Source organism: Canis lupus, chromosome 25 (assembly GCF_011100685.1).
Source record: "Canis lupus familiaris isolate Mischka breed German Shepherd chromosome 25, alternate assembly UU_Cfam_GSD_1.0, whole genome shotgun sequence".
NCBI classification, from domain to species: domain Eukaryota; kingdom Metazoa; phylum Chordata; class Mammalia; order Carnivora; family Canidae; genus Canis; species Canis lupus.
This window is the reverse complement of record NC_049246.1, coordinates 47,788,725-47,849,672: the sequence shown is the minus strand read 5'-3', so window position 1 is coordinate 47,849,672 and position 60,948 is coordinate 47,788,725. Positions and strand designations below refer to the sequence as shown.

The window sequence follows — 60,948 nt, the reverse complement described above, 5'->3', positions numbered from 1 at the left end:
ATGTTCTTCCATTTGTGGCAAAAGAGAGCTTCTAAAAATATTTACCCATTTCACATAAGCAATGTAAAAATAACAACTTAAAAAACAAGTCATGCCAATGCACTGAGATTTTCCTGGGAAAAAAGTCTCCTGTGCCAAAATATAAATAAATGAATAAATATGATTAATTGTAGGAAGGCATGAAGATCTAAGATTGAGATGGCTCTTCAGGATCCGGGAAGCTCTGCCTTTTGGGATAACTGCCTCACAGGCCCACCTACCTCCTACATTCATGAACTTTTTAACATTCACTCAAAAACGCTCCTGGAAAGCCTGCGTAGAATGCTTTATTCGGGCATCGCGGAGCTGAGCATGACCGAGATCTATCTTTGGGTCATGATGATGTAACCAAATAGTTGTCCTGCAAAGTGACCAGGACCATAAAAGCAATTTTGCCCCAGAACATCAGAGAAGAAGGGAAAGATGCTTCAACACATGATTTTAGATCAATAACATTTAGACTGATGATTTATTTAGGGACACCTGAGTGGCTCAGTCAGTTAGGCGTCTGACTCTTAATTTCAGCTCAAGTCATGATTTCAGGGTCCTGGGAGCATGACCTGTGTTGGGCTCTGTGGTCAGTGGGGAGTCTGCTAGAGGATTCTCTTTCCCTCTTCCTTTGGCCTTCCCCTCATTCCTGCATGCTCTCTCTCTCTCTCTCTCTCAAATAAATAAATCTTAAAAAAAAAGAAAAATAATTTATTGAGATTACTTCATAACATACACCAAAATACATCCTAGAGAGATTCAAGGACATATTTAGTCACTTATTTTATTAAAATGGCAAAACTACAAGAAAATAAACATCAATCATCAAATCTCAGGAGGATGAGCTTTTTAAAGCAACAGAAGAAATTGCCAAGGAGAAACAGGTTGCATTATCTCTAGATAAAAAATCTAAATGCCGAGACATTGAACCACTAACCAAGATTTCAGGCTGAACGGATGACGACGTCATAATTGTAGTAAATATGAAGACAGAGGGTTAATTTCACAGCAAAACACCAGTGGAAAAATAGAGTTGGGGTCATGAACCAGGATCCACCAAAGGAAATGCAATTAGTAAACAAACACTTGGGAAAATTTCCTGCAGTATTAAGGATGGAATAAATATAATTAAAATAATTACATACCATTTGACCTACCAGGTTAACAAAGCTTATAAAAATAAACATCACTGCCAGAGAATGTATAGAGACACAGTCTCTTCGGTTGCCAGTGGACAATACTTAGCCAGAGCTCCAAAACCATCTGCGGCGAGGGACCAAATAATCTAACTTCTAGGAATCCCGAGGTAATGAAAACAAGTACTCTGAAAGCTTCGGAAAGAAAAAAATGTCATCACAACATAATTCATAATCATGACAAACTGATAATATCATAAATGTCCCCCAAAGAGACACGATGGTTAAGGAAACACTCTTTTGCAAAAGCAATTACTGCGCTTGTATTTTAAAAGACTATGTCATAACAAGAAAAATATGTCTGATCGAATGTTAAATGGAAAAAGCAGAACATAAACCTGAACCTACAGCATGATCAGACCACAATAAAAAGGATTTACATGGAAAGTCAAAAGAGATATACCGCGACGTTTTCATGCTGGGATTAGACATGATCTGTGCCTCGTTTCGTTCTGCTTGTTTATGTTTTACAAATGTGCTTTCGTGCCTATGTCGGTGGCTCTCTAATTCTGGACACGTAAAGTATCCCTCAGGTACTCCTTAAAAATGAGGACTCCCTGGCCCAGGTGACCTGATCTATAGGATCTGGAATCTATATTGTTATGAGCATATCAGGGAAATGTACAGTCTGCCGTTCTGAAATCCATTCTCGGACACCAATGGGGGGTGGGGTGGGGGGTGGGGTCCTATGATTCTATATTCAGTTCTGACACTACCCAGAGTTAGCATCTGACCTCGCAAGTTAAAGGCAAGGTCCCCTCAAGACGGCCCTTCTTCAGATGCCAGACACGGATGGGATCTCCGCGCGACCTGGACTGCTACCCGACTAGGCTACCAATCTGGGGGTTCCTACCACCTCCCACCTCACAATTGTCGATTTGCTAGAAGGACTCACAGAACTCATACAAGTGCTATACCTACAGTGACAGTTCTATTTTAAAGGGTACGGCCTAGTGTCGGATGAAGAGATGCCTAGGGCAAAGTCTTGGGGAGGACAGCACGGAGCTGCCGTGGCCTTTCCTGGAATCCAGGCACACCACCCTCCCAGGACCAACCAGGAAGCTCCCTCACACTTCAGTGTTTAGAACTTTTATCAGATGCTTTATTACCTGGGCACGATTGATTAAACCATTGGCCTTATGATTGAACTCAATCTCCAGCCATCCGCCTCCCCAGAGGTCTGGGAGTGCGGCTCAAAATTTCCAACCCTCAATCCCATACTTGATCTTCCCAGCATGGCCAGCTCCTCCCTGGGGCCTCACTACCTAAGGTCCCACCTCATTAGCATCAATTTGGATGTGGTCAAAATGTGTTCTTTCTACATAGACACTTCTATTAGAGAATTCCAGTGGCTTTGGAGCTCTGTGCCAGGGATGGGGACAAAGATCAGATGTTTATTTTTTGTTACATCACAGTGGCCCCTGTCCAAGAGTCATGCCTTGAAAAATATTAGAATATGAATCATTTTAATTTTTAGAAGTAATTAATGGGGAAGGTATTTGGGGTCACTGGAGGACAGTGAAGTAGGGATGAGTTAACATGGAGAGCTTCAAGCCAGGTCTGCAATGGTAATCCAGGTTTTCAGGAGGAACCTGAAAGGGAGGAGGGTGGATGGGAGGGTGGATGGGAGGTGGATGGGAGGTGAAAGTATACGTTGAGGATAGACATTTGAAAGTATATTGCGTTTCTGGAAGAAGTGGTGTCTTCCTTGGTAGCTGGAGTTTAAGTCTGTATGGGGAAGAGGTGGTTCTAAAGGGCAGGTCACTTGGCACCAGGTTAGGATAATCCCCATTTGCCAAACCAGGGGGTCTAATTTTAGGTGAGTGTTTGATAAACTGTGTAAGGTATGGCTGATTCATAGAATAGAAATACCAGAGCTCATTACATGCATCAAGGGGTAATTGTCTGATAAAGCTTGTTTCAGTTTAATGTGTAGGTTTATGGGACATGTGCATGTGTGTGTGTGTGTGTGTGTGTGTGTGTGTGTGCATTTGTACAACATCTGTGCTCCACAAATACATGGATCAAAAGTCACAAATGCCCACTGCTGGGGCTCTGAGCTGCATCTGGTGACTGTCAGCATGCATAAAGGGGACAGTAAGGTGAGAAACAAGAAGAGGTGACCCGTCAGGAAACAACCACTATAACCGATGACCAGCTAGGGCACAGCAGGAGACTGTGAAGAAAAGGCCAGAATAGAGCTATGTCTGGGAATTATATTGACAGATATAGGTACCTGCCTGAACACGAGGCTGGGCATGAGCTGGAAAATCCATAGAAGAAATAACAGGAAGGCAAAGGGGCAGGATGGGGAGGGGAAATGTGCATCATGAGTGACACATTGACTTAGCCCACAGGATATGGTATCAAGTGTAGGCAGATATACTGGTGCCTACCAGAGCCTTGGGGCAGGGTGAAACCAAGCCAGGAGAGCCAAATAAAATGAAGAATGGGATACAGAGAGCTGCAGCCCAACAGGGTGTCAAGGAAGGGGAGGAAGCCATGGGGGTTGGGGCAGGAGAGGAAAGCCAGCCAGAGGGCCCAGGAGGGAGGTTTCCAGGAGGAAGCACCTCTGCTCTCCCCTCAGAGCCCATCCGAATACACACAGAATCTCATTCCCAAAGCTGCAAAATTAGCTAAGCTTGAGAACTGGGATTTAGAAGCTTTCCACACTCTGGAAGGATGTCCTACCAAACACTCTGTATCGAGCCCGCTGGATCCCAAGTGATTACACTCCTGTAGAACTGGGTCAAGTAGAGAGAGCCAATGGTGGCACAAGAGGAGATTACAGAGAGATCATTTACCAAAAAGTATGGGGGAAAATCGGCTCTGTGGTTAAAAAAAAAAAAAAAATTCAGGGTTGATCTTCACCTTAAATTAAACCCAAATAAATGTTAAGCCGATCAACGAGTGTATACACAAAACAAAATGTATGAATGTTGATACATTATGTGTAAAGAAAGGCCTCCAAACAAATAAGTCACTTATGCCAAGTATTTTAAAGGTCAACAAAAATGGGAACAAAAGCATAAGAATGCATTACAGAGACCTCATGGGGGCGTTTCAGAAAGGAGTGGCCGACAGCATCTACCTGCTGTGTAAACTAAACCACATCTGACTGTGGAGGTAAAATCGGAAGCGGGTCTTGAACCCTGGAGATTTAGACAGGTGTGGCTTGGGGAGGAAGGTCCAGGTGGCCAGGACGGCATGAGGCTGGGCCAGGGGACAGCCAAGCCTTGGGGTGGCCTGGCTTCCTTATCAGGTTACAAAAGTCCTGCGTAAACAAAGGCCACCTGGCAAGGGACACCACCTGCGTGACTCCATTTCCTTATGACTGTCAACATTGACATTTGCAGACTCTTTGAAAACACATTTAATTAGTCGAGCAAATGATACCCTCTCCACAGGCAAGTGGGTCTAATCTAAACACCTGATCTAGGATATTGACTCTGTTAGGGAGAATCACCACCTCCACCTCGGGAAAAACGAGCCCAGCTATGTCTAAGTGCTTACGTGCAGAGTTGGTTTTCTAATTATTTTCTCTTTCATCAAGCACATCTGAAGAGCAGCTCTTTGCATATTGTAACCCGGAGAGGCAGGAGATCTTCAAAAATAGATCTCTCCCATCAGGGGAAGGAAAAAACGTAACGATTAATACCCACGGAGGCAGCTGATTCACACCAGGCTCCCTGATACCCTCCCGGGACGGTGTTTCAAAGAAATTATTAAATTTATCATTAAAGGCGAACTGGTATGTTTCTTCTTCACCTACTTTCAACAGGAAACAAACGCATCCGGAAAATGGCCTGCAACCAGAAGAGAGCGCCTAATTTACCAGCCCGTGCTAGGTCCACTTTTTTAAAAGCATTTGCTTCCTGATCTTTGAGAAAGAAACTAGAAATTTCAGAAACATATTACACAGAAAGATCAGAAAATATGTCCTTTTTAGCAATTATGACCTGGTTTTGCTCTTGAGTCTTCTTGGATAAGATGGGTGCAGGTAGCTGGGGACGTGGCGTTCCTCCCCAGTGTAGACACACTCCGTACTCTCCCATTAAAAAAGAGCAGAAGCGTTTTTTGGTTTTTGGTTTTTGGTATTTTTTCCCAATGATGATTCCTGGCTTCAAGATGAAGCCATTGACGTCCGTTGATGGTGAAATTCAAGACCACAGTCCCAGGCAAGCAACGGGGATCCCTACAGGATCTGCATTTCCTGGAGCCCTGATCTGAAAGATCACAGGCCTGAACTCTATCTCATTTACAGACTTCGTAACAGGTTCTCACTTTTAATCTAACTTTAAGTCACAACAGTCTGTTTGCAGAGCTGATGGAAGGGGCTCCTTGCCAATGAGATCTGGTGTAGGCTGGGGACAAATTCCACCGGAAGGGAGTATTTGGTGAGAAGGGACCCTCTTTAGGGAGAGAAGGATTTTGTAATGATCTAAGAAATGAGCTGGGTACAGACCCTTGCGACAAAGCCGAGAATTCACCCCCATTTGAAAGAAGCCCACAACTTGATGGGATGAGCACTGGGTGTTACACTACATGTTGGCAAATAGAACTTGAAAAAAAAATATATATATATATATTTTTTTTTTTAAAGAAAGCAAGAAGCCCACAAATGCTAATAGCACACAGAGATTGTGCTTCATGCCTTTGTTCCATGGAAGTTTAATAAAAGGTATTTTCTGTACTTTCTAGGAGGAGAAAAGGGAGACACAAATCTCTTTTATGACACGCAGTGGGTAACTGGGGTCTGTGGTTATTGACAGTGAAAATCTGAGTCTCGGGGGCAGAAAAAGTAAGGTTAGTGGCCAGGACTCCTGTGCTGATCCTGGCTCTGCACCCGGCTCATCCCTGTGGCTCTCCTCACAGATTGCAAGGATGTGTTTTCATAAACCTTTGGCCATTGCCCTTGCTAGGCCCAGGATTAGAGCTGAGATGCTATGTGGGTCACCTGAGTGGCCTCAGCTGAGTGAAGTCTCCATGCATCAAGGTCCTTGTCTGCACAATGGAGAGCATGGGGTTGGGGGAGTAAATGCACTAATTCATGCCCATGACAAATGTTCAACACGTGGTACTGATGTTCTTGGGGGAACCTCGTTCACTGGGTTCATCAGTTACTTGCAGCAGATTCTAATTTCATAAGGCACTAACTTTGGTGCAAAACATTCCCCATATCTGGACTTTGTACATTGAGCCTCTGTTTCTACCTGAAACTTAATCTAGTCACTTCTGAGTAAACTTGGCCAGATTTGGTGGTTTCTTGGTAATTTCAGGATTAAACTCACCCAAATTCAGGTCCTTTCTCCCCTTCTTCCAGGGTCATACTTGGGCTCAGTGGACACCTGCCCATCATCACAGTGTCAAGGACTAACTTTTGATTCTAGGCCAATATCTATCCATGTGGCTTCCCCTCATCCCATTATCTTCAGCCATGATCACCTGCGGTCACCCACTGAAATATGGCCTTCCAGGCTGGTCTTGGGCCATCACCACCCTTCAAAGTAAGCATCAGCTACAGAGTTACCTACAAGGTAACCACGTGCCAATCCAGCTCTTAGGGAGGCACCCTCATCCTTCATCCCAGACAACAAAATTTAACCACTGGCTCTTTCTCAGATGATCTCCATGCCCTTTCAGACCACTGGAGGACCCACCCACAACCCCATAGTGTCCATGGACCTCTGGGAGATCCCAAAGACTCGGCTGCTGTTCTGGGGCTATGCCTCATACCTGGCTTCTCTCCAAGGCCTAATGTCTACCTGGCATCCCTCGGGAAGAGAGGCATAGGATTCTTCTAGCTCAAGATCCACTGATGTGGCCAAAACTAGGTCATTCCTGCAGGAACTCATCCAGAAGCTGTCCAGTGGAATCTGGGCCCCTAAAATGGGCCTTTGACTCTTTGTGCCTCCTCCAGCTCACTTCCACATCACCGTGGGAGGCCCTTACTCAGATACTGTGAGGAGGAGGGGAAAAGGCAACTGCAATCCTTGACAAATAATTGGGCCACAATCAAACCGTTCCCTCTATTTTTTTTTAACTTGATGTCAAAATTTGATCAATTCAACCTGTGGCTTCTCTATTCATAATCCTTTTCATACTTGGGGCAATACCACATGAATACTTCCAGCCTGAATTGGGGGGAAATCTCAGATTTAAGTTTGTATGTGACAAGCCCAGGTAATCGCATGCTATCCCGCCATGTATGTGTGTGTTGATAACTCCCAAGCCCCTTCGCTGCCCATGGCTGCCTGGACATCCCCCTGCAGGGCCGCCGCACTGAAGGCTCACATTCACTCATCACTCTGTCTCTGTTTCATTCTTAATGTTCAGCCAATTCTGACACCACAACTTCCTGCCCCTAAACCACAGACATCTTCCTACAAGAGTTGGGGCAGGTCTCCGAGTCCCCGCTCCCTTGGAATCTAAACCTCGGGGCCCCATATGGTAGATAGAGTTCTTTGGATGAGAAAAGACTAGGTTCTAGTCCAGATGCAGCTGTTTAATTACTTTAGAAAGACTTTTCCAAGACGGCATCATTTCCTAGACCTAAAATTCTTCAGTTTCTCTCTCATATCTACAATTATTGCAATAATTTATAAGCTTAATGAGGTATTTAAATTAGGTCATGCCTTTCCCAAAAGTCTTCTGGGCATTGACCTCCCTGAGGGGTTCTGCACACAGGCCCCAAGAGAAGCACGACATCATCTGAGCAGCGGCTGGTGCTGGGACGCTGCTCAGACGTCCACCATGCATGAGTCCTGATTTCTGCTGCCCAAGCCTCCATCCTTCCAGGGTGAGCAGACACTGCCCTCCAGAGTGGCCAGGGCAGTGAGAGCCTTAGGTTCTGGGCTGTGGGTTGTGCTAGGTTTGGGTTCCAGCTCTGCTTACGTCTAGAATCTGGCATTCTTGGGGGAGCCGATTTTCACTAAAAGTCATTTCTTGCCTTATTGGTGTCAAGGATGTCAACTTATTTGACTTGTGGTGTCCCTCTTCCTCCCATTGCCACTTCCTCCTTGTAAATGCTATGATCAGACACTCTCTGATCAGCCAATGGGAAGAGCCAGCAGGAGAGAGAAGTGGAGGAGAAGGAGCTGGTGCCAGAAGACTGAGCCATCACCTGCAGACACCAGCAGAGCTGCCTTCCACCCACAGTCAGAGCAACATCACTAAACACTGCGCCCACTTGTGCACGCCTCTGGGGAGGCACTGAGACAGGGTCTGTCAACTCCGAGTCAGGGCCACCTTGGAGCCAGCAGCTCTCATGGACTGGAGCTGTTGTCCTCCTTAATACACACCTCCAGTGACACACATGGCCATTAAAAGCTGAGGGCCGCTGCCTGGAGCCTCCCAAGATGCCTGGTTCCCCTCTCAGGGGCATCTGAGAAGAAAACTTCTCTGTCCTACTAGCCACACCCAGGCATGACCTGGAAGACACCGTCAGGAGATGAGGTCAGCTGTTCCCAAGGCACTTTCTTGTCCCATCTACCGGGACCTGATTTTCCACGCTTGGCTTCTGCCCCGGACACAGCGTTTGGGTCTTGCTCGGGGTTCCTCAGGAGTTCCCATTATCAACCTCTGAGATAATGCCAGATCAAGCAAGTGGGGGGCTGCTGTGTGGTCTGTGGCCCCACTGCCCTGCGGCCCTTCCCATGCAAGGGAGAAGTTCCTCCTCACATGTCATCTCTGGCAGCAAAGTCAAGGTAACAGGGGTCTTCAGGGCCTAGAAGGCCTTTCTGCCCATTGAGGAAGTGAAGCTGGGAGCCTGTACTGAAGACGGTGCTTGGTTGTTTCCACAGTGGAAAATACTGGAAAGTCACTGATGGGGAGGCCCAAGGGTGGCAGAGGCCATCATCGATTAGGCTTTGTCAGACATGACAGATAAAAATGAAACAAAGAAGGGAGGGAGGAGGAGATGAAAGAAGGAGGGAGGAAGGAAAGTAGAAGGGAGGAGGAGTGAGAGAAAGAGAAATGTTGGACCACAGTCTAAATCGTTTTCTCAAATAAGTATTTATTTAGTAAAACAAACCCTAAACTAGTTCAATGAACTTTTTATGTATAAATGTTGGGCACTAGACCCAAATGGTGATTCGAATGTGCGCAAAGCCTTCTCCACCACTGACTCCCACTAAATTTGCCAAAGAGAAGCGGGAAGGCTGTGATTCTGTGCCCATGGCTGAAGAGCATTGTCTGCAGCCAAGGACCCTGAAGAGTCTCTGAGACCCAGAGCGGGCCTGACTGGGTAGGGATGAGGGTCATCTCTACCACCAAGGAGGCGGGGAGAGCAAATCACAGGATGTCATGTGCAGGCGTCCAGGGGACACAGGACAAAGCAGCAAAAGCAATGAATACAACTCAGGATCTTCGAAAGCAGATATTGTCCAGGGCAAAGCTTCAGATTCCACCTTCATAAAATCAAAGACTGAGGACCAAGTGGAACAATCCACTCATGCTGAGGAATCCTGAGCACGAAAGGAAGACTGTGGGCAGGCGCTTGTGTGCGTGTCTGGGCTGCTCAAGCAGCAGGCACTGATGGTGAGGTGCTGACCCATCGGCAGGGATGAGGGGACCGAGGAAGGGGCAGGGCCCTGAGAAGACTACTGCAGATTTTGGTACTGAGAAGGGGCTGTGCTGCAGCAGGTGCCCGAAGTGTGGGAGCAGCCGTGTGGATGTAGGTCACGGGCAGGGGCTGAGGGAGCGCCGGGGTGCATGCTCAGCAAAGCCTGGGTCACCATGAGGGACTGTGGGCAGGAATGGGGATGTGAAAGGCTTTCTGCGGGGATCTCAGAGGAATGAGGAACACGTCTTTGTAACCAGCAGAAATGCTGACCCTTTGTGCCGAGTGGCCAAGAACCTGGGCGAACTGTGTTCCAGAGGTTTGTGGAAGGTATCAGCTGCGGGCACTGAACGTGGATACTCAGGTGAGATTTCCAAGCTGAGTGTTGGAGGAGCAGCTTGGTTCCTCCTGACGGTGAACAGTAAATCACGAGAAGGGAGGTGATTTGGGTGGAGGAATTAATCCTGAAGCAAAAAAGCACCAGAATTGGAAGATTTGGAAAATCCTGTCTGTCCCAGTTGCAGACAACGAGAAGACTAAGGGTGTGGCTGAACAAGCAGGTGACAGGAGGTGAGTGTGGGTGTGAGCCAGGCTTCTAACCTGCCACCTCCGATGTGAGCTCACCAGCAGATAAGACCTTGCTGGGTTGTGGGCTTGCCTGGGACCTGTCACTCCCTTCCTTCCTTCCTTTCTTCCTTCCTTCCTTCCTTCCTTCCTTCCTTCCTTCCTTCCTTCCTTCCTTCCTTCCTTCCTTCCTTCCTTCTTTCCTCTTTCTGCTCTTCAGAATGAGACCATCTGTCCATAGCCCATCCCATCCTTGTGTTTGGAAGCACACAACTTGTCTGCTTTCACTGGTTCCCATCTGGAGTCTCTCCCGCCCCTGACTTAGACCAGATTCGGAGGAGACTTTGGATAAGTTACTAGTTTTGAGACTGTTCAGATGGAACTAGTATATGCAAATACTTGCATATGAGAAGGACATGAACTTCGGGACGACAGGGGCATGTGATGGACTGGATATGATATCTGCCCCCCAACTCTTATGTTGGAGTCCTAAAGCCCACCACGACTTTATTTGGAGACAGGGCCTGGGAGGAGCTGGTAAAGGTGAAATGAGGTTGTCGAGGTGGGCCCTAATAAGAACAGGAAGGGACGCCAGAGCTCCCTCTCTCCTCCATGTTAGGACGCAGCAAGAAGGCAGGTGTCTATGTGACAGCCAGGAAGGACGAATCACCAGGAACAGAATTGGTGGTGCCTTGATCTCAGACTTCCAGCCTCTGGGACTGTGAGAAGTAGACGTCTGTTGTTTCGACCTGGTGGCCTGAGCGCAGCACTACAGTGTCACCGTGGCTTACGGCCTGAGCCCCAGGCACTCGTGTTGGAGACCCATGGGAAGGCGAGGACAGGGACAAAAGCCGAAAGAGCCACTGAACACTTGCCCTGCTTACCATGACACATTGGAAGGGGCATTTCCTGCAGTTTGTTGAAAGCATCATTGCCCAGTGCCTTGGCAGAGGTGGGCTGCTCCAGGAAGAGAGGGCAGGAGCAGCAGCAGTGTCCCCGCACACCCTGGAGCCCACAGTCCCAGGCCCAGGAGACCTTGCAGTGCTTGACTGGGAAGGGCAGCCCTAAGCGGGCACTGCAACCACACACACACACACACACACACACACACACACACACACACACACATCCAGCAAGATCTGATGCACTGAGGCATCGCCCAAGAGACAGTAGCATGGCCCAGAGAAGGTTCACATCAGGCAGCCAGTTGGACATGGAGGAGGTCTGGGGGGAGCTGTCGTGGGAAGATCCCCAGTTGTGACAGGGGCAGGGGACTCCCCCTACATTGGCAGGGGTCCAAGGAGCAGGGCCGATGAGGAGTATGCTCCACAAAGTGCCCCCATGTGTAACCACAGTCGTGGTGGGACCCAAGTCAACCCCAGAACTGTCATCCCTTCATCCATTTACTTAGTCAACAAGTACATATTGATTCCCTGCTGGGTGCCGGGCATTGTTCTGTGTTGTCTTAGTTGGTTCTGGGGCTGCTCTAACAGAAGTGCTATCAACCGGTGGCTCGTAGACAATAGAAATTTATTTCTCATGGTTCAGGAGGCTGGAAGTCCGAGATCAAGGCACCAGTTGATCAGGTGTGTGGTGAGGTTCTACTGCCTGGTTCACAGACAGCTGCCTTCTCCCTGTGTCCTCACACGGGAGGAAGGGCAAGGGAGCTTTCTGGGGTCCCTTTTATGAGGGCCTCTGGTCCCATTCTTGAGGGCTCTGACCTCCTGACCAAATCGTCTCCTGAAGTTCCCAACTTCAAATACCAGATTTCCAGGTGTGAATTTTGGAGGGACACAAATATTCGGTTTATAGCGTATGCCCTGGAGCTTCAGTAGTGAACACAATACACAAGGTCTCTTCTAGAAATAGCAATTATATCCTGAAGGTGGAAGCAGACAACAGGCAAGTGAACAACAATGGGAAGTCCAGTCTGAGAGAACAAGAGGCGAGTGTATATAGTACGTATAACACATAAGCAAATACATATATATGTATATAAGCAAAAATGTGTGTGTGTGTGTGTGTGTGTGTGTGTGTGTAGTCCCTTTCTTAGTGAATCAGTCACCATGAAATTGTTTTGGTGTCTTTGTAAAACTTGGAATTAAAAGGAGAGGGACATGGGGGTAGACATGTTAGCCCTGTTCTAGAATTGGGTGGAACCTCCTTCTAGAACAGGTGAGCCTCCCCTTACACCAACCAACTCCCAACCCTTTTGCATGGGGCAGTGGCTCTGCAGTGCCTGGTCCTCCGGGCAAGGTCTCACCACATGGGCAACCTGCTTAGCGTTTGCTTAGGACGACTTGGCTCTTCTTGGCTCAGCGGAAAAGTGAAGGGTGATCATCTGTCCACCTCCTCGCGCATGTGAACTCGCCCAGTTCCATTTCCAGCGCGCATCAGTGTGTCACATCCACTCACCTTGTTATCCCTGGAACCCATTTTCCTGCTGGCAACCCCTAACGCGGCCTTCGATCTGCACTGGTGTCTACGAGAGCCGAAGGAATCACACATTAAGGCTGTTTTAATAGGCACAGAAATGCAGTTGCTGAATCTCTTCTGAGGCTTTTCTTATAATGTTTTTCCTTATATATTACAATCATTCGTGTGTGCCAATGTCAACTGTTAAAGGGAATAACACTGCAATCACTATTAAAAAGCAATAACGAGCCTGGGAGACTGGCTCCCGGCTTCCCTGCACAGAATCCTACTTGCCGACAAGGAGCCTCGCAGGGACGTGATGCCTTTTTGTTCTCAGAGCATCTTCTTGACCTTTTCTTGCTTGATCGCAGGGTCTCTGTCACCTGGACCTTCCCATAAGGAACAGTGTTCTCGCGCTCCCTCAACTGGTCCTGCGGAGAATCCCCACCACGTCCCTGCTGTCCCCTCGGGAGCAGATAACCTGGTGAAACCTGTTCTTTCTCTCATCACCCAACCTGCCCAACTACAGTGGCCTCTCCTCTTGTGACGACCAGTGCAGGATCTGCAAGAGCCATTCTGCTCACAACTGTTGTTACCTTCCTCTCTCCACCTGGGGTGTGGCTGACGACTCCCCATTTTGTCAGCCCTTCCTAAATGCAGACAACGCAAGCACCCCGGGGGAGGAAGGCTGAAGAGGGGAAGGCTGTGCTCGCTGATGGGTACCCCGGCCCAACCCCAGTCCCACCCAGGCCCGGGCCCAGTGCCACGGGGAGCAGTGCTTTCCCTTACAAGGAGGGGATGACTACAGAGCAGAGGGTGGGCTGGAGGTATCCCCGGTCCCTGCCTCCCGGGCAGTGGTGGAGGTTTCCAGAGGGCCACACAAGAGAGGTACCAAGTCGGGGACCTCTGCCAAGACAGAGGGTGTGTTCCGCAACAGCTTGAGCCTGCGGCCCTGGAGTCACCACGAGAGCCTCACTGAGCTAATGTTTATTGATGTTGCTTTCTATTAATTCAATTAAATCTCTTTCTGAAGCAGCGCTGGCAGGCAGGGCTGCCTGGTGGGGTGGAGGGGGTCTATTTTCCCAGGTGCTGGGTGGGGCTCCAGCCAAGGGAAGTGAAATAGGATCCCTCCCAAGTGTGGAACTCCCCAAAGCAACCCTGCCCTTCTTGCCAGAGGCCCCCCTCTGTCACCAGGGCCGCACATGGATTTCAGCACATCTTGCTTCGATTCGTTGCTTTATGCATAAAATTCCACGCAGGAAAATAAAACCTAGACATAATGATTTTGATTGCAAATTACTGCTCTCTAACATAAAACATATTAAATGTCATTAAATTTTATGGGTTATGATTCCCTAGTGGACGGCAGGCTAGCCCTGTGTTCAGAAAACGGGAATTTAGCGAATTCAGATCCACATGATTTATCTGGAAGACCTGAAATGTCATCGGAATGACTTCACTTGATTACAATGATGAGTTGTTAGCTTTTAATTCTGTTGAACCTCTTCACTCGCTGATTTCCTGTTTGCAAAGTCACTTTCTCAATAGAATTTATTTGTAACTCCAAAATCAATATGCACGGTGTTCTGCGGTCATTTGTGGACGTGCACGGAGCGGCAGAAACTTAGAACTGCAGAAAGCCCCAGTTCCCAGCTGAGGAGGACCCAGGGATGCTCCACCCCAGGTCCCAGCCCTCAGCTGTGGGCAAGTGTCCCTCTCGTGGTCTATCGAGTGCCACGTTTTTGCTTTTTCGTGCTCTCGTTGGTGATTTCACTGTTGAAAACAGTCCCCATGCGTAGCTCCGAAGTGCTGTCCGTGTTCCTAACACGCCAGGAAGCTGTGATGTGTTCAGGGGGAAATGCATGTGGAAGGTGGAAGAGCCGCGAAAGGTGGAAGAGCTGCGAGACTTTCGGATGTGGGAGATGCTGACTGAGCTGAGAAAATGTGGTTGCGAGAGCGTTGTGTGAGGCAGCCAGCCAGAGAAATTTATGGTTGCGTTACCCACGGTAGTGAAGAGCTTAAACCCTCTTGGTCAGTGTTTTATTACCAATAAGGACTGCATGTAATTATTATGGATAAGAGATATAAATTAAAATGTCTTTGTCCAGAAACGGCACATAAAACGAGGTTACATATTGACCAGCTGGTACCAGTGCTGTGATGGAGCCTCCCGGGAGCCCAGCCCTGTGTGTCCTCTGGGATCATGGGCTCCGGATCCTCTGATTCGGCGTTTGTGATGCTTTGTAGGACGTAGCTACTGTGAGCCATGAGAACGAGCCTACTTTTGTTTTAATTACAAAGTTATACATGCAGAAACTTTAAGATATGAGATTGCTAGGGAAAAATTCATCTCCTAGGATTACAATTTTAGTTTATGCCTTTTTCTGTCTTTCTCCAAGGTGGTGGTGGTGTTTCTAATTACATTTTACACTCTTCGTGGTCTGCTGCTTTATTTTGCAGTGTTGACCTTAAAAGCATTGTTTTTCTCAATAAACATCCACCTATGACCTGATTCTTCATAGCTATGTAATATTCTGCCCCAGGAATTTACCCTAATACTTGTGTCTCTATTGTTGGACAGGATTTCCAGGCGCAGTTATACAGGTTGTTCACTACACGACAGCACCCAGTGAAGGTGCACACGAGAGAGGAATTCTGCTTCCCTGGAACTTGCCAAGCCAGGCGTCCCGACTGGGGCTGTGTCTTTGTGGAAGAAGGGGTGCTTGTCAGGCCATGAGACTGGACACTGGCTGCCGGGAGGCCACACCTTTTTCCCATATCTTCCTGGATACACCACACAAGCCAGGAGAGTCCCCGGTTGGACATCCAGGTTGTTTCCAGCTGATGGTTTATAGAAATTGTGAGGCTGCGAACTGCTTCACTCGCAGCACCTCCTGACTCAAATCACAGATTGCTAATTATTGATCAACTCCAAGAAGCAGGGCTACTAGGTAAAAAATAAAAAAAATAAAAAAATCTTTATTAATTTATTTGCAAACGTTTCAGGACAGATGAATTCAGGTGAGCATAGGCTGATATAAACTCTACTTTTAAGGAAAAGTTCTTACAAAGCACAATGAGCAGATGCCAATCCTGGCGGACGCCCCAGGAGGACAAATCCATCCTCCTGGCTAAGGGAGCAGCGCTTGCAGGTGCAGAAGCTCAGTGCGAACATTCTCACGTCTCCCTGAACGCTGCAGGTAGCCGGGTCTTCCTGGCTCTACCCTGAGCTGAAAGAGGATTTGAAGCAGGGCAAGAGGGGCTGGCACGCATGTAAGGCCCTCTCTAGGCTACGAATTCGGCCTCGACTCACATTCTCTTGCGACCTTCCCTGCACAGCCGCTTCTTCTGAAAAATCAGATGAGGAAGGTAAGCATCCTCCAGGATCGTTTACTTTTTGAGAAAAATGATCCTTACACTGCGTTGCGAACCATAGACTTCTACTGGGGGCTGTATTTGGCATCGGCACTTGAAACGGGAACATTCCTGTATTAGAATGTTCTAACCTGGTCTTTCCCAGGCCCGAGACTCTCTGCCTCAGTCACCGCCATGAGCTGTTACTGTCAGGGGGTTGATCTGTTGAGCCCCTCTGCATAGCACCGGGGAGACCCCGGCCCGAGGCCTGCATTGCTCTGCTCTTGCTCTGCTTTCCTCTGCAGAACGACGCCACGGCCATTTCAAACGAATGCATTTTCCCTGTTTGTCCTTTGGGGCAGATGTTTTTAGTTTGCTGCCAGTGCAGTGATCCTGGTCCCCACCCCAACCCTCTGCAGCCCCACATGTGGAGCAGGTGCCATCACGCAGCCAGGCCCGTTGACCTGCAGCCAGCTCTGAAGTGTGACCCCTCCAAGGGATACCTCCCCCCAGTGACCCCTCCGAGGGACACCTCCACCCAATGACCCCTCCGAGGGTCACCTCCCCCCAGTGACCCCTCCAAGGGATACCTCCACCCAGTGACCCCTCCGAGGGACACCTCCACCCAGGGACCCCTCCGAGGTATACCACCACCCAGGGATTAACTGCTTCTCCTCCTTGAACCCCTGAGTGATCACCTAAGAAGACACACGGTTTCCAGGGAAAGTGTTAATAGAGTAGAATGGCCAACTAAGCAGTTACCCATGGGACCTTAGGTTCAAGGAGAAAGCATGGGTGGTGTTTCCCCTTCCTGGAAGAGGCTGACCGCTGCTATGCCTCCCAGAGCTCGGGGCTCCCCTGATGTGCTGTGGTGAACTCAAATCCCCAGATCTCCACATGAGGGTGGTGGGATGGGTGACCGTGCTGCTGCAGGTGGTAGGATGGATTTTCAAATCAAATAGAAGGGACAAGGCTTCAGGGGGGAAGGAAGTGCCACCCCCAGGCAGCTGCTCCCAGCCTGAGAGCAGGTGGGAGGGTGATCCCAGCCCTACTAGCAGGTGCTGCCCCCGGGCCGGCAGTCCCTTCGTGGGGGGCCGCAGAGCCCCCTGTGGGGCCTGAGACCACGGCGAGTGTCCCTCCCCCATGCTGAAGCCCTGCAGAGTGCGGAGACCACAAGGTCATCTCTCTCTGGGGCTCCTAGAGCAGCTGCAGCAGCTGAGGGAGCTGCAGGGCTCAGGGGTCACTGCAGAGAGGAGCTCCCCTGGGCCTGCGAGGTCCTGCTCTTCAGCTGTCCCATGACCTCCAGTCGCTATGCAGGCTCCTGGCACCCCCCAGGACCCGTCAGTTACTGCAGCCTAGTGCTGCACCCCATACCTGCAGGGCTCCCCACGTCCGTCCTTCCTAGCCTCCACCCCCGACTCTGGAACCCACCCTCCTCATCTTTTCAGCGACTGTGTCCCAAAGTTCATACTTTTGATTCTTTGCATCTCCCTTAGCAATCTGAAGATTCCTGCTTTGGAGGCCCCAAGTCAGGGGTCTGGAACCTTCACCTCAGCTTTGCTCTTCATTAGCTGGGTAATCCTGGGGAACAGATTCGGGGTTTTTTTGGCCTCAGCTTCCCAAGTACTAGGGTTTCTCACTCAGGCGCATAGATTGGCGCCAGTCTGCAAAAGGGATGCTGTTGAGTGCACAGCTGAATGAAAACACGAGGGACCGGAGTATGTGTGAGCGCGGGATTGGGAACTGTCTCTGCTTTATGCCCCTATGAGTCTCCCAGTCAAATTTATAAGGGAGGAGTGATCAAACGGTCTCAGTATTGAAATTATTATTACGGTAAGTGATGACTATTTCTATTATTTTATCTTATTTACTGTCTTTACACGAGAAGACTAAAAGTTGATGGTTTTATTGTTGCCAGTACCCTTTATTTTGCTTGCTGTATTCAAATGGTCTCCAGATCCCCAATCCCAGGAGGCAATGGGCTCAATGCTTTTAGTAACTCTTTTCATATGTACAACCACAGAATTACTTGACGATAACTGCGAGGGTCTAATAGCTTCTTCCGAAGACATTTTCAAAACCTCCTAACACATTCCTGTGATAAACTCCTTTAGTTTTTTTTTTTTTTTCCTTTAGGTTTAAATAGGATAATTCACTTGCTCTGTTTGAAGGACTGCTATGTTTTTCCAGGAAAATGTTGCTAATCCCTGTCTACATTGTCCATCAGGAAGGCCAGGTCTAAATGCTCCATTATAGTCAACATTTTAGGTATATTATGCCTATTTGCTTTTTTGGTTTTTCTCTCCTTTTACGTGATGCTTGGTCTTATTTTTATTTTGTGAATTTATTTTTATTTTTTAAACTTTAAAAAAATAAGCCATGTCAGAAACTCTTTAAGATAGAGTTCGAAAAAAAAATAAAATAAGATGGAGTACAAACCATAAACGGCAAATTTTTAAAAAGTTAAACATATGAACACACTAACTGAAAAATTGTTAAACTCTTGAGGAGGAAATTCATATAAAATCAGCGCAAAAGAATAACGGTCACATGAAAAAAATTTTTAACTTCCCAGTAAGGAGGGAACCATGTGAATTTGCACAGTAGGAAGATACCCGCTCCTCCCTGACCCCAATACAAAAGTATAAATTGGTGCAACTTTTATGGCAGACAAATTAGCAATAAATATCCAGAGTTTTAAAATGTGCATGTCTTTCGCCCTAGACTTTTGCTCCTTGGCATTCCTTGTTAAAGAACATGATTAAGGATGTGTTTATTAGTTATTAATCATTGAGATCATTTTAATCAATTTTGACGGTTTTTCCCTTTGCTCTTTAAAATGGGCACACATTTAAAATATAGCAAATACTTTGTATATGATTGATACCAAATGCTCTAATAGGTTCGATGTGATTGTGAAGTGGGATGCCTTAGGTTAATCTCAAAATTGTTACTAATTTTTCCCAGCATTTTACATGAACATGAATCTCTAGCCTTTGATGGGGGAAGTAAACTTGGGAGACCAGAGCCCGGGACAGCTCCACCACTTCCACTGGCACTTGCCCCAGCCACCCGACAGCAGCACATGATCCCGTCGTTCCTGAGGGCCATCCGCACAGCCTGTGCACTTGGTGAAGTGTCAGATATATTGGGCATTGTCTCTGTCCTGAGAACTTTTCAATTCAGCAACATACTCACATGGGCACAGAAGTGTAATCCAAACACGATGCCATGAGATCCAGGAATAATGGATGACGTCCAATGCCATGGTCTGTGGAAGTTCAAAGTCCTCCTCAAAACTGCACAGTTCTTCCTTTATAATACATAATATAATCAGCTCTTCCTTTATAAATACGTACCCCGATTCCTACATCACTGAACAGGTGACACAAATCAAGAAAACCATTCACCCAAAGTATCTGGAGGCCTAGCCTGGTTTTTACCAATGTTCACAACAATTGGGTGGAAAATGAGAAACAGGGGACAGAATTTAATGATTTCAACACACCGAAGTCCAGATGAACTGCTTACGCCGGTTTTCTAGAATGTTGCTGGGTTACCCCAAACCCATGACGTCCTCTTGCCTCCCTTCCAGACCTGCCTTCCCCCCCTCACTCATTCTCTTCCTCTTGCTCACGTCCCCCCTCCTCTTCTGGCTATGTGGGGCAAGCTCCCCAAACAACAGCCCACACCAAATACAGACTGGCCATATGGGCATTATTTCACATCCTCTATTCGTTTAATCCTCATATAACCCTTCAAGGAAAGTAGTTCCTTAAGAGGAATCCTGGGCCCAGCTGGGGTTTTGTGTGTTTATATGTTTTTACCTCATTACTTAAATAATTGTATTAGCTATTCCGAAATCTGGAATTCAGTTTTTAGAGCTAGAAGGAACAAATGAACAACAGTGGGTTTATTCTCTGTGTAGCTGTTACGAGGTAGGACAGAGTCATATAAGGATTCTATTTCCTCAGATGCTCTTTTAATTTAGGAAGATGAGTCCCAACAACTACTACATCTGGCTTAACCTCAGAAGGAACCCAAAAAAACAATTACACAATTCTGTTTCAATTTACCTCAATACGGTGTTTTTAAGGGAGTTAGAGGAAGAGAGAGGGAGGTGTGGGGTGGAGACAGAGATGAAACCAATCAGCTGCAACTCTACTGAAGTCATGTCTGGAATCCTGATCCCCCTGCACTTGCCCTCTTGTTTCCTCTCACCTTCATAGATGGCCCAGGAGCCCAGGATGGCCATGCAGGTGCGGATGGACGTGCAGGGGTGGAAGGAGGGGTCCAGCTCCACAGGGCCCGGAGTAGGGGACACCCACACCAGCACACGCAGACACACTCGGTCTCACTCTCACACGTACTGTCTTGTTATGATTTATAATAAATACATATCTTGGTCTTCCCGCAGATTCCTGGCTCACAGCTCCCCAAACCCTTGGAATTTCCTGGACAATGAGAGCAATGGGAACATATTTTGCTATAATATTTGGTCTTGTGTCCCCACTTCCTGAAATCCATTCAGAGCCGTAAGGTGAATGGGTGTCTCATTATTCATAACAAGTCCCTTTCCACCAGGAATGAATTTATTTTAATGAGGTGACTTTTGGAAATCCTGTAACTATGGGGGAGAATGTTTGCCAGGGGAACTAACCAGGGATGGAGAGCTAGAACTTTCAGGTCCCCTTCTCACCCCTGATTTCCCTGGGAGGGGTGAGGATCTGGAGGTTGAATTCATGACCAATGGTCAATGATTTACTCAATCATCCGCATGTAATAAGGCTTCCATAAAATCCCAAAAGGTCAAGATGGGGAGAGCTTCCAGGCTGGGGAACCAGATGCTTCCACATACCCCTGAGCTGGGCCCCAAACTCCACAGAGACATAAAGTTCTTTGTCTGGGGTCTCATCCTGGGTTTCTCTTCATCTTGATGATCTGTTTCCTTTAATATCCTTTATAATAACCTGACAATCTAGTGAATAAATAGGCTTCTTGACTCCTGTGAGCTGTTCTAGCAAATTAATTGAACCCAAGGAGAGGGTTGTAGGAAGTTCTGACCTATAGTGAGTAGGTCAGAGGCGCAGGTGACCTGGACCTGCAATGAGTATCTGATGCAAATGGCAGTTTGTAGGACTGAGCCCTATCCTCTGGGATCTGATGCTGTCTCTGAGTAGATCGTATCAGATTGAGTTGAATCACAGTACACCCAGCTGGCATCAGAGACCTTTTTGGTGCCCTGGGAAGCCCCTATCCCCACCTTGGAATTGGGTGATAGGACATAGACACACACACAGCTCACACATACACCTGTCGTCTTTGCTGAGAGCACATGCCCTTACCTGCCCACAAGTGTTAGGCATCTACCCAGACGTCTTCCCAGAAAGCCATCAGCAGCTTCCCTCTACCTAGAGTGACTTCTACATTCATCTGGATAGTTCTGGCCACATTCTTGGCTTTCTTAACTCTAGACTGAGAGCTCCTTGAAGTCTGGAGTTGAGTCTTGTTGCTATATCCTGGGTAGCTCACAAGGGAGCCTTTTATTCAGTGCTGTTGGGAAGACAAATCACAGAATAAAATGCACTATGACAACACTTTGGGAGTTTTTAACACACAAATATTTTTCTTTTTATGTTTCATTCATTTTTTTTTATCCCTCCCACCACAGACAGGTTATAGAGAGCAAAATATGACTTGGGTTCATCATGACCTAGAGCAAAGGTTTAGATTCTCCTGCCCTATCAGGCTGTAGCACAGGGGCCTGTGTTCAGTGATCGTACTTCCCCACATTTCCCAGGCCCTGGGGCTAAGTGGCCAGAAGAGCCATGTGTCACGTCCAGGGGACATGTGAGCATGACTTGTCTACGTGCTGTCCTTGCCACGGCCACACGGGGACTCACGTTCCCTAAGGTGCAGACACCACTCTGGAAGACTCCATCAGCCAGGGTCTCAAGTGACCTCCCATTAACCCTCACTGACCAGGTGACATAAGGAGAAAGCAACCTCCGATCTGTTAAGCCCCTGAAACAGAAAATTTCAATCTGCTACCAGAGACTTGCTTCACTCAACTAATTGCAAAATGCACAGTCTTCTAGAAAAGAGTAGCTGCCTAGTTTTGTCTGCAAGGTCCTCTGAAACTGTTATGAGCTGAACTGTGTCCCCCTCAAATCCCTGGATAGAAGCTCTAACGCTCAGGACGTCAGAATGCACTGCTCTTTGGAGACAGGGCCTTCAAAGAGATAATTAAGGTCACATGAAGTCATAATGCTGGGGCCCGGATGCAATGGGCCTGGCATCCTTTATAAGGAGGAAGAGACATTCGTGGACGCACGCACGCAGCAAAGAGCACGCGAGGGTGCAACGAGAAGACCACCAAGGGGAAAGGCCACAGAAGAAATCCATCCTCCCAGCCTGACCTTGCGCACTTCCAGCCCCCAGAAGTGCCACAAATACATTTCTGTGGTGTCACCCCCCACGTCTGTGGCACCTTGTGACAACAGGCTGAGCAGACAAATACAATGACCCTGATATTCTAGAAGTTTCATCTTATATTCGCATGATTGGAGGTGAAATCTATGAACAAGACTCACAAAATTAAGGGACAAGTGACATAACATTTCTTCCTTTGTCAGGGCTTCTTATTAACCATGGAGCATAAGGTAATGTGTAAGAGTAAAGGAAAGACAATTCTGTTTTCCCTTCCCTGAAACTTTTAAATTTCTTAGCATCCCGGTCAAGGATTTATGATGTGATTTCAGAAAGCACACATCTTGTTTTGAAAATTGCTCTTTCTATGGATGCCTCTCCATGGCCCTACGAATCCCGGGGGCACTGGCTAGGTGAGTCATCGTTTGCACAACATCACGACTCTTTGTTGGGAGCTGGGGTAAAATCAGATTTAAGTCAAGAGCTTGGCTTGGAATATGGGGATTGAGATCCTGGTTCACTTCATGAATACGGTGTGTAACACTCGTAAGTGAATAGCTTAGCCAAGAAACAATGCACCAGGTTGGCAGGTCAGCTGCACACAGGCTGCCATCCCCTCTCCCATGTCCACAGCACGTCTGGACACACTGCTAACCGGTCAGGACACCTGTCCCCCACCATGTCTGCGCATGGCTCACGACCCCACGTGAGAGCAAAGCGGCGGCCCCCTCAGTGAATCAGGAAGGGCCACGAGCTGAAGCCCCAGCTGCTACGGAGGCTCCCAATCTGTCCACCTTTTAATTCTATGCTTGTCCTTTTGCTGTGGGTGGTTGAACTGTATCCCCCAGAAAGGTCTGTTCAGGCGCTAACCCCTGGGTACTTATGAGTGTGACCTTATTTGGCAATCGAGTCTCTGTCAACACAATCAAGTTCAGATGAAGTTATCCTGGATCAGGGTGGGCCCCTAGCGACTGGTGTCCTTATGGGAAGGGAAATTTTGGACGGAGACACAGAGGAGCCCAGCTCGCAGAGAAGGAGGCCACGTGACGATGCAGGCAGACGTGGCGCGGGGGCCGCATCTACGAGCCCAGGGACCCCAGGGATCACCAGGAATGGCCCGAAGCTGGGAGAGACAGCGAAGGAGGCTTCCCTGAGCCTTCGGACGGGACATGGCCTTTCGACACCTAGATTTCTGACCTCCAGCTTCCAGAACTATGAGAGAATACATGTATTTTATTTTATATCACCCTCTTGGTGATGGCCTATTTGTGGTCATCGGTTTCCACAACCACAGGAAAGTATACACTTTTGTTCCTGCCAATTCCTTCCTACAGCGTGGAGAAATTTAGAGTCAGAGGTGGCAAGTGGTATAGGTAAAAAAGACACACACGCACGCGCACGCACACGCACAAATACACACTCAATAGTAAGGGATTATTAGGGCTGTGAACTACAACATGCCATAAATACTCACTTTTTTACTGACTAAAGGAACCTAATAACACACAGTTCATCTCCAATGGAACGATTCTGACACAAATAACTTTCTTTTGATAGACTACCTTCTGTGCTGGAAAGAGAAATGAGCTTTTTGTTTGCCCTTGGCCAAAATCAACTCTGAAAAAGTTCCTCTCATACCAGCTTTCCTGTCTGAGCCCTCAGAAGTGGGCAGCGACACTTCGGTGGCACTTCTGGGGATCAACGTGTAGCCTCACGGACGTCCCCCCTGCCTGCTAGGATGACAGAACAAGCTGCAGCCATGAGTCTTTTCCCCATAGTTACCTCTCTGACTTCGAGGGGGATTGAGACTCAAAGATATGATAGGGAGGGTCCGGTCATAGTATCCCTGCCTGGAAAGGAGATAAAATGCCATAAAATAGGGTCACTTGTCAGAAAGCAAAACAAGACTTTTTTTCTCGACTTCACAACCGATGTGTGGTGGTTAAGACACGAGGAAAAGCGGACTTTTGTATTTTCCTTCCTGCTTCATGTGCTTTAAATTTTTCATAAGTTGTAAGCTTCACAATGGGCTGCGGGTCACCGGCCTCAACAGTTGAGACTGTTGCGGAAAGAGAAGGAGTTTGACGTATCAGGACATGTGTTTCTGAAATCACTCTGGAAAATCTATGCCCTTCCAGTCATGAAATCCTTTGATTGCCTTGATGAGATCATTTTAATCTTCTGCAATGCTTCATGGTATAATTATCAAATTGTGCAAATTAATGCTATTTTTAGGGTGGTTTTTTTTTTCTATAGAGATTTTAGCACCTAGCGCATTCTTTTACCAGATTCATAAATCTTAAGCAATTTCAGCCTGAGTAGGCAAAAGTTGAAACAAAGATGCAAGGCGGTGTTGAAATATTTAGAAGCTTGCTCTGAACCATTCTAAATCCATTATTTTTAGAGTGAAGTTTTGAAAATACCACTTCATAATAATTCATAATCAGAAAAGTTCTCCACAACTATGGGAACCAAAGACCATCCACTGAGTTGAAAATTATGGCATAAACACCGATCCCAGGGAGCATAGTTCTGGATACTAATCATTCTGTGACAGTCACCCTGGCCCGGACCCATCAAACTACGCATGTGCGGCTGGCAGGCCTGGCTTCTTCAAGTCACCAGCCTCCTGGAGGGACGGCGCCAGCCCCGCGCCCCACCCCGCGGCGCACCACCATCTCCTGCCTGCGGAGGCCGCTGCTTTCTGGAAGTGAGACCCTATCTTGAAGAACCCTTGGGGCTTATCAGGTCTCAAGCAGAAAGAGATCTGTGGCTTTCGGACAAGGTCAGCGTGGAAAAGTCCCTCACAAGGAAGCTCCAGCAAGAATAAAAGTAGTAAGTAGGGTCAGGAGATCCCCTGGCCAGAGTCTGGTTCCAGATGTGGGTGTCTTAACTTCCTGAATGTGATCCTCCATCTGTGAACGTCTGCTTCTCATCAATTAATATGGCGGCCAACAAAGCAGGATTTCATCAAGGTTCAGAGGAAGTGGTTGCTGACATAGAGAAGTGCCACTAGGACGAAACTTCTAGAAAGGATTCGCTGCCAGGCTGGGGGGTGGGGGCATGTGTTTGTCTGAGACTTCCAGCTGTGAGCTCCTTTGGGGTCTACCTCACCTTTAAGGCAAGCTCATGTTACTCTTTAGGTGGCCTCCAGCCAAAGACCAGCAAGGCCATGCAAGGGCTTGGTTTTTCCACCCAACACAGGGCTCCTCTCTTAGGTGTTTGCTCCAGCACTTCATCCTGAGTGGGGAGCAGAGACAGTCAGGTCTGCGCCACAGCCTGGTGTGCCCACCCTCTCACCCCTGACTGCTCCATCCTGCTCTCTCCCCTTAGCTGTCACAGCCATTGCCCCCAACAAACTCTTCAGCCTTACCTCCATCTCCAACACAACTTGCTCCAGCTCCTTGCACAGCTTAGGACTTGTCAAGCCCTTAGACACAGACATGCTGAATCAGAATCTAAAGAAAACAAATTTGGCCAAATCTCTAGGAAAAGCAACTTCAGGGAAACAGGAATTGAGACCACCAACCGGCATATATTTAGAGAACAAAAAAATAGGATTTCATGAGATTGAAAGGCTACAAATGTTGTGTGGCATTCATAGCAACTAAATATCTCTTCTCAGCTTCCTAATGACTTGATCAGCATTGATTTCCCATGACAGGTGTATGTGCTGTATTCACATCGTGTTTTCCAGGCCTCAGTAATGAAACATACGGCCAGTCTGCAGCTCAAGCTCTGTAACTGCCGAGTGCTTGCACTGAGCTCTGTAAGACCTTTGAGGGCTCAGGACACTTATACTGTGATGGTCCCTCCATAGCACATCATTAAAAAGTTTAAATATGTTACCAAAATTCTATGAGTTGAGCTGATTAGTCATGACCAGGCATTTTTATAGATTTGTAAACATTTATTAATCTCAATTTTTTTTCAGTTTTCCTGTCATATCTCAGAGCCCACATATCTTTTATCCAAATTGCCTTTTTTTTTTTTTTTTTTTTTTTTTTTGGTGAGGGATGGTGTGGAGGGCTACTTAGAAAGTCATAGGTCCTCAGTATTTTGTGCACAGTAAGCAATCAGTAAGGAGCCCTGCACTGGGAGGGCCACTTGGTGTGTCTGTCAGGGAATTCTCTCGCCCATTTTCACAGTCAACATTGCTACCAGTGAATGCAGAGACACTGCCCACATATGGCAAGGCCACAGCAAGCTTGTGTGAACAAAAGGATAGACACTTTCTCCCATGAGCCTAGTGCCCTTGGAGGCAGAGCTCTGGGAGGATTCAGAAACAGGCAGCGAGTCTTCAGCTTCTGAATCAGCTCCCAGATCTGGGCTCACATCTAGGCAGGTCTCTGGGAGAATTGCACTGGCCCCGGAGAAGTTTGAAACAAGCTGCTCAGTGATGCTGCCAAGAGGATGCAGGTAGCACAAGCAGGCTGGCCTCTGGGGCAGGAGCAGAGCTGATGCCAGCTGGGTTTTCAGAGAAGAAAACACCAGCTGTACTTAGGGGACCATCTTGAGCTTTGTGACTGGGTCCAAGGTGTTTTCTTCCCTCGTGGTTCCTGGGATACACACCAGCTGGACGCCCACGTGTGAGCTCTGCTTGGATTTGGCCAAAGTTGGACATCAGAGAGAGGGAGGAAAGGAGGAAGGGAAGTTAAGCATTATCCCCTTGGCTCCCTCCTCGTCCTCAGTGAGGTCACCACCCACAAGCCATCCCTGTTCCTCAAGCAAAGGTCCCTACCATCTCCAGACAGCTGAGTCTTCACCCTGGCTGCTCAAAGCACTTCCAGTCTGAAGGTCCTGGAGACATGTGTGGAATGTGGCTCCCGCCCTTCCAGTGGAGCATCTATCCAGCTCCAAGGGGGACCTCTCAGAGACTCCACACCTGTGCTCCCTCCAAGCTGTGGTTACTCTCCACCCCTCCTCCCCTCAGGCCAATGAAGGCACCAGGTCAGCTGCCACTAGCTCTGATGACTCTCGGCTGCCCCTTGCAAATGAGCCTCTTCTGGGACTCATCTCACTGCAAGAGCACTTCTGTTTTCTGTGGAACTCTGACCAGCTTCCCTCCTCCACATCCGCCTCGGCCTCCTCACCCTTTCCAACTAGCTAGCTCTGACAATGGTGCACGCCCTGGTGCTTGCTTCACCAGCAGGATTGGAACACACTGGACTTAGAGGTGACACGTGATGGTTGGTATCAGAGACTGGACAGGGAACATGACTCAGAGCCCGGCCCCCAAGGGCTGGGCTTGAACCTGTGGAAGGAAGAGCCCTTGGAGAGCCCCTGAGTTGTGAGAAGGCAGGAGGATGAGGAGGATGGGAGAGGGATGAGACAAGCGGGGAGAAGAGACAGGGACTCAGAGTCATGGAGGCAAATGGAGAAAAGTATGAAAGCTGAAGGCAGGAAGTCCTTGAAGTGTTTCCCCGACAGTGATCCCTGCACCCAGCGCTCTGCTGACCCTTCCCCTTCACCCCATGCACCCCTGCCAGATGCCTCTCTTCCTCTGTATTCATGTCCCAAATCCTAACGAGGGTTCCTCACCCCCAGCATGTGCTCCATCGGATCCCCAGGCCCCAGCTCAGGCACCCCCACCCTGACACCTCCCCAGCAGCCTCTCCCTGGTCCTCTGCTCCCCACCCCAGGCCTCCCAGGCTGCACAGGGAAGGAGCCAGATCTCTTCTTGCAGTGAAAAATGAAGCCCCAGGCAGGCACTTTCTCCATTTAAGTATAAACCAAATTAATTTGGGGAATGGCATTTGCGGTTTAATTCCTAATGACTGTACATGAGTGGATACGTCCTATTTCCTGATGAAATATTCCACCGTCTGTCCCGCAAAAATGGCAAAATGAATGAGCGTGGAAGTGATGGATGTGGAGAAGCCAACTGTAAACAGAAGTAAATGCATTTTCCCAGTCCAAACCCTCTTGTAATCTGAAGGACGCTGCTTAATATCCTTGTGCAGCCTCATTTGTAACATGAAGTGGTTGAAATGGATAATCTCACACTCCGTGGCTTGGTGAGTTTCTACGATTTTGTAAGGCGAGAATGGGACAGAACAGCTACTTACAGAAGGAAGGGTCTTTTGATCCGACCACTTGTTCCCAGCATCTGCGTGAAAGCGAAGGTGTCGGAGGCAAGACTCAAAAGTGGAGACTTTCAGACGAGGACACACACTCACGGGACTGGCCTCCCCACTCTTCCAAGGAGAATTCTTCCAAGCACAGTGCCCGCCAGCAGCCCACCACTGAGGGAATTCCTCTCGACGTACCCATCTGCCCAGGGAGGCCATGGCCTGACCTCCCAGTGATGTTCATGATCGCTGGTTTGGTTTAGCTTGGTTTTAATAGTGATTTATTTTTTCACTATAAAAGCAGAACAAATCCTTTGTGTGTGGAAATTTTCAACAAACCAAAACCAAAGGGAAAAAAAAAAAGGGAAGGAAAGGAAAGGAAAGGAAAGGAAAGGAAAGGAAAGGAAAGGAAAGGAAAGGAAAGGAAAGGAAAGGAAAGAAGGAAAGGAAAGGAAATCACCTACGAGGTCTGGCACCGACCACTAACTGTTGGCATTCGTCTACATTTCCTACCAGCTTGTTTAGATGTGTAATTTTTGAAATCGTGCTCTCTCTGTGCGGAGGATTCCACATCTTGGTTTTGTCCTGTCACATGGGAACAGAAGCATTTAGACCAGATGATGGAGTGGATGAGAGTGTTGTTCAACACCACTGTCAGTCTGCTAAGAAGATGTTCTTCTGCAAGAACTTCCTTAAAAAAAAAAAAAAAAAAAAAGGAATAAAGAAGAGAATCAGTAGCTTAGACCATGGGAATGGGTCCGAGTTAAATGTCTGTATCAAAGCACTTGACAATCTCTCACTGCGTCTTTTTCTACAAAAATACAGAACAGGGGAGTAGGAGACACGAGAGTGAAGTGGAGTTAAATGCTCTCACCCGGGAGGAGGTCTCCACCTTGAGCCTATGGCGGCTACCTCTTTGCACACGTGTCTGTGACCTGGCCTCCCGCCCTGTGACCTGGCCGAGCGCTCAGGCTCAGATCCAGAGACAGGTCTTGGCTTCCCAGTGGATGCCAGACCCTGCTTCTTGCCTGCAGTCCTCGGCTGGCCCCCGAGCCATGGCCACCCCTGCCCCCAGGACCCGTCCCAGCCCAGATGACAGATGTGGGCAATCCAGAACACCCGAGCTTCCATGAGGGCTCAGTCTTGGGATTTGTCCACACATCTTGACACTCACTCAACCCGAAGGAGGGCCCTTTGCCACAGTGCCCTGCAGGCACCATGCCCCTGCCCTCCCCAAGCCCCGCATCTGCTGCACCTACTTCCCTGCACCTCTGACTCGTTTCTGGCGCAACCCCTTCTGTGCGCACCTCTGCCCAGACCGCACATTCTAATTATGCCACATCACATTCCTGAGATGCAACAGGATCCGTCATAACTTGAAGGTCATGGTTATATCATAGAAAAAGGGCAGAGCCGGGTAGCTATTCTTGGAGAGGGCATCTCCGAACGTCCTCGACACACAGTTTGCTACAGCGCCATTGTCAAATCAGGTGCCTCAAAAGCCACCGATTTCATTACACATTTCCCTCACCTCCTGGCATGTTCCTGAGGAAGAAGATCAGATGATTTCATCAGAGAGAGCTGATTCATTTTGTGGTTTTGGCACAATTTCCCAAACCCCGTATATTCAAACTATCCTTAGGAGCAAAGCACCTGTGTGCCAAGTTGAATCTGCTTCAGATGCTCCGTGCACGCGCCCCTGACAGGTGCCAACAAGGCCAGACTTTCATCTGCAGCAGAGCCTCAGGTCCTGGGGTGGGGGGGGCATTCTGGGGAGGCAATCCCCTTCCCCATGAAAGTAGGCTTCCTGAGAACCCCAGCCTCGGGGAGGCCATTCCACGGTGAGGACCAGGAGGACTTTGCGCTCGCGGAGACCAAGTGGGTGGACAGTAAAGCCTCGCCGGGCTCCAGAGAGATGACAGGAGTCTGTCCGAGCACAGATGGGCTGGATGGTTCTATCAGAGATGCCGTCGGCACTTCATGCGTCCCAGGGGGGCTTCACGACCCTGGTTGGATGGAATCCGAGGAGAGGGGGAAAGGCAGAGAACCTGAGAGCTCCTCTTACGCCCTCAGTTACCCATGAGCGTGGAGATGGGAAGCCAAGGTGCTGGAATTAAGAAAATGGAACTCTTCCTTGAATCTGGTGTCAGCCCATTGGCAGGCGGCTGGGAAGGCGGCCAGAGGCACCACGTGAGGCCAGAGCAGGGGCCACCCCGTGCAGCTTTGCTCGCCTGGAGACGATTCCCTGACACCCTTGACCTTTCTGCACAAACGACTTGTCTGGCTTGTGTGTGCTTGCTGTTAAGGAACAATCCAGAAGACTCTCCCCAGGGCTTTATGATAATGCATTAGACGGCTCTCGAAGGAGCGGCCTCCCCTCCAGGAGCTCGTAATTCTGTTTCATCACACAGTCATCTGCAAATATCCTTTCCCCACATTGCCAACAAAACATTTGAAGGGCTCCTATTTCTAAAATTCACCCTTCCACAAATCTTAATTACTGCGAAGAATCCCAAATGGAATATGCCTCATACTTAAAAAAAAAATCCAAAAGAATCGTCTAAATATATGTATTTTCTCATGTGGGCATGTGCGACTTCTCAAAGGCACCAGCCTTGGGGGTTCGAAGTTGGGTCCCAGCCTAGCAATTTGGACTGAATGATGATTGTATCACTCCTCTGCTCATTTGAGAAACTCATTAAAAATCTGGTTCATCTAAATTTTAGTTGTCACTTGAGCCAGTTGTTTCTTTTAGTTTAATTTACTTAGGTGGGAATTGGGAGGGAATAAGAGGTAATTTTATGATTAATTGCTTGAGATGGTTAAACGTTTATTTCCCTGCTCCTAAATTTTTCTTTCCCACTGGAAGATCGACTCCTAACTAGCACTTCAGGGGGAGAAAGAGGTCTGTTCCTCTGCTTGGCAGAAATGGCCTGCATGGGCCCGAGCTGGCCGGCTTTGCGGGGAGGGTGGTGGCCCAGGGCTTGCCCACTCGGGGGGCTGACCGAGCGTCGGGGGTGGCCGTGGGCTGGGGGCGGCGATTTAAACCCTGGCAGAGGGAAACCAGAGATGGGCCCCCCTCGTGGCCATGGCCTCGGAAGAGGATCTACAGGTAAAATGAGGAGCCGGCCGCCTCCCGGGTTTGCTTTCCCCTGGAGGTCCTTCTGCACCTTTGCTCTGCGTTCTCAGACCTCCTTCCTCGGATGCACCTCGGGCAGATTCTCAGGAGCATCTCAGGCTTCTACACCTCGTGGCCCCCCTCCACCCCCTTCCCGGCCCCATTCTGGGTTATGGCTGATAGAAGACGATCCCACCTGCCAGCTTTCTAGAAAATCTCAGATGAGAGATCCCAGGCAGGCACGCTTTTTGCGACAGGCTGGGCAGGGGGCAAAGGCTCTGCAGCCTGTCGATGGCCCAAGAGCAAGGCGGTGGGGGACGGCGGGGAAGGGGGGACCATGGCACCCCCCGGGGGCAGAGTGGAGGCTGAGGGAGAGGCTCCGGGCGCCCAGCACAATTCTACCGCAGCGTGTCCCATTTCTCCAGAAGCGCTACTGCTTTTCCACAAACACCCGAGGGAGAGGGGACACGGGCCTCTGCAGCTCTGGCTCTCTGCGTCCTTCAACTCTTGGTGTTTGGAAGAAAATCTCAAATCCTCTCTCCTTCCCGCCCCATGGCGCCACCACCTGCCAAGGCTCCTCTTGCCCCCTGCTTGACGTCTTGCTTCTCGGCCTCCATGCCAGGTCTACCCGGGCCTCACTCAAGGTTCTGGATCCTGTCTCTCAAGCACGTGCCCACGTACAGCCAACCAAACCCACCCCTAGAGCCCAGACCTGCTCTCCAGGCGCTCATGGAACGTCCTTGGAGTCCCCGCTGTGCCCAGAGACCCCAGGCCAGCACATCCCAGGCCCCAACAGCAGCCGCCTCCCCTGCGACGAGCAGGCCTTGTGAGGGCAGCAGGCCCTGCCCGGGCTACGCCAGGCTCCCGGCGCCCCTCACTCCCCATGCGCAGGGCCTGGCAGGCCAGCTTGACACCCTCACCCCCGCCCCCGAGGCTGTTTGCCCAAGCTGAGAACAAGACATCGCCTGGTGCCTCCAGACTCAAGGTTATCTGAATTCAGCGTGTTCCCAGAGTTGGAATGTTGGCATCGCCAGCTCATCACTGTGCATTCGTGCGTGAGGGAACGGAACATAACCTCTCAGAGTCATATCCTGTGACCCCCAGTCATTAGCAAAATCAACCACAGGTACGGTCTTAGTCTGCTGATTGCACCAGGACTCGGGAGGCACCCCCATCCCACTGAGTGGTTTGGAATCATAGTTCTTCGGAGAAGCAAAGCAAACAGACAAAAAGCACGTCTGGTCCCGCTGCAGAGGTTCCCTTCGGAAGCAACCTGTGCAGAAAGCCTAGTCTGTATCAACTTATTTTTCGCATTTTAAAGTTTCTTCCTATACCTACTAATAATGTGGGATTTAATATTTCTTTTTAGAAGTTCTGTTATTTACGGCTAGACCTCTGCTGTGATGTTTATGCCAGTAAATCTCCCAGGCTTCTCATATATGTTGCCAAATCCCTCCACCCCCAAATAATCCAAACCAAAAAGCTGCATCAGAAATTAATAACCATGATCATAAATCAAAGTGAAGGTTTTATCCTTTCATTTTGCATAGGACACCATGACTAAATGAGTACCCCAACGCACACAGGACTTATCAAAAAGGGAAAAAAACCTTCCCTAATCAAAGGCATATTTCATCTCTGAAAAACTCATCAGAAACTGTTACAGAGTGACTGTACGACTTGAAAATCTCTCTCTAGCACATCTGGAAACTCACTTTTTTTCCCCCCGTCATTATATTCAGGAATACAAGCGGTTTTGATTTGCATGCATAAAGCGGTTCCTTCATCTCTTATCTCATGTGCCATGTGAATGAATTTCTGTGATCTATGGTTACAATTACTGAAATATGGATTAAGAGGGCCTGCATTATGCAGATGGTTGCCGTGATCAAGAAGCTGCCGGAAATACGATAGTGCTGGAGCGTGCTCCGCCGCTTCATACAACGCTGATCTCCTGCGAGGAGCCCTGCCCCACCGCCTGGAATCAGGTTCCTTGAGCACCTGAACTCGGCCTATTCTGGGCTGTAATCAGGAGAGATGCTGACAAGTTACCTTGCTCTCGCAATCTTTTACTCAAAGCTAAATGTCGAGATGCCACCCTCGGATTCCTGAGCCCCTCGGGCTGAGTTATCCCCTCGGCTCTGCAAGGGGGCTCTTCCTCTCATCTCTAAAGTGAAGCACCTGCTGGCTCTGGCCACATCCTCCAAAGGCGGGGGCTAAGTACATCCTTTTAATTGCTATATATATAGGCAGAAATCGGAGGCCAAAGTCTCCAGGAAAGGCTTTCATCATTTATAGTCGTGCCCATTCTGATGGTTCATAACGTCTGAGTCTGTGCACAGAATAAATGGTGAAGCACAAAGAAAGTAGATTTTGTGCAGCAATGCAAGGCACGTGGGCTGCTGTGTTTGCATCTCTGCCCTCCCAAAGCGGGGCTGTGGGTACCCTCAGCGGCTGTCGTCAGGAGGCCACATCCCCGTGCAGGGGATGGGAGGCAGCGAGAAACTAAGAAACTCTAAGGAAACATCATCCTCAAGCCCATTCCATACCACCCAGCGACGTGAGCTCGGAGATGATCCTTACTCTCAGCTTCCTCCTCCAGCAACATGAGGATGATGTTATTGCTTAGTGTATCTGTTTCCTACGGCTGCCAAAACAAAATATCACAACTGTAAGCCTCAGAGCGACAGAAAGTTATCCTGTCACGGTTCAGGGAGGGCCCTGCTGCCTGTGGGATCTGGAGGGGAAAGAACCCTCCTGCCCCTGGCGGCCCCAGGCATTCCTGGCCTGTGGCAGCCTCATTGCAATCTCCACGTGGCCTTCTCCCTGTGGCTCTTCACACAGTCCTGTCTCTGTGTCCAAATGTCCCTTTTTAATGAGGACACCAGTTAGATCAGATCAGAGCCCAGCCTAAAGACCTCATTGGAAATCGATAGCCTCTGTAAAGACCCGATTTCCAAATAAGATCACATCCTCAGGTCCTGGGGTTGAGACTCTGACATACCCTTTCGAGGCATCACAATTGGCTCGTAACCTAGCACGAGGGTCATGGCCAGCATGAGGGATGGTGCATGCAGGCAGGGTGAGCCCCGTGCTCCACAGGTGAATAACCTGGGCCCCGGGGCCCTAAGCACAGGCACGTCAGGGGTGGCTTCTTTGCCAAGGTCTCACCTAATGTAGTTGAGGGGGGTTGGATAGGACTCAACCTTGGTAACAGGTAGGAACACTATTGAAAGTGAGCTGCAGGCATCACCGTGGGCCCAGCTTCTGGATAAGCCTGGTAGTGTACGCAGCTGCCCTGCACAAGGCAGTCATGTGAGCTTCTAAATTTGGCACAAAACCTGCTTTCTTCCAAAATCATGGGCAATTATTCTCTCTGAAAAGACCGAGATTGTTCGCTGTTTTTCAAGGCGATGTGAAAGGGAGAAGACGAAGGAATGAGGCATAACTACTAAAATTTGCTCTGGGGTGAGTGCTACACAAGGCAATGAGCTCTTTGGCACAGATTGGCTGCAAGCTCGTTCATCGCAAAGACACGGGGACGAAGAAGCTCACGTTCAGACGGTTGGTCAAGATGGCAAGGTTTTCAGCAAAGTTCCCGCGGTTCTGAGCCTGGCTGCACTCCTGAACACCTTTTGAAAAATTATTTTATGCTTTAAAGATTTTTGTTATTTTCTTGAAAGAGAGAGAGAGAGAGAACGAGCAGGTGGGAGGGCCAGAGGGAGGGGGAGAAGCAAGCTCCCCATTGAGTGGGGGCCCAATGTGGGGCTCGCTCCCAGGATCCTGAGATCAACCTGAGCCGAAGGCAGGTGCTTAACCAACTGAGCCACCCAGGCACCCCTGAAGAATTCTTAATCAACGAAACAATGCTGATGGCTCCCATCGACCTGCCCTGGCCTCCGACGGAGGACCCAGCCAGGCCGCAGGATAGGCAGCGTAGATTCCAGGGTTCATGTTTATGTGGGATCTACATCTAAACACCACTGCTGGCGCCGAGTCTCTTGGCAAATCAAACCGTAATTCCAAATGGCATAGAGCAATACCATTGGACCCACCCACCCCCTTTCTAATTGGGATGCTTCTGGCGGCACCGGTTGCCCATCCTCCTGCCCGGAAACTCAGGGCAAGAGCTGGGAGTAATCTTGGTCATGAAACCAGTCCTGCTGGGTAATTATTGCCAGAGATTACAGTGTGATATCAGCTTGTCTCAAACTAAAATCCTCGTTCCGGCAGATGTTCTGTAAAAATTGCCATCACGTGTGGCTCTCTCAGGGTACAAATTGCAAATAATTTCTTCTTGTTGGTTTCACTGAGAAATCAGATGGAATCAAAACTGATGTTCTACGGGAATACAATGGAGGATTTTTTTGCCCCTTGGTCACGGTGAGGAGTCTACCTCAAAAAATTTCCGGCTAAAGTTACTTCTCCAATGTTCTGTATGGGATAAACTTTGGGAAACCCACTGGTTCCTTAAGTATTCCTAATCTCCCATAGGAGAGAATTTAGGTTTGGGTTCTCAGAGCCAAAAATTTACGTGCAATGTGACCATCTAATAAGCTCTCTGAGGTAACTGGGTCCAACCTCAGTCAATAACACAAAGAACTTAGGTGCCTTTTTCAAAGGCAACCATCCATCCCCGGAGCAACTCTTACCCAAGCTTCCACTGAAAAATGTTGGAGAGGCACAGTCCTCCACAGGTTCTAGAATGTTCCACATGAAGTACAGCCTGCATTACCTTGCTTCCTTCTCCGTCAGGGCGGCACTTTGCTAGACTCTTCACATGCATGTATTGATGACCCAAGAAAGAGCCTTGAGTGACTGAAGACATCGTGCACCATATGACTTACAAAGTCCATATTAAAGATGGTGTCACACACATGCACGCATGCACATATGTGCACTCACACATGCACGCCACAGCACACATACGCACACACCCATGCACACATACACGTGCACATATCTCACACGCACACACCCATATGCATGCACAGGTCACACATGCATGCACATGTATGTCCACATCACACACACGCACCCATGCATGCACACACACATACACACGTGCACATATCTCACATGCACACACCCGTGCATGCATAGGTTGCACATGCCCATGCACATATGCATGCCCACATCTCACACACACATGCCATGCATGCACACACATGCACACATGTGCACATATCTCACACACACATCCATGCATGCACAGGTCACACATGTGTGCACATGCATACCCACATCTCACACACATACACACCCACCCGTGCATGCACACACACATGCCCATTCATGCACACACATGCATACACACGTATACATACCTCACATGCACACACCCATGCATGCACAGGTCACACATGCCCATGCACATATGCATGCCCATATCTCACACACACATGTCCATGCACACACACACACGTGCACATATCTCACACGCACACACCCATTCATGCACGGGTCACACATGTGTGCACATGCATGCCCACATCGCACACATACACACACACGTGCCCATGCATGCACACACATGCACACACATGCACATATCTCACATGCATACATCCATGCATGCAAGGTCACACATGCATGCCCATGCCCATGCACACATGCATGCCCACAGCTCACACACACATATGCCCATGCATGCGCACACATGCCCACATGGCACACATATGCAGATACCCATGCACATGTGTGCACACACTCTCACAAACACCAGGAGAAATTTGCTTCCCTGGAGGAAGGACTCGTGTGTTTTCTCTTCGTGAACACTGGAATCTGATAACAGATAGACGTTTCTGTTTGTGCTCTGGCCATCAGGACCGTGAGAGCCAAATTTGCATCTCAGCTTTGGTGTGGGGAATACCGGGGGTCCCATGTCAGTTGTCTGTCTTCCTACACGCTGCCTTCGACCCCCACACTTCTGCCATCCTGAGCTCCGCTCCCAAGCTTGGTGCCCCCGTCCTAACGCATTATTATTTTTTTCCTGGTTCGCACAGCCATGTTGTGAAAAATCACCTAAAACCATTTGTGGAAAGAATTAGATCTATTCGTCAATCAATCAAACTGATGAATGATGGATTCAGAGTTAAAATATCTTTCATCAGGGTTGCAGCTACACTGTTAACCACACACTTCCATGTGTAAATCTGAGAAATAAGGCATTGTTCCGACAAAGGTCTCGTTCTTCTGAATGTCAGCATTAGAACAAAACAAGGAAGCCTGACAGCCTCTGAGCAAGAAGCTTGTGCCTGGAGCTCTGTGCCCTCCTCCCGTGTTCCTGCATCTTCCACTTTCCCTCTCTCCATGCTCTTCACTCTCAGCAGGCAAATATGCTCGACTTTGCAGCAGATTAAAAAAGTAAAAATAAGCAATGTCCTTCCACCCTCTGTTCCTCTCTATTTCCCGCAGAGCGAGCCTTCTTGAAGAGCTGTCACTATCATACGGATGACAATCCGAGACTTTCACGGTCACCTGGAGCTGGATCGAGCACTCCTGGGTCCATGGAAACAAAACAGTGTCCAAATCTTGTATTGATCCCTTTCCGACCGACATACGGGTCGTGATACTATGAATAATGGTTTCAAAGATGTGAAACGCATACCCAGTCAAGGACTGGATTTGATTTGTACCGCATGACACACGAGGCAAGCAAATGGGTTTTGCATGACATCTTGTACATTAGGTGGTAGCAGAGAACCTAGGTGTGAGCGAAGCCAATGCTGCCCACCCAGGGTCCCATCCAGCCACGCCTGCCTGCATCCCGCCCCAGCCCTGCCAGCCCTGTGCAGCCACTTGGATGAGCGCCCTGCCTGGGCACTGTGCCAACAGCTCCCCCGGCCCATCGGCAAGAAGGATTGATGTGATGAAGACAGAATGTTGTTTTCAGGGCCCTGGGGGCCTAGCAATGTGTTCCCACAGGCATTCGTTTTATATCATTTGCAAAGTAATGTATTTGCAGCATCGGTTTCCAATCCCTCCTCCCCACCAGATTGCTGCTGGTGTCAGAGGCCAGGGCATCTGGAGGATCCATTTAGGGTCGATGCTGAGTTGGGAAAATGATTTGGGTGTTCACGGGCTATCTTTCTGTGGTTTGTGTCCACTTCTGTGGACAGTTATTCATTGCTCACCATCCTGGTGGAGGAAGAGCTTCTGGGAATCCTCCTACTGCCCCTCTGCTGCCCATCCAGCCTACTCATGCTTGGACTTTGACCAACTGGCTAACAGCGTCACAGACATCAAGAGTACTGAGGGACAGCCCTCTGCTGCACACATGCAAACGTCCTGAATTCATACAGGAAAGAATTGTACAGCCACTTTTCCAAATTTGATGAGCATCCTAAAAGTTCACCTGAGGCTTCAGGATTTGCCCCTAACACTACCCATGACCACTGATGGGTCATGAAGCCGAAGGAAAGATTTCTAGATCATCAAAAACACAAAACTATTTGACCAACCCTGCCAAGGGAAGATCTAAGCTGATCGTCTAGTCTCTCTACCGAAAGTAATAATTGAAAACTATTGTCAAATACAGACCCAACTAAAGGCTATGCAGCCAAGTGGAAGGGAAAAGTAGTATAGACAGTGGTTGGGCAGTTGGTACAAATAGTAACTAATTCCAAACAACATAAAACAGGATCATTTTCTCTGATTTTGAAACTTATGTGCTATGTATCAGCTTTTGAAAATGTGTAGTTTGTTGTGATTTCTTTTCAGCTACAAACGAATCCTCATTTACCTAATTTAGTACAGGCAGTTATTTCCTCTTTCTTAAAGAGAACTCTGTACAGCGAACACTGAAACAAAAATTGCATCACCCCCTGCCATCAGGGCATGGGGTCGGGAACTACTCTGGCTGCCCAAACCCAGCATCCTCCGGGATCCTCCAGTGATGGGAGTCCCAGGTGCCCACTCTCCACTTGAGGGTCTCTCCTGCTGCCCCCATGAATGCTCAGCCTGCACCAATACCCTTGCTGCCCTGAGGCTCACCATCTGTAACAGGCCCTAACACCTGCCCATCACTTGCCAAACGTTCTCCTCAGTCCTTCGTTGCCACTTTCCCCTTAACCAGTGGTTAGAGGTCTTCCTAAACCCAGGAGGACTTTCCTCAGGATCAAGACGATCATCCCCAAGAGAAGGTTGCTGAGAGCAGGGCTCCTACAGTGATACTCCAGCTGCTGAGCCCTTGGATGCGACCCCCTTGGAAATGAAACAAGATCAACCATCCTCCCCACTCCTTAATCCCTCTTGTCTTGGGCTAAATTGTCTTTTCCCAAATTATCTCCTTCCCAGTGCCAGCCTTTGCTTCCTCAGTAAGATGGTGAAGTCATAGTTGCTACCTTACTGGATTATGGGGCTTTAATAATATAATCCTTGCAATGTGCTGGGCACCTTGCCTGGACCACAGAGAGCACTCAGTAACTGTTAGCGGCAGTTCTGTCACCATTGTCACTGTCTTCATTACTTAGAAATATCAATATTAGTAATAATAACACCCAGTGTGCCATCAATGTCATCGAAATTATAGACAGAAATATTTCACAATAGAGGATAGGTAGCAGAGCCCCGTGGAAAGCTGGAGACTGCCTACTAATTAGCACTCCATGTTGGTATAGCCATTAATCCCTCACCAATCCAGTGTGATCCCCCCGCTTAGACGTCCAAAGGATGTCATGAGAAACTTCCAAAAATGCTGTTTCAATCCAGATATATTATGTCTACAGAAGGCCTCAGCTCTGTGAGTCCAATTTCCTTGTCAAAACAAGGAAATGAAACTAATCTTGCATGATTGGCCCTCACTGAACTCCCACTGACTTCAAATGATCACCTTCCCTCTCCAGAGGCTTATAAACCATGTACTTGAAAGTCATTTCTAAATTCTTGCCACGGATCCAGCTCATAGGTCAGTGGCTAGGAGAGACACTTCATCTTCCTCTTTTTATAGAAAGTGTTATGTCAGACTTTTCACATGGCCCACAAGCCTTACAGAAATAGCCACCACGTAGGTGTAACTGGCTAAAACTGGGCCAGCATTACCTCTCCATCCTGATTATCTGGATACCTTTGGCTCAAAGTATAATCCTATCTTTACCCACAATGCTAGAAGAGAGGGGCCATGAGTTTTTCAGAAGACTGATTTTTTAAAAATCTTCTTGGACTTGGTTTCCTGGAAGACTCAGGGCTCATATATGAATCTTGCTGTTGATGGCCTCAGAAAGGGCAATGTCTGGACCTAAATAAGGAAAGACCACCATCAGGTTCTTGGCTACCCCCCCCCCAACCTCCACCCGACTGTCCAGGACATGATGCATTGGGGCCACTTTGCTTCTGTGACTACCACCAAGGGCAACACAGAGCCAATCAGAGCTGGCTTCTGGGAGCAGGGAAGCCACAGCAATAAGGGTTGGTGGGAGAGGTGAGGCCATGTGAGTTATCTGTAGCTTGAGAAATAAAATAAATGCATGAGCATTATCTGTGGAGAATGTCTGATATTTTCATCTGCCCCATACTCATTTCCCTCTCTTCAGGTTGTAGAACATTGACTTCTTTTCTGGAACCACTCTACCCCTACCCTTACACTAGTTCATGCAAGGCTGACCCACCCTTGACACTTGGACAAAGGCCATAAAATAGGCCTGGCCACTGAGATGTCACACCTACTCAGCCAGTTAATTAATTTGAGATGTGCAGTCTATGATTCAAACCAGCCAACCAACTTGAGCCCCAGCCCTGGGACTTTGTGGAGCTTGCTGGGAAAGTGTCTCTGCCTGCTTTAAGCCCAGAGCTCCCACCTTCGGAAGACTCTGTCCAAGAATAAGACTAGTCCAGACGAAAACAGAACCAAGGGATGGAGACCACCTTCTGTCAACATTGCCTGAGTATCTGGAATTGGTTTCCCCTAAAGATAGAATTAGCAAGCACTGGAATTTTCAGCCATATAAGCCAATAAACTCATTTCTTCTTAGGCCTACTTGAGTTATAGTTCTGTCTGTTGCAATGAAAAGAATCGTATCTGATTGTCTGCAGAACTAGAGAACTTAGAAATAGACCAGGCAGGCCAAGGACCAAAGCAGGCATCCCTGACACTCACCAAATGTCCACAGTTCTCAATTTTCCAGGATTGTATCAGGATTGCACTCTTCCACCCTTTCTGAACTTAGCTGGGGCCATATGACTTACTCTGGCAAATGCAATATGTTCAGGGAGACACATATCACTTCCAGGGAGAAGCTTTAAGAACAAACGTGTTATTTCAATATATTTCCTTTTTCCTGCCTTGCCAATAAGGGGAGAATATAGACACGAAACATCTCTCAGCCTGAATCCATGACATATAGATAAGGCTGTGTCCCCAGCCAAGTAGTGGTGAACATGCAGCAGGAATGGGGACAGGAGACAAACAAACAGAAACAGCTCTTTAATCCACTGATATTTTGGGCTTCTTTGCTACAGCAGCAGAGTTTATCTGATCCTGACTGATGCAAACATCTAGGGGACGGCAGAGAGAGCCCAGACAGGAACCAGACAAGGTGGGTTTCTCAGGTGGTCAGCTATGTTGTCTAGAAGGATCTTGAAGATTGGCAGGAACCAGAGAACCATTAGGCATGTGGATGTTGCTAAAACAAAGAGAAAAAAGAAACAATAGGAGGGAATAGAGGTTGGTCGGTAGCCAGGAAACATCAGATAATGCTTGTGAGTAACAGCAGCCGCAGGAGACAGGAGAAAGGGAATCTGCAAGAAGGTATGGCAATGATCACATCAAGAAGAACTGGATTGACAAATGGAGCTAACCTGGACGTGTCCTTGCCTGGATTGTTCTGAGTCAGAGTCTCAGCTGACTTATGTGTGCTGTGCTGAAGATGACCCCAACGAAACCACCATCATCCCGAGAGTCATAGAACCAGACTCTATTCATCCTATCCCTCAGGGTGGTGTGGGGATAAGAGAGTTCCAGACACTGTTGAAGCACAAAATTATGGGTTTCTTTTGCTGGGGGGATTCTGATATAGTTTATCGTTTCTGTTATCTTGCTGTATAGCAAATTACCCTAGAACTTTGTAGCTTAAAACAATAAGGATCATCGTTACCTTATTACCTGAAACCTACAAATGTGTGACCTTATTTGGCAAAAGAGATTTGCAGGTGTGATGAAGTGAAGGACCTTGAGGTAGAGATTATTTTGATGGGCTCAGTATAACCACAAAGGTTAGGGGGCAGGAGTGCGAGGGATCAGAGAGGTGAGGACAGAAGCAGAGGTAGAAGTGATATGAGGAAGAGGCCACAAGCTGTGGAATGGAGGCAAAGACAGGGAATAACAGCCTCTGGGGAAAAAGTAGCCTTGCTGGCATTTGACCTTAGGACCCCTGACTTCCAGAACTGTGAGAGAACACACATGTGTGTTACTGTGAGCCACTAAGTTTGTGGTCATTTGTTACAGCAGCAATTGCTAGCTAATACATTTTGCAAGTATTGGTTTAACACACACCATGGGATGGGAAGACATAGTGGTAGGGGGTATAGAAGTGAATGGGAGAAAGAAATAACGGCTGGAAAACAAATACCTGAACAAAATGAATCCATCAGTGATAATTACTACAAAGGCAGTGACACCAGGTGATATGATTCAGCCACTGTGGGGCTGCTGGTGGGGGGGGGGGAATATTTGAGGCTGGATGGTCAGGGAAGGCCATTTGGAGGAGGTAGGCTGAGACACCCATGAGAAGCAGCAGTGGGCCTTGTAAGCATTTGGGAGAGGAGCAGAAAAACATCCAGAAAGAGGAAACAGCAAGTGCAAAATTCCAAGAGGCACAAATAATCTTGGCGTATTCCAAGAAGAGAAAGCAGAGCGAGCAAGGGAGAGAGATGGGTGGACCCAGGTCACATAGGGCCGAGTGAAGTGAGCGCCTGAGCCAGATTCTGCTTGGGGAAGTGCTGTGACCTGGGTTACAGTGGAAATACTCCCACTCCCTCAGGGCTGCTGTGGGATCATGACTGGAAGGGGACACAGTGGCCCTTGGGCAGGGGATTAGGAAACTGCTGTAATAGCACCGACATTGATGGGAGGGGTGCTTAGGGAAGGGGGGCTGGATCGGAGTGCGCTTCACACGTGGAGATAACAGGACCTGCTCCCTTGGATGGGGAGTGGGAGGGGAGCCAAAGAGCAGAACCAAGGGAATATGCTGAGCACCTGAGAAGGGACCTTTGTAATTTTGGCTTCCCTGGAGAAGTGGTCAGTGGTGAGGTGTCCATGCTCCCCACCTTGACAGCTGTGACGTTGGGTTAAGAGGCCGGTGCCCCCTCATTGGCTGTGAGACCTCAAGCAAGGGCCTAGACAGTCCTCATAACCCTGTCCAGTGCCCCAGATTCTTTGGGTTACTGGTGGCTTTTCTCCCAACAGCTCCCCGGACCTGGGGTACAGGCCGCATGAAGCCATCAGCAGAGAAAGCAGGGAGTAGCCAACACCCCGACATGCTAACACTGGAGGCACCCGATGATCCAGGCAGCTCCACAGAAGGGGGGTGCACAGAAGGCAGCCAGGAGATCAGATGCATCCAGTTTACACTGGTTTCCAAATCGCTTGAGGACACCTCAGCATCAGCTCTACAGGCCATATGTCCCCACGATTACTGTGTGTCCACCCTGGACTTGGGATGCCTTCGGGGTCCGGATCCTGGCTCCAGCTCATCAAACTCCACCAACAAACACTGTCTGAATTAATATGTCAGCTGCTGTGTCCACTTTGCATCTGCTCCCCTTCAGGAAACCCTCACCGATAAGATGCATAAGCAGCCGCTGACTCTGGATGGGACTCAGACCCCTCTGACTCCATGTCGTAAAGAACCAGTCTCCCGTGCACAGGTGGACAGCTCGACTGTCAAGCCCCACAAGGGAGTCTCTCCCACTCTCTGCAGGGCGTGCACAGGGACGGCCACCCTCTACCCCCACCCAGGCCTCTGCAAGCCCCTTGCATACGATCTGTTTCTTCAGAGCATGCCAATGATTTTTGCCTAGCAGTTGCCTTTGTTTTGACATTTGACTTAATTACCACACGGTCCTATAAAAAATACATTTTTTCATGCTCAGTCTGTAATAAGAGTTCAGGATATATTTGTTGAGTGAATGTGTAGATGGATGAACGGACGAAGTAGACATTATCTGGAAGATCTGGGTCCCATTGGCCAGACTTCTCAGTGGAAACTGGCTCCGGCAGCGTGGGTCTCAGGGATGACAGGGTCAAGAGATTTGTCAACAGTACCTAAGGCCAGATAGTCATGGGCACCAATGATGAGGCTTAAGGCACAGGTCGCTGCAAAACGGATATATTTTTCAATTGCGTTACTTTAAAAATCAATTACATCAGAGACAAAGGGCCTGTGCAGAGTATTTCTGCTTCTCTTGGGATTTGCTCTTACTGGCAGTGATTTCAACTCCTGACCAGTGGCTGGGGAGGGTTGCATGAGCTCATTCCCTATCAAATAAAGCATATTTGTACCCAGAATCTCAGCGCTGTGTGGATTCCAGGAAAGGATTTATTTGGAGCTCCTGGAAAATGAAGAAATAAGTAATGTAGGAGACGCGGGAAGGGAGAGAAATGTTACTGCCCCAGAAACATTTACCTGTACTCAGTATTTCTACGGCGGCTCGTGCACATCTTGTTTGCTTTTGCTCGCAAGAGCCAATAAAGGCCGCCGTCCTTGGTGAGCGTGCGAGTGGCTCGGCTCTCCTACAACTCACTTTCACGCAGTCCATGTGCAAACGGATCAAATGGGAAGAGCAAAGGCAAGGAATAGGGTTAAGCTGTGAAAGCACCGCACCGTCTCCTCCTCCCCGCAGACCCACGGGCCAGCAGCGCTCCCTTTCCTGCCCCCTTTTGCTAAATAGACAAAACTGGTCCCTCTGCTCTACAGAGAGTAACTCCTCGGCGCCGGGCTTCCGGACGCATTATTTGAAAGGACGAAGGTAGAGTGAGACCTCGACCCCTGCGGGCTGCTGCCCAGCTGTGGTCCGGCCACTGGACCTGCTGGCTACCTTAGAACTTGGCCGTGTCCCCTCTCTCCGTCACACCGTCCTGCACGTGAACTCGAACTCGCAGAGACCAGCTGGGGCCACCTCCCCCGCAGGCCCACAGCCTGGAGATTTGTCTTCCAACCTGTTGGAACACTGGCTGCGCAGTGTCTGGTGTGACCCAAAGGGAAGTGAGTGGCGTGGTGAGCGGGGAGGCCACACCGGCCTCTCGGGGGCTGCACGTCTGATTCGGGCTTGACTCACCCATGCACCATCCTGGCAGTTCTCACCCCAGGCTGCAGGGCGGGGGGTGGGGGGACGAGGATGTTTGTCATCCTCATCTTTCAGAGGAGGAGGGTGGGGACTGCAGGCTGAGGGGGCTGCAGCTTTCTGGGGAAGGGATGGCCACGTGCAGGACCTCAGGGAGCTGTGGCCAGGGTGGCAGCTGAGGAGGTGGAAGAGGCGGGAAACAAGCAGGCTATCTGCTAGGGAAGAGGCCAGAACCTGGAGCAAGGGCAGTGGGAATGGCGATCTAAGGGGAAGAGAGGCAGGGAACATTCTAGAAAGGCGCTTACTTTCCAGAAGTGGCAGCTTCCAGGATGGGGCCGGGGACTGTGGAGAACAGTCAGGTCCCCCAGAGGTGATGACTGACCACAGCAGAGCTCTGAGGACGGGCAGGGATGCTGCTCTCATTCTGACGTGCTGAGCTCAGGGGTCCGTGGACCAGTCAGGTTCTCGGCCTTGAATTCAGGCTGCAGCTCCAGAGAAGTCCTAGATGGAGCGTCAGGTCTGAGGCAGGACCAGGAGAAGAAGTGAGAGGGGCCCGGACAGAAGCAAGGTTTCCAGTGACTTTTGGAGGATTCCTTCCCTATGGTGCAAAAAGAGAAATAGTTAGGTCTCAAATGCTTGCTAAAGTTTATTTGGGAATTAGGGCCCCAGACCTGGGTAGAATTTCTGTTTTGATAGAAAACACAATATATACAATGTACAACATATAACTTTCAAAAATTTAATGATGATTAAAGCCGGGGATACCTGGTCATGTTTACATCAGAGGAACAAAGGATTAGGAGATAATCTACACGTGAACATGTGTATATATGTGTGTGTGCTGTGTGTGGTATATAATATATGTGCTTGCAGTGTTCGTAGGGTGTGTGGGGTGTGTGTGGATATGTGGTGTGTGTGTAGAGTGTGTATGTATGTGTGTGTGGTGCATGTGAAGTATAGGTGTGGTTTGTGGTGTGTATGTACATATGTGTGTGATGTGTGTGGTATATATGTGGTTTGTAATATTTATAGGGTGTGTGGGGTGTGTATGTAGCTGTGTGTGGTTTGTGTATATGTGTGTGTGATGTACGTGTGGTGTACATGTGCACAGATGTATGGAAATGACACATAACAAGCCAGGCTGTGTTGTCCCATGGGCCAGGAAGTCTGTGGTTCTGAAATGGGAGAGCCTTTGCTCCTATAAGTCTCTGTAGCCAAGTTCAGGGCCGTTGTGGTTGCTGACCCCCAAAGATTTTGTGGTACAAAGGAAATGTTAGCTGAAGACTGTTCATCCCTTGGAGAGTCAGACAGCCACAGGCTTCCCCTCCTACACTACACAATTTCTCAGTTACCATGGCAACCTCCAGAAGTCACAGGAAATCTGTTGTCATGAGGTGCTTCCTCATTTCTGCCTGGCCCTTTGATGTTTCAACCAAAAAGAAGTTTTTATCCTAAAAATTGTATGATAGGCAATGCAAGAGAAAACAGATAATAAATTGAACTACATCAAAATTAAAAAAAAAAACCTTCTGTACAACGAAGCATAAAATCAACACAGTGAAAAGGCAACTTAGAGAATGGGAGACGGTATTTGCAAATTATAAATCCCACAGGGGTTAGTATGCAGAATATATAAAGAATTCCTACAGCTCAACAACAACACAAAAGCAAGCTGATTAAAAATGGGCGAAGGACTTGAATAGACAGTTGTCCAAAGAAGATATAAATGACCAATAAGCGCATGAAACGATGCTGAATGGCATTAATCATTAGGGAAGCACAAAGGAAGGCCACAGTGAGATACATCCCCTTGCAGCCATTTGGGTGGCTCCTATCGGAAAGTAGAAAGCAAGTATTGCTAAGGACACAGAGAAACTGGGACCTTTGTGCATTGTTGGTGGGAGCATAGAATGGTGCAGCCACTTTGGAAACCACTATGGAGTTTCCCTTAAAAAATTAAAAATTGAAGACGGGCACTGAGATGGGCACTTGACGGGATGAGCACTGGGTGTTATTCTATATGTTGACAAATTGAACAGCAATAAAAAATAAATTTATTAAAATAATAAAAAAATTGAACTATCATATGATGCAGGCAATTCCACTTCTGGGTGCGTGCCCCAAACAATTAGAAGCAAGGTCTCTGAGAGGTACATTTGCACACCCATGTCCATAGCAGTGTTGTTCACAATAGCCGGAGAGTGGGAGCAGCCTGAGTACCCACCGACGGAGGAATAGACGAGCAGACTGTGGTCCATCCACACGACAAAATACGATTCAATCTCAGAAAGGAAGGAAATTCTGACATATGCGTCAACGGGGATGAATCTTGAAGTCATTACGCCGAGTGAAATAAGCCAGCTGCAAAATGACTAGCAGTTCATACCACTGACATGAGGCACACAGAGGAATCAAATTCACAGGGACCAAAAAAAAAAAAAAGAATGGTGTCAGTAGGACTCGGGGGATGAGACATGGGAGTTGTTTAGTGGGTCCTGTGCCTCAGTTTGAGAAAATGAGGAAGTTCTAGAGAGAGTGGTAATGGCTCTACAGCCCTGCGAATGTACTTAACACTACCACAATCAATATATACTTAAGAAAGGTTAATATGGTAAATTTTGTTACCTGTATTTTATTTTAACACAACTAAAATTTTGAAAGATTTTTTAAAAATGTATGTTACAGTTTCAGGTCTTCCCTTTGCCCTTTAGTGTCCTTTCCATACTTAGACCTCTGGGTAAACAAGAAAAGGCCTTTTCAGGGGACAGGAGCTTTGGGGTTCATTTCCATGACAGAGCAGTTCCTCAAAAGGAAGATTGTGTAGAAGGCCACAGACCAACATCTTCCAGGGAGGGAGGCAAAGATCAACATTTTCTTTCGGTGTGACATGGCTCACATTGATAATTTTTAAAGGTGCTCCTGACCCAAGCCTCATAAAACCATCTTCAGCAGGTCAAGTGGACCAGTTCCTGGAAAGACACATTTCTGGAGTCAGGCTGAGGTAAGCACGGGTCCTTCTGTGACTGCGGGGACAGCCAACAGCCCAAGAGCAAAATGTCCCTGCATGTTTGTGACCTGGTTCCTTCCTACCTGTGACTCACCCCGTGGATGTCTCAGGGCCCACCATGGGGACAAGTGCCGTCCTTTCTCACAGAGCTGAGATTTGAAGATGGTCACGTGACATTGGGTAGTAAGGAAATGGAACAAGGGTCCATTCTTGTCCAGGTCACAGGACCAGGTCACGATGCCTATAAATCACCCTCCTTGCCCAGGACACATGGTGGCCTATGTGACATGACCACTGCCACTCACTCCACCTTCCAATGGCCCTTTTGTTGGGGGAGTGTGCTCTCAGGCATGCAGTCCACCCTTCTCCCAGCCTTCAAAGGACCTGCCCGGGGTGCCCCTGAGAGGGACCCTGGTGTCTGACACCAACTTCCCCTGGCTCGGCCTGCTCACCCCTCCCAAACAGGAAAGCATGGCTGTGGTTTGTTGGTTATCACGTCCACCAAAGAGACACGCTCTGCTTCTAAGAGAACAAGGATGTCAAATTTCCACAATCCTGGCAAGCTGCCACCATCTGGGAAGGCCAGAAACCCTTCCAGAACACCTCACCTGGTGGGCCCTGCAGAGGGGAGGTGCAGAGAGGAAGAGCAGAGAACCTTCCCTCTGTGACTGTATTTTGGCATCACTTACGCGTGTTAAAGCAGGCACGCATCGCTTCAGAAAACAACGAAATGCACGCATACCACAAAGGTGCAAAACAACTTCTGCTGGTTGTAGACACGGGGGTGGCCGTCCTGGGGGCACATGAACACATACTGGCTGTCGGAGAACAGGACACGGTGAATTTGAATATCAGATTTCATGTGAACAGATGTTAAAATCAACAAAATAATATTTTTCCTGGCAATGTTGCCCGGGATAAACATGACCACCGATTAAAAAAAATAAATAAATAAATAACATCAGGTAGATGAAGATGTCATAGGTCTATGGGAGGTAAAAAGCTGAAAAACAACTTATTCCTGAGGACCACCCTGAGTGGGAAAGCCTCACTTCTCCTGAATGTCAATAAGAGAGGAGAAAAGTCAAATACGTCTTGAGTCCTTGCAGGAGTCGGGACAGACGTGCACACTGGTGTGCCTAGACCCCCGGGCACGTTGGAACCCACCATGGCTCAGACTGTGACATATCCTGCTGGAAGGCAACCCCAGCAGACCGGTTCCACCAGCGTAGATTTAGGATTTAACAGGAAGGTCTGGCATTCAGAGCGCTCACCAGATTCCCGCGGATGTTGGATGATGGAGTGGACAGCAAAGGATGGATGTTCATGCTAAGGTGTGGTTTGCATCCCTGAGTGGGGAGGGCACTAGGAGCCAGAGAAGGATGGAATGTGGTGGGATGACAGCTCCTCCCCATAGGGCTTTTCTGAATGAATAATTCACATCTGCCAGGCATGAGTCTCCACAGAAAGATGATTGTCAAGGGTCCCAGCTGCAGCTGCCCTCGCCGTCCAGAGGGAAGATAAATGGAGGCCACAAGCCACCTTCCCACTCCCTGGCTCAGAGTCCACAAAAGTCACGAGGTTTCGAAATCCTCATTAAAGACACTAAGACAATCAACATTTATCAGCTACAATCGAAAGCTACAATGGAAAGCTGCCATCAGTGGAAGCTTCCCAGGTCATACGGAAACTATTCCCACCATAGGTGAGGGTCTCCCTGGCAGCCACGCCAGCAGCTGGCCTGGCTGGGACATCCGCTGGACGGTGTCCCTTTGAAGGGACATCACATGTACACTCCCTTCAAAGCCAGCTTCCATGAGTCCATGAAGAGGGGAGCCCCCGAGGGACCCAGGTGGCTCAGTCGGTTGGGCATCTGACTTCAGCCCAGGTCATGATCTCGGGGTCCTGGGATCAAGCCCTGTTGTCAGGCTCCCTGCTCAGTAGGGGAGCCTGCTTCTCCTTCTCCCTCTGCTCATGCTGTCTCTCAAATAAATAAATAAATAAATAAATAAATAAATAAATAAATAATCTTTTTTTAAAAAAAGTGGAAGCCCCATAACATGCCTAAGATGGATTCCAAATAGATGTCACTCCAGGCTTGATGACATGTCCCATGAAGTGTCTTTGCAAATGGATTATTGCCTCCGAAACTGACAACTCCCCCCCAGCACCACCAACAACAAAAATACCTCCAAGTACAAAAGGAGCCTAAAATGTTTGAAATTCTTCCTTAAAATATTTTTCCCAAGATTTTTCCCAAGCTCATTCACTTTCTTCTTAACAGTTACTTTCTGCATCCCTAGAAGCAAAGACATGAAATATCCTTTTTGTCTGAAAATCCCTAATTTTACCTAGGGTAGTTAGGTCTGCAAAGTCTGGCTTTTGATTTTGGGTTTTATTTTTTTTTTTTTTTTTTTTCTGGTAACATCACTGTTTTCCTATCATTGTCCGTCAAGAGCCCATAGGATGCAAAGAACCCTCAACTTAAAAACAAAAAACGAAAAACAGCTCACCTGAGGTCTGTAAATTGCTTCCACCAGTGTCTCAAAATGCCTCATGACCCTTGTTTTCCAGGGGAGGAAAGCAAAACACACGTTTAAAGAAAAAAATCCAGAACACTCCTCTCCTATAAAATAGCTACCATATTAATAGGATTTCACTGGATTATAAGATATATGCAAGTAAACAATGATTTCCACATCTTAAATGCTCACATAAATTATGGCCCATCAACACAGTGGGAGTCATTAAAACACAGCTATTAAAAATGATGTTTTCAGAGAACTTTTAATATTGGAACAATGTTCACCATATGATGTCAAGTGAAAGCAAGCAGGATATTAAGCCACATGTACAAACTACACTGTTCTAGGAGATAATTCGTTTATTTTTAATTTATTTATGATGTATTGAGCACTTGCTCTCTGCCAGGCAACAGCTGAACCTCGGCATACTCCATCTCATTTATTCTTTACACAATCTCTACGTGGTAGTGCGATCCCCCTTTTACAGATGAGAACACTGAGGCTCAGGGTGGTCAGCTGACCCGCTCCCTAGCGCTGTTCACCTGGGGAAGGCAGCATGTGCACCGCCCCCCACCCCCTAGCTCTAACCCCCAGGCAGTCTGCAGGGCTGTGGGTCCTCGGACCAGCAGCATCAGCTCGGCCCGCATCTCAGACAGGTGGGGTCCAGCCTCACCCTAAATCTGAATCAGAATCTGAATTATCACGGGATCTCCAGGCAATTCCTACGCACATCCCAGGGCAACACAGACTGCTCTAAACCGCCACACGGAGCATAAAAATGTGCAGGAATGCATCAAAATGTCAACAGTGATTGTGATTTTACAAGTGATTTTAATTTTCTTATTTACACTTTTCTGTGTTTTCCAAAGAGCCTCACTGAGCATATAGCTCATCTGTAATAAGAAAAATATTGGAGTCTTCCATTTCTCAACTTGTGGATAGAACAGAACGGAGATCTATCACGACCTGAGCTGCAAAAAACATAAATTAGAACCAACTCTCTCCACTCCGTCACTACCAAACTCCAGATTTATGAAGCGTAGCCATGGATTTCGATGTAAACAGGGATGGGCACTCTAAATTTGGGGACAGTGCCATCCAGCGGGATGTCATCAGCCACAGCTGTCTCAAGAAGGATGGTGTCGTCTCGGCCTGGTCAGCCTGGTGGTCTGCAGAGGTCTGCGAGGAGCCGGATAGGAAAAGAGCAAGCTAGGGCTGGGGCGTGCTCCCCCGGGAGGCTGGCCCCTCCTGGATGGCTGCAAAATGTTGCAGCCACAGGCTGGGGTGACAAGGGGAAATCTGTTCAGGGGACAAGCTAGTGAGTGGAGTGTAAGACGGGCGAAGGCGTGAGGCCACAGGGAAGAATTCTTTGGAGGTGAAGGCACAGTCATGGCCATCGATCTGCAGCTGGGACCCGGTGCCCCACCGCGTGCCTCGAGCCCCTGGGTGGAACCACCCTGCCACTGCACGGCGCTCAGAGGGCTAAGCCAGCTCAACAGGCCCCGTCCAGTTACAGGCAGCCGTGGTCCTGCTGCTTCTCTGCAGCCCCCACCGCATCACCAAAGGTGTTCTAGAAAGCACCAGGGTCTCTTTTTTAAAAACTTTTTAAATAAAGATTTTATTTATTTATTCATGAGAGACACAGAGAGAGGGGCAGAGAAGCAGACTCCAGGCAGGGAGCCCAGTGTGGGACTCGACCCCGGGGTCATGCCCTGGGCCAAAGGCCACCCGGGTGTCCCAGCACCAGGGTCTCTTAAGTGCTTTCTAGAGGCTGTTGTTCAGGTGGCCGCCCCACCTCCGACTTTCTCCCCTGGGAGCAGCTGGTCCTTTCTGATCCCTGTCAAACCTGGCCTTGGAGAGCCAGCAAGGCTTCCCTGGGCCCAGAAGAGGGGCTCTGCCCAAACCCCTCACGCCACCAGCCACCTCCAGGGGCCCCTAGTCATCACCCCAACCAGTGACACCCCTGTCCCCCATCCCTCCCATCCACATAGGTAGTGAGGGAAGGGGCACCGGCCCCCCAGCCATAGCTGATCCACCAGGGCCCGGGACTTAACCCAGGCTCTGCCCGAGGACTTCTCAGGAATATTCACTGGGATCCAAGGGATCCTGTGCCTCTTCTGCGGAGAAAGCATTTAAGATAAAAATGCAGCAGGCAGGGATCCCTGGGTGGCGCAGTGGTTTGGCGCCTGCCTTTGGCCCAGGGCGCGATCCTGGAGACCCGGGATCGAATCCCACATCAGGCTCCCGGTGCATGGAGCCTGCTTCTCCCTCTGCCTATGTCTCTGCCTCTCTCTCTCTCTCTCTTTCTCTCTCTGTGACTATCATAAATAAATAAAAATTAAAAAAAAAAATGCAGCAGGCACCAGTGGCCTCGTTGCCCTCCTCCTGTAGAGCATTCACAGGTGTTCAAACCCCCGGCTCCCTGATTTCCGGGGCTCCTGCCTATTGGTGGACACGGAGGATCTGCAGGGGGCTGCGTTGTGTCCCCAAAAGATATGACCGCCTGGAGCCTCAGAATGTGGCCTTATTTGGAATAAGGATCTTCGCTGATGTAAGTAACTTACTTTGACTCCCTAAGGTCATCCTGTACTAGGGCCCCAAATCCAGGGAAGAGACGGAGAAGCAGAGGGAGTCTAAACACAGCACAGAGGGCCCAGACATATGAAGCTGCCACGGAGGCTGGAGGGACGCAGCCACGGCCCCGCAGATGCCGGGAGCCCCCAGGACGTGGAAGAGGCAGGGAGGCTCCCCCCGAGGGCCCTCAGAGGGAGCCCGGCCCTGCCATGGCCTTGATTTGGGACGTGTGGCCTGCAGAGCTGTGAAGGCTGTTTCTGATGTCTTAGAGCACTTTGTTACAGCAGCGCTGGGACACGGCGCAGGAGCTCGGGGTGCCGGGCGGAAGTGTCATCAGACACTGGACAGTCCTGGACAGACAGACAGGATCAGCAGCAGGACGGAGCCTCCAGGAAGGAACAGCCACCCGAAAGAAGTCTTAAAGATACATGGGAGGTGGCCATTCTGGCAAAACCTGAGCAGAAACGCCGTCCAGAGCGAGCGCAGTTGAAAAGGCCACACGTGGGGGCAGCTCGAGGACACGGGCTCCACAATCACCAACCAAACGGCACCGGATCTGTGCACCCACGCGTGGGGTTTGGGTGGGGAAAAGAGAAAAGATAAATGGGTAACCTGTGGCCAGATCAGCCCCTGACTCTTAGCAGCATGCTCGCAGAACCTCTAATCCAGGAAATGAATATACTGTATAGGAAGTCACGGGGATGGTGACGATAACGGGGACGATAACCCGGGGAAGTGACCAGAGTGATGTCCCTGACACGGAGCTGAGCGGCCTGACACACGAGTTAGGGGCAAATCCCCTTTGATGCAGCAAGGCACAGATGCTGGGCTCAGGGGCTCCCCACCTTTCTCCGGGAAGATGTTTGGTTCACCCAGAGCAAAGCCCGCGAGTGCACGGATGCTGAGAGAGACGCGCAGAGCAGAGCGTCCGACATAAAGTGCAGCAAGGACGCTCCGCTGGCTTCGTCGGGCACCCGGCTGCTGGGGAGCAACATCGATGGAAGGGCCTCCCTTCTTGTTTCTCTCCTACACGTACATTATGGGTTCCGTCTACCTTGTTCTTCCAAGCACGGGGGTTAGGGTCGGCCTGGGAGCAGGGAGCCGTCCCGCCCCGGGGGGAGCAGAGGCCGCTGGCTTGCCCCTGCCACAGGCCTCCCGGCAGCCCCCAGCCAGGCGGGGCACTTCTGGACAAGGACAGGAATTCTTTCCAAACCAGGTGCAGCAAGCATTTCCTGCATTCTTCCTCTTTGCACAGACCTGCCCCAGTGCAGACTCATCCTGTCACACCCGATCCAGCTCAGCATGCCCGGGCCACACCTGGGGGTCAGATGCCCAGGAGCACAGGGTTTGTCTCCTCCAACCAAGGGGCATCTGTCTTGCTCCACCTTTTCAGCTCCTACTTGTCCAGGGCCCAGAGCACAAGCCGGTAAGGGGAGGATAGCTTCTCCTCACCCCTACTTAAGGGCCGCAGCTGCCCAAAGGGAAGATGCTTTGTACCCCACAAGAATCCCCAGTTAGCTCAATGCAGACACCTGACGGTAATCATTAATCCACCTTAGATGCAGCTGACCCCTGAGTGTCCCCTGAGGGAATTTCCATCCTAAAGCACCTGGTACCTCCCTGTCTGCTTTCAGTTCTCCCAGGAGTGAGTGTCAGGGAGGTCAGAACCCATCTGCCTGGGCTCACCTCTGCCCATTCCTGCTCTCAAATCAGCCCAAAGATTCTTCCCCTGCTGCTCCCCCCATGCCCTGTCCCCCCCACCCCAACCTGGGTCTAGGCCCTTATCATGGGCTCAGTGTGGATGACACCAGGACAAGTAGGACCCCCACTCTTATGGTGCCCTGGACCCCTGGAAAGGACATCGTCAAGTCACACAGACACAAATGCTTCCTGAACCGCCTAAGCCCTCAGGCTGGACTTCTGGGCGGCCAGCTGCCACCTCTTTCTGATCTCCTGCTCCTCAGCCTTTCGTGGTTCAAGCACCCACCCCCTAAGTCACTCCTGCAGGAATGTTTCTTTAGCCACAGGACAAATTCTAAATTTCAGACTCCTCCCTAATATCCCCATTTTGTGCTCCTCCCGCCTTAGCTCTCATGACCCCCCCCCAGTGCAGCCCCTTCCCCCTTTTGCCCCCCCGAACACACTATTTGCTGACCACACCCTCCTTTTGGCCCTGCCTGATCCTCTGAACCCAGGCCAAAGCACTTCCCCCCCAGAAAACTGCTCCTCTGCCTCTTTCCTTTACAGCACAGCCAGAATCTGCTCATCTGGGATGAAAAATGACTGTAAAACCACAATCATTTCTCACGCTACAGAGTAGCGGGAGAACACTCTTTGTGGGGGGGGGGGGCGGTGTTTTGTAGAGGAGGCCCTTGGGTGGTGCAGGGAGAAGGCCCAGGGCCCCATCCAGATGGGAGGACAGACATGATCATGGGGGGTGGCCTGCAGGGCCTGGGTGCAGAGCTGGGACTTTCGCTTCCACCAGGGAGACACCCTCTGGCAGAGGGCTGGGCTCCCTCCCTTCCTGGGGGTTGGTGGCCTAGCTCTGGTCATTTGCCTCTAAAGGCAGGCACAAGTCATTTCCGAAGCGCTCTGGGGAAAGGGGCGACGATCACACCCCATGCATGAGCCCTGCGTGTTTGGGATCGTGTGTCTGTTCCTATGTCAGCCAGAGAGATACGGGACAAACCCACTCTTCCCCGACATGGTGCAGCACGGAGGGAAAAGCTTCTGCATTAACATAGAAGAATCTCAGCGTTTCTGTATTGTCAGCAGAACCCAGCCCCGGCGGAGGCAAAGGAGGAGTGGTACGTTCTGGATTCAAGACGCTCATGTCAGACACGCCAGCTCTGAGCCTGTCCAGGGAGCACCATCCAAAGGGGAGAGAGAAGGTGCCCTGAATCTCAGAGGAGGGCGGCAGGGCAGACGGGACAGCCAGGGCTCAACTTTGTGTCCACTGCCGCAGAGGATTCAGGCCCAGGGCCGGGATGGGGTGGGCCGTAGGTTAACCTCAAGCGTTGAGGTCTAAAATTCTGGGAGGCACAGGGGGCAGGAGATGTCTGGAAGGCATTACTTAATGAAACGATTCAGGTTTCCCCCGCAGATAGGGATGCTTTCATGTGTAACCCGTGACCTTCATGGTTTCTAATTTCTGTGTGAGTACCGACTAGCGTCAGAGGGCCGGCTGCAGCCAGGACGTGGGGTTAATGGCTGGCTCAGGCCCCGCACAAGGTCACAGATCGACAAGCCCGCAGACGGCCTCTGCTGTGCTCGTTAGGTCACGTGACACTGTGCCTCACAGGTTTGTTCCCTGGGCAGAGCTGGGAGAGGCACCCGCGGTGGGCACCAGGCTTCCAAGATGCCGAGGGTGGGCCCCTGCCTCCCCAGCTACCGAGGGGGGAAGCCCACGAACGCATGATTATTAAAAATAATGTCAGAATTTGTCTACCAGCTTCCCTTTATGTCCTGAGAGGCCTTATCCTGAAATCTGTGAGCCTCCCCACCCCACAATGGCCAGGGAGCCAGGCCACTGATCCCTTCTATCCCATCCCCTTGTGTCCCACACAGCGATGGGCGGGGTGCTGCCAATGTCAGCTAGCACTTGGCAGGTTCATCCTAGAAGGGTAGTAGGAATGGAGAGAAAAGCAACCAACAGAATGGGAAGAAATATTTGCAAACCACCTATCTGATAAGGGATGGACATCCAGAACACACAGAGACCTCCCACAGTCATCAGCCACCACACACAACACCCCAATTCAGAAACACACAGAGAGAGGACTTACACACACTCACACACAGGCACACACGACACGCAAAGGCCAACAAGCATGTAAAAAGATGCTCAAAATCACTAATTAGGGAAAGAAAGATCAAAACCACAGTGAGATACCACCTCACGCCCACTAGGATAGCTATTATTTTTAAAAAGCACACACACAGAACTAGCAAGTGTAGGCAAGGATGTGCAAGAACTGGAGTATTTACGTACTGTTGGGAGGAATGTAAAACGATGCAGCCAGCATGGCAGTCCCTCCAAAATTTTAGCATAGAATTACCATATGATCCAGCAATTCCACTTCGGGGTGTATCCTCAAAGGAATGCAAGCAAGAACTCAAACGGATGTTTGCACACCCGTGTTCACCGCCGCATTGTTCACGACAGCCGATGGTGGAAACGACCCTAATGTCCGTTCGTGGATGAACGGATAAATGAGATGTGGTGCGTCCATACAGTGGAGTATTATCCAGCCTTTACAAAGGTGGGAACTTCTGACACCTGCAACTACGTGTGTGCACCTTGAACACATCATGCCGGGTGAAGTAAGCCCGTCGCAAAGGACAAATACGGTGTGACTCCCTTTATATGAGGTCCCTAGAGCAGTCACATCCCTGAGACAGAGAGGAACGGTGGGCGCCGGGGCAGGAGGCGGGGGAGTGGAGGGGGTATAGGTAGGGCTGAATGGGTGCAAAGTTTCATTTGGGGACCATGTCCCTGGAGACATCGGTGCTGATGGCCGCACGACCCCAGGATGCACTGAACTGAGCTGTACACGTAGAACGGTGACGCTGGTAAAACATCAAGTATATTTTACCACAATTTTTTTTTTTTTACCACCATTTTTAAAAAAACCTTGTTGGGTTGAGTTCAACTCAAGTCCCCCACGTAAAAACAGCTTTGCTTTTGGACCAACAAACAAGAAGTTCCTTGTCCTCTGCCAGAATCACCCCAGGCTCCTCGACGGTGTTTGTGGACTGCCTTCTCTGGGGGCCCCCGGCCCCTCTACGCGGCCCCAAGCACACACAGCCCCCGCTGTCCCCAAGCCGGGACAGAGTCTCAAGAGCAGGAAGTCTGAATATTAATCTGGGAGCCATCGGGATCAAATTTCTCTTGCTTTCTTAAGTACGAGACCATTATAAAACTGGTCTGGGTCTTTTCCTAGAAAACGCCTCCCTTTCCATTTGGAAACGTGGTTTCTGCTGTACCGGGGTGGTCCCCTATCTCTCCCGCCTCTGATGCCCTTTCTAGATTGTTTATGGGGAAAAGTTTAAAGCTTTGAAACGGTCTGTTCTTTCAAGAGATAGACACATTTAAAACCCCCGTCCTGGGCCTAACTGATGTGTGTCCCTCCCATGGTGGGACCCAGAGTGGGGGCATTTGTCCAGCTAAACGCTAAGTAAGACAGAGATTAAACTCCCTGTAAACCAGAGGGATTAGGGGCGCAAAGCTGGGCCTGGCGGCATCAAATGACACCGGGTCACCGGGGAATAAAGGCTTCTCAGGAAGTTTGAAAAGTGGTTTAGCAGAGACCAGGGCTGGTGTCTGCAGTCACACTCGCAAAATCAGCAATTGTGTACTTACTGGCACAATCAAGCTGTGGTAAAGGCTCGGGCAGCAGCATCTGTACCTCCCAAGCCAGGAAGAGCAAACATTTAGCGCCAGCAGGGCCATCGTCGCCTCTAGGTGCTCTCAGCTGGACATGCAACCAACCGCATGTTACTCCCCCGCAGTAAGTCCCCAGGAGGCCGGCGGGGTGGGGGCGGTGAGGGTCTGCAGTTTTGCTGTTTGTCCTGCAGCCGGCTCCCAAATACCTGGAAGTATCAGGTGTTTTCCTGGAGAGAAAACAGTAGGAGGAGGGTCTTTCCCACCTGGTCTTCTCAACTTGAGGCTTCAACCACACGTCAGCAGGTACAGGTGTGCACATCCACAAGCACACTTCTCCAGCAGGAAGCTTTTCAGGGTGCCTTTGGGAGGCTGCAGACGCAGAGAGGGTCCACACATGGGGTTGGCCCTTGATTAGCCCTCGTAGGGCCTGGTATCTAGAACCCACGGCCAGGTGCAAGCAAGGAGCTCATCCCAGGCCAAGCTGGCCAGGAAGCCCGAGCTCTCATCTCTTAAAAATAACAAACAAAAAGCAGGGACTGGCAATTTTAGAAGAGTGAAGAGGGAGAGCAAGAGAGAATAAGAAGCAAGCATAAACCCATCACCCTGAGGCATCTCCACTAATACCTGGGTGCATGAACTCGCTTGATATGGGTGACAAGTCCGTGAGGACTTGAAGGGCATGGGATGCAGCCAGCCTCCACTCCCCGGGGGCTCTCTTGGCAGGGGTGGCACAAAGGTGCCAGTGGGGAGTGGGGAGTGGGAGGGGTGGGCAACAGTGGGCCACACCACACAAAATTTGCTCAAGGTGACTCTGGGAACAGAGACACCGACCCAACCCCATCAGTGGGAACAGACATTTTCTCATGCCTTTCTAAGCCTCATTGTGGAGGGAACTGGAGAAGCAGAGAATGAAACAGAGGCCAAAGGGCTGGCTGGGAGTGCACCTGGGATGGGAGGGACACCTGGAGGCACACTGACACAGGTCTGAGACAGATTGAGGGTTGTGTGGGCAAGGGGGGCTGCTCTGACCCATGCTAACCATCACCCACACCAGTCACCGCCACCACCCCCAGCGGATGTGTAGACACGCCACAGCTCCAGTTCCTCGGCTGCTACATCGCAACCACGAAGGCCAGGTCTCTGATTTGGACAGGACGGTCGCCACACGCAGCTGACCGTCTGACATCCAGGGACACAGAAATCGTACTGGGAGGGGCACCTGGGTGGCTCAGTCCGTTAAGCATCTGATTTGATTTCAGCTCAGGTCATGACCTTGGGGTCCTGGGATCGAGCCCTGGGTCAGGCTCTGCACTCAGCAGGGGGAGTCTGCTGGAGCTTCTCTCTCTCCCTCTTCTCTACCCGTTGCTCGTTTGCATTCTCATTCTCTCTCTCTCTCTCTCAAAAAAAACAAAACAAAACAAAAACAAAAAACAATTTTTTAA

General features: G+C 49.3%; 1 long non-coding RNA gene across 3 annotated transcripts; it reads right to left on the bottom strand.

Annotated features, from left to right (window-relative positions):
• Nucleotides 1–11,667: 11,667 nt before the first annotated feature.
• LOC111092347 lies at nt 11,668–31,388 on the bottom strand. 3 transcript variants are annotated; one of them, XR_005378879.1, is made up of 6 exons: nt 30,148–31,388; nt 29,130–29,307; nt 21,462–23,757; nt 19,315–20,570; nt 12,763–12,829; nt 11,668–12,226 (listed from the first exon to the last, which is right to left on the bottom strand). It is a non-coding gene; the product is annotated as an uncharacterized LOC111092347 (long non-coding RNA). The 3 variants fall into 3 exon arrangements; XR_005378878.1 differs by having other exon boundaries at nt 11,668–12,829; XR_005378880.1 differs by having other exon boundaries at nt 11,668–12,829; nt 19,315–19,429.
• Between the last annotated feature and the right edge of the window lie 29,560 nt (nt 31,389–60,948).